Raw genomic sequence first — 67,301 nt, 5'->3', positions numbered from 1 at the left:
TTTCCAAGTGACTTTAAGGAGAAGTGGCTACCCAGGTCAGTGGCGAACTTGTCACATCTGTCCTTGTGTTTGCTGATGTACAAGATGTCGTCCACGTAAACGAGCACACCTTCGAATGTGTTGTTTTCTCTCCTCGTAAAGAAGCATTTGTCGGCTGAGGTGGCCTCGAAGCCCATGGATCTGAGGGCCTTGGCCAGGCAGTCATACCACCTTTTGCCTGACTGCTTGAGCCCGTACAGGCTTTTGTTCAGCAGCCAGGTTTGGTTCTCGCCTTTGTTGTACCCGGGCGGCGCTTTGACGTATATTTCTTTATCCAGCTCGGCGTGCAAGTACGCTGTTTGTACGTCGAATTGGAAGACCTCCAAGCCCAGGATGGTGGCCACCACCAGGGCGCTTTTGACGCTCTCCGCCCTGACGGTTGGCGAGTAGGTGTCTGTATAGTCTTCGGGGTATCTTTGGGCGAAACCCTGCGCGACTAGTCTTGCCTTGTATAGGACCTTGTTGTCCTCTAATGTCTTAACCCTGAACACCCATTTGGTTCCTATTGGTTTTTTGTCCTCTGGAACTTGGGCAGGTGAGTATACCTGGAGGTTCCTTAGGCTTTCCATCTCCTTCCCCATGGCAGACATCCATTTTTCTTTCTCTTCCTGGGGGAGCCCGAGGATGTCTTCATATGAGCTGGGCGTGAAATGGGTGTTGTGGATGGTCATAACGTAGTCCTCTAACTTCTTTGGTAGCTTGTTTCTGGTTTCTCTGATTGGCCTGCTGGGGGTTGGCTCGGTTTCCTGCATGTTGTCTGCCTCTTTGTCCGTCAGGTCATCTATCTTCAGTGAAGGGTGCCCTTCTTTCCAACCTTTGACGCTCGCCTTGCGATGGTTGGCTTTGTGCCCTGTGACCTCTCTGACCTCCCTTTCCCCTTGGTCATGCTCGAACGTGACCCTATTGGTTGGGATGTCATTGGAGTGTACCCTCGACCAGTTTGCGTTTTCGTGGAAACTGGCTGATCTGGAAACCACAAAACGGTTATTGTTGTCGACAAATCTGTAGCCCTTTGTGCCCGGTTCGTAACCCACGAACCTCAACCTTTTTGATAATTTCTCCCCTTTTCTTCTTAGCTGTCTGGGAATGTGGACATCAGCTGGGGCGCCAAATATGTGTAAGTGTGCAATGTTGGGCTTTCTGTTGTATAGCATCTCATATGGTGTCTTATTGATAGAGCTTGACCACAGTCTATTCAGGGTGTAATTAGCGTAGTGTAATGCCTCTGACCAGAAATGCTGCCCCATCCCAGCATCCTCCAGGGCGCATCTCATCATGGTTTGCAACACCCCGTTTTTTCTCTCTGAGACTCCATTTTGAAAGGGGGAGAAGGGTGAAGAGGTGTAATGCGCTATGCCCTGCTCCCTCAGCCACCTTGTGAATTCTTTGGCCATGAACTCTGAGCCCCTATCAGTCATTATCTGCCTTATTCTCATGTTATGTTGCATATCTACTCTTCTGTGGAATTCCTTAAACCTTTGGAACACTTCGTTTTTGTGTCTGAGGGAGTAGACATACCCGTATCTGGTGTAGTCATCCACAATCGTGAGGAAGAATCGCTTCCTATGTCCTACAGAGGGTTTCATTGGCCCTACCAAGTCCATATGCACCAATTGGAAGGGGTATTCCGTGGTTCGTTTGGATCCCCTGGGGATGGCCTTAACCTTGATCTTAGAACGCTTACAAACTGAACACTCCAAGTAGTTTTCGCAGTTCTTTACTTTGAGACCCTCGGTACATTCCGTCATTTTCTTTACAATGGGGAAGCTTATGTGTCCCAGTCTCCTGTGGAGGAGGTGGGCGCAGTTATCATGCAATGGCTTGCCGATAGATACAGACTTGTTTGTCTTCTCATGGCTACATCCTGCCTCCTGCTGCACCCCCTCTGTTTCTGGATACTTATCTACCTTGTGGTTTGTGCTGGTATCAATGCCTTCTTCCTCCCTTGCGTTGGGTGTGAAGTAGGGAAGTCCCTCGTGTATGGTTACCTTTCCTATCTCTTTCCCTTGCTTGATCAAGTGTGCCTTTCCATCTTTAAATTTTATTTCTATATTTGTGTCTCGTGTCAGCTTTGTGATGGCTAGCACGTTGTGGGGAATCTCTGGTACGTACAGTACTCCTTTTAAGTCCCCTACCTGTGTGATGTGTACGTTTCCTTTCCCCACTACTTTGACCTTGCTTTGGTTTGCCACCTTTATTTCTGAGTCTATTTCTGTGAGTGAGTCTAGCAGCTCTGGGTTACAGGTAGTGTGACTTGTGGCCCCTGAATCTAGAAGCCATGAGTTTCTCTCTATCTTGTGTTTGTCATTTGGGTCATCGTGCCTGATCCCGTACATGGAGCCAGAGTTACTGTCCCTGGAGTGGTCTCTGCGCTCGTGGTGTTTCCTGGGGTTGGGTGACCACCCTCGCCCTCTTTCCTTTGGGAACCTGCGTTCAGGTGACCTTCCCCCTCTACTGTCATGCTGTCCCCTATCCCTATGGTTCCTGGGGCAATCCTTCTTTAAGTGGTTCCTTGATCCACAAGAATAACATTCTGAGGTATCCCTGGCCCTATCCTGGAAATCCACCCTCTTTGTGGGTCTAGGGTCCCCTTTGGCTAGTTGGCGTTCCCTCCTCAGAGTGTCCTCTGCAACGAGCTGACTGGTCAGTGCGCCTAGTGTGAGGTATTGCAAGCTGAGGCTATTTAGTTGGGTCATGAAGCTGTCCCAGCTGCTATCAAGAGAGTTTATGATTATGCTTATCATGCTCTCTTCAGTGATGATTTCCCCCCTCTGCATGAGTTCTGCCCTTGCAGCATTCATCTTTAAGATATGCTCACTCATGGGGACCCCTGCCTTATGCTTGGTGGAGTGGAACTCCCTAGATAGCCTAGTGGTAGTGGCTCTGCTTTGGCTATAAAACAGGTTACATAGTTTTTGCATAATATCATAAACAGTTAGATTGTCCTCAATAGATGGATACATAGCAGATGGAATGGAGGTTAACATGATGCAAAATGCCCTGTGATGAATGCAGTCAATTTCCAGTGACCAGGGCTTTTGGGGAGGTCTGTTAGCTAGGAACAGTGCATTCTCTCTCATGAGAGCAACTCTTAATTGTTGGCTCCATTCTATAATATTACCCCCATCTAACTGCAATTTTGGCAAATTGGTATAATTTGCCCCAGAAATATTAGTAAGGTTACTTACTGGGGGAAGCTGTCCATGGTCCAAAATGTGATTAAACTCACAATAAGGCTTTGGGATGTCTGTGGCCATTCTGTACTTGCTTGGATCTATGTAACTTGCTTCTCTTGTTACAGGCAGGTACTGGGCATGCGCGAAGCTCATTCCGCGCTGGAGTCCATCGGGTGAGGTTCCTGTTGCTGGAGCTCCCAGGCCTAGGCCTAGGCCTGTCGGTGGGAGGCTGGGCCCGCCCCCGGTGGGTCCGAAGATTCCTCCTGAAGGTGGACACCACTGCTGGATGGCCGGATCCCCGGCGAAGAAGGGCAGAAGGTGTGGGGGCGACGCGGTCGCAAGTCGAGGACTTTCGCGGGTCGGCGGCGCAGCAGCAGCGGAGGTCGTAGGTCGAGGATTCCCTGCACCCAGCGGCTCGGCGGTAATGGCGGCGGCGGCGGCGGGTCCTCCCTCGTGGTCGCTGGTCCCTGGTCGCGTGGACTGGCCTGATGGATGTCGTGGCGTTGGTGAGTAGCCGGTTCTTCTCTTCTCCCTCGGGCCTCGCGTTGTCGGTGTAGCGGGTGGTGAGTTCGAGTTCTGCGGTTGATTCTTCCTGCAGGTGGGCGGTCTTTTGTGCCGGTTGTTGGTGTGTGCGGTGTTTTTAGTTGGCTGTGACTCGGTTGCCTGGTCTTTGTTGGTTGTCCTGGCCTTCTTGTGCTTTCCAGGATTTTTCTTTGATTTATTGAGTGCCGCAGGAGGCTCGAAAGCAGAGCCTAGGGCAGCGGTGATGGTCTCGATTGCCTTTTGCAATTCGAGATCGGTAGGCGTTTTTTTCTTAGTTATTGTGATCTCTTCGTGGTCGCTTTCAGAGTCGGGCTCTTCGTAGTCGCTTTCTGAGTCCCCCTCGTCTGTTTCGGGGTTCGGGCATTTTCGCGCCAAGGGATTCAAATCCTGGCTTCCCATTGGCTGGTGCTCGTCCCAAGATGGCTGCCGGGAAGGGGGCGCGGAAATGGATTCTGCCGGCTCAGGATCATCGGGTTGGGATGGCTTACCCTTTTTTGCTGGCTTTTCTTTCTCGGTGGTCTTTGGGGCCTCAATCGCTGCTTCTTGTTGCTCGAAGAGGCTTTGAAGGTCCGCGATGAGGTTTTCTTTGTCGCTGCTTCCCTCCATCAGTTTCAGGATGGAGAGTTTGAATTTATTCATTTTCTGTGCTGTTTCTTCTTCGGGGGCGGTGATTTCCTTGGATGGCCCCTCTTCATCTGATTGTGAGTCCAGGCTGGAGTCCTGCTCGCTTCCAGCTTCTGTCTCCTCCATGGCTGTGGCTTTGGTTGCAAGCTTCTCAGCCATCTTCTTGGTAAGAGCTCTGGTCTGTGCTCTGTTTGCTTCTTCAGGGTAGGTGTTGGGTTCAGTCATTGTCTGGAGTTATGGGCAACCGACCTCTGCTACCATTTTGTTAAAAGCTGGATCTAGCCCAATAACTCAAAGACAAACTCCAATTCTTTTCTGTAGCTTTATTATTGATCTGTTGGTACTGGAGGTCACTGACCTTGTACCTTTCTCTTTCAGGTATACATCTGGAATCATCTGTGGACCATGTGGTCGGACCTTTTGTACCCAGGAGGAGGGGCTAAGAGGTAAGGAGTGGTTATAGGGATTATGGGATATGTGGTTAGTTAACCCTTGAAGGTCCGGGTGATCAGGGAGATATAGTAGTTAGGCATTTATCATGACAGTACTCTGCAATCATTGTAAATACATGTTGGTTATCAAGCACCCAAATTCTAATCACATGGCCATGGGATCCTGCAATGGTCATAAACGTGAGGACCAATTGTAAGTAATTTTTTCAGTGCCATTGTCACTTCCAGCAATCACTAAATGGTTGTAAATCAAGGGCTACATGTAAACAGGACATGATGTTACAACAAAGCAATCCTGTTTTGTGAGAATGATTGATATCTAAATAAGTCTAATTCTTTGGGCAAACATTGTAACTTTATACATATTGGTGCTGCCTGAGATACAAGGGAAATCCTGATTTAAGAATAAAGCCAACTGTTGATTGGCTGGTTGCCATTTCTAGAAATGGAGAAAAAGAGAAAAAGCACAAATCTTTAAAATGGGAGAAAAATACCCAAAGGAGAAACTAAATTAGAGAAGACAGGTCAGATTACAGATGTCCAGAAGAAAGTTCGCACTGGATATAGGCCTAGCTGCCGATGAATGGATCTCTTGGGGGTCTACAGATGTCTTACTAGATAATCAAATGGATATTATTGTTCTGGTATCAGTTTGGAGTCCAGCTGGTATATTAGTTTAACAGAATTACAAAGAGAAATAAATCAATAACGCAGTAATAAAACCTCCATTATATACTGCATGAGGGAAGCAGACATAATTACTACAAAAATCTTAATGAGAAAGCAAGATTTATTGCTTTTGACCTCACCCTTTAAAACCCAAGGAAAAATGCATTATAAGATTATGGTACAAGGGTTGGTTAAGGGGGGTGCATTCAATATTTACAACCTTTCTTAATTTAGCAGAGAGGGTGAAATGTACTTAATTTACATTTTAAAATCCCCACACACCCCAGTTCCATGAAAAAATATTTCCAAGAAAAAAATCCTTCTGACATGGGGGACATCAGGCAGTCAAACAAATCCTTTTATTTATATTTATTAAGAGTTTTCATATGGTGAAAGATAAACCAAAAGGAAAAGAAAAGAAAAGGCAAGAAAGAAAAAGGAAACTAAATTTAAGAAATATGTAAGTGATTTCCAGCCTTCTTTTCAACGGAATAACAGAGTTGGAAGGGATCTTGGAAGTCTTCTAGTCCAACCCCCTGCTCAAGCAGGAAATCCTATACTCTTTCAGACAAATGGTTGCCCAATCTTTTCTTAAAAACCTTCTGTAGGCTAGTTGTTTCACTGATTAATTGTTCTGCCAGGAAATTTCTCCTTTGTTCTTGATAATTATATTCCTATTATTCCTCTCCCATCTATTTTACAAATACCCTCACCCTCTATTTACTCCACATCTTTCTTAATCCTCAAATCCAAAAATCCTCAAATCAATTTATTTTCTTCTTTCAGGAAAAAAAAAACAACAACAACCCTACAAGATTTCCAGCCTATCCAAAAAGTTTCTGTAGTTTGCATGCAGCCTGGAAAACAAATCCTGAGCACTTTTCGTAATACATATTTATTTAAATAATCTGTTCTTCTAATCAATTCTGCTCTGCCTTCCCATTTCGCTAGTTGTTCCAGTAACCTACATAATCATCCGTTTCAGTTATAAAGTGAATATTGTAATAAAAATATATCTCAGATTCTGCTGAGGTTGAACTACGTGCATATATGCCCTACATGTATATATGCCCTGTTACAATATCCACTTTCTAATACCACCAATGCCAACAGAATCAACCAAGCTTTAATAAAAACCCTTCTATTTCTGTAATAATAGAATTGCGTAAAATGTCTTGTGGAATGAAAGGGGCTAAAGAATTTTTTTAATAAAAGAGGACTATTTTTAGATAGCTATAGTGCTCTATTTGGAGGAAAACATAGTTAGTATTGCTTGTATAACCTTGGGCCATGCTGTATGCCCCATAAACTTAATTTATATTTTTGAAGCATTTAAAACAATTCTCAGCCAAGAACAGAACGTTGTTTTGACTCCTTCTCCTTCTCCTTCTCCTCCTCCTCCTCCTCCTCCTCCTCCTCCTCCTCCTCCTCCTCCTCCTCCTCCTCCTCTCCTCCTCTTTCTTCCTCCTCTTCCTCCTTCTTCTTCCTCCTCTTCCTTCTCCACCTCCTCCTTCTCCTTCTCCTTCTCCTCCTCCAACTTCCTCCACCTCCTCCCCTTTCTTCCTCCTCCTCTTCCTCCTTCTTCCTCCTCCTCCTTCCTCCTTCTCCTTCTCCCTCCTCCTCTTCTCCTTCTTCTTCTCTTCTTCTTTGTCCTCCCCCTTCCTTCCTTCCTTCCTTCCTTCCTTCCTTCCTTCCTTCCTTTCTTTGTCAAACATGTACAAGATAGCAACCCTTTCTCCTGACAGTTTGGAAGATGATGATCATCTCCTCCTCCTCCTCCTCCTCCTCCTCCTCCTCCTCCTCCTCCTCCTCCTCCTCCTGGAGGCATAACTTCTGGAGGCAAGTTGTTCCATTGATTAAGTGTTCTGTCAGGAAATGTCTTATTAGTTCTAGTTTAGTTCTCTCCTTGATTAGTTTCCATCTATTGCTTCTTGTCTGCCTTCAGATGCTTTGGAGAATAGATTGACTACCTCTTCAAATCCTGCTATACTACCGCATTATAACGGGAAGAGTAAGCAAGGATGTTTCTGGGTGGACTGAGCAAAGAACACTGGGAATTTATTTATTTATTTATTGGTTCGATTTATATGCTGCCCTTCTCCGGAGACTCAGGGCGGCTTACAATGCGTTAAGCAATAGCCTTCATACTTTTGTATATACCTGCTTAGTAGGGCTTTCGGGGGCCCCTAAGCGATGTTCTTTTTTTATATAAAGTCAACTTATTGCCCCCACAATCCAGGTCCTCATTTTACCTATCTCAAAAGGATGGAAGGCTGAGTCAACCTTGAGCCTGGTGAGATTTGAACTTGCAGTAATTGCAGGCAGCTGGTGTTACTTAACAGCACTTTAGTCTGCTGCGCCACCAAGGCTCTCCATATAAGCCAACACCCCTCATGGGGTGAAGAAAATACATCCAACAAATAAACTGGGGAATGTATCTCCCCACTGCTCTCAGTCTTTTGGATATGACCAGGTCAAACCCAGTTTCTCTCTTTGCCCAATTCCATCAGACCCACATTGACCCTCCCTGCCTCAGACAACTCTCTCTGAAAGCCCATCTAAACCAAAGAGAAGTCTCCTCATCAGCTCACTCTACAGCCCAGACATGACCTCCCTCTTCCTCTTCTTCTCTTCCTCCTACATTAGCTAGGTATAGCAGTATTTATACAAAGTAAAGTACTTACTATTAATATTATAATAAGGCAGTCAACTTAAACCATTGCAGATAAAGAAAAGTTAATATCAATGTTAACTATAATTCTGAGAAGTTAATGCACATAAAATTGCTTGAATTGTACCTTGAAGCTAAGTAAGCCATAAAATATTGTGAAAACTGACTATTTTGACTCCTATTACAGCTGCCACTGGGAGAGCATGTAAGAAGAAAGGGGCTCCCATATGATGTGGCTAGAAGCAAGGGAGGGAGTCCTTCCTGATGCAAACTTGGCATTTAAAACCTGACCAAAGCAGGGGGGTTAGGGAGGAGGGGGGAAGAAAAGGGGGGAAAAATCTGTATTTGAAAAACTTTTTCAATTAAAAAAAAAAAAAAAACCTGACCAAAGCAGAATAAAATTGGGTCCTATCATGTAGTAAATGGCTTTTAATAGATGACTTTTCCCCTCTCCACTGAAGCTGTATCATACTTAGAATTATTTAATTGATTTATTTAATGTAATCTAACTGTTTAATTTTATCACTTGTCAACAAAAGAAGTATAATTTCAGAAGAACTGGGAAATAAAAAACTCCTGGATTAAGTTGTAATGATGAAAAGGGGTCAGTGGTGAAATTCAATTTTTTTTACTACGGGTTCTGTGGGCATGGCTTGGTGGGCGTGGCTTGGTGGGCATGGCAGGGGAAGGATACTGCAAAATCTCCATTCCCACTCCCACTCCAGGGGAACTATACTGCAAAATCTCCATTCCCACCCCACTCCAGGGAAAGGATACTGCAATTTGCTGATTCTCCGAACTACTCAAAATTTCCACTACCGGTTCTCCAGAATCTGCTGCATTTCACCCCTTTAAGGGGTCCACCTATACTTGATAATGTAAAAACCAAACTTTTAGAGATCTTAGTTTTCAAAATCTAGAAAGGTATATGTTGCAATATTTTCAGGATCAGACTCAATAAAGATAATGGAAGTTATAGGTTTAAATATAATTCTCTTTAATCATAATAGGCATTCTATATTCGCTGAATATTCAAGATAGAAGCAAGGAAAATGGGGAGGATGGCTCCTTTTATATACAAGGGGCGGAGCCAGGAATGGGAGTGGTAAAATATGAATACATTAAAGCTCAAGTAATAAGTTAACCCCTGATGTTCCATATATACATTATTTACACATTAGAGAATAAGGCATTTACATCTGACAAATCCCCCTCTAAATGCCGGTTCGTTATACAACACCAGTTACATTCAGATTCAGGACAATATAATACATATAATTTAGAAGTTAAATATTTGTGTTGTTTAGAAGGTAAGGGTTTTGTTAATATGTCAGCTAATTGTTCAGAAGTATCACAATGTATTGCTTTGATGAATCCGTCTTGAGATAGTTGTCTCACGTGCTTAAATTTTATATCAATATGCCTGGACCTTTGTCCAATTGCATCGGATCTAGAAATTTCAATGGCCGCTTTGTTATCTTCATGCATAATAAATGGTAAAGTAGGTTTCTTCCAAACATCTGTGATCAAATCATTGAACCATACAAGGTTATTTGCAGCTTTAGACAAGCAAACATATTCTGCTTCTGTGGTAGAGGTGGCTACCAGTTCTTGTTTACCAGTATACCAGTAAACTGGACAATCGTTCAATAGAAAAACATAACCAGAGGTACTCTTTCTGCATGATGTATCACCAGCCCAATCTGCATCAGCATAACAAGTAATTTTTGGTTCTTTGTCATTATTGGGTTCCAATATTAAACAAAAATCTAATGTACTTTTCAGATATCTTAAAATTCTTTTGACAGCTTCCCAATGATACAAGGTTGGTTTGCTAACATATCTTGACAATAAATTGAGAGGTAATGCAATATCTGGCCTAGTCCAATTAGATATATAAAGGAGTGAACCTATAACTGATCTGTAAAATGTGTTGTCTTTAAACTCAGGGGAAGATTCACCATTGTTTCTAAGAAAATCAGTTTGCATAGGTGTGTCACATGTTTTGGCATTATTTAAGTTACATTTGTTTAGGAGTTCAATGATTTTATCTTTTTGAGTAAGTTTGAATCCCCTTTTTGTTTTGTTAATTTGTACACCAAGGTATTTATTCACTCTACCTAGTGATTTCAATGAGAAGTGTTCGTTTAACTTATTTACAAAGATTTCCCTGCTCTCTTTATGCTTTCCAATATATAAAATATCATCCACATAAATTAATACAAATTCAATATGATCATTACTCTTTTTTACAAAGAAACAGTTATCAGCAGTGGTGGCGTTGAAATCCATGGTCTTTAGTACCTTTACCAAACAATCGTACCATCTTTTGCCAGATTGCTTCAATCCGTACAGACTCTTATTTAGTAACCAAATTTCGTTCTTATTAGTGTATTGACTGTGTGGTGCTCTTACATATATTTCCTTATCTAATTTTGCATGTAAGTATGCAGTCTGTATGTCATATTGAAACACGTCTAGATTGAGTGCAGATGCTACTACAAGAGCTGTTTTGACACTCTCTGTTCTCACAGTTGGTGAATATGTGTCAGTATAGTCTTCTGGATATTTTTGTGCATAACCTTGTGCAACTAGTCTGGCCTTGTATAAGGTATTACCTCCTTCTAAATTCTTAATTTTATAAATCCACCTGGTACCTATAATTGTTTTATCCTTAGGTGCGATCGCAGGTGTGAATACATTTAATCCTTGTAAACTTTTCATTTCTTTTTCCATAGCTAGTTCCCATTTTTCTCTTTCTTCACGGGGAAGTTTCAATACTTCCTCATATGTATTAGGTGTTATTTGTTCTCCATCCATATGCATAATATAATCTTTGTATTTATTTGGTATTTGGTTTCTATTATTTCTAATACTTCTTTCAGGTTTGCTATGGTTGTCATGCAAATATCTGGCTTCCTTTTTTGTTAATGTGTCTGTCTTTATTTTATGCTGACTATTTGTCCAAGTTTTGGTTTTGTTCTTACTTTTGTTAATATTTTGATTTTCTGTTGTTCCTTCCTCGCAAGATATATTATCTTTGCTTTTATTAGGAAAAATTTCATTAAGGTGCAACTTAGACCAATTGGCCTGCTCATGAAACACAGCTGTTCTGGATACTATAAATTTGTTATTATTATCGATGAATCTGTACCCTTTGGTTCCAGTTTCGTATCCCATGAATCTTAATCTCCTGGATACGTTTTCTCCCTTTCTCCTCAATTGTTTAGGTATGTGCACGTCTGCAGTAACTCCAAATATGTGCATGTGTGCTAATTTAGGTTTTCTATTGTACATCACCTCATATGGTGTCTTATTCACAATACTGGACCATGTTCTATTTTGAGTGTAATTTGAATAATGTAAGGCTTCTGACCAAAATTGTTTGCCTAAACCAGCATCCTCTAATGTGCATCTAATCATGGTTTGTAGTGTGGAGTTCTTTCTCTCTGCAATCCCATTTTGAAAGGCAGAAAATGGATTGGACGTGAAATGTAGCATCCCTCTATCCTTTAACCATTGGGAGAATTCTTTAGACATGAATTCACATCCCCTATCTGTCATAATTTGTTTTATTCTGATATTATGTTGTGTTTCTACGCGTTTGTAGAATTCCTTAAATTTCTGAAAGGTTTCATCCTTGTGCTTTAATGTGTAAACAAAACCATAGCGACTGTAATCATCCACTATTGTTAGGAAGTAACGTTTTCTATAGGTAATTGATGGAGTTAATGGACCAACTAAGTCCATATGTACCAAATCAAAAATATTGTTAGTTGATCTGTTAGATTTTTTTGGTCTAGGACTGGTTTTTAGTTTGGTGGATTTACATACTGAGCATTCTAAATAATTTTCACAATTTTTTATTTTTACACCTTCTGCGTGTTCAGTCATTTTTTGTACTACAGGAAAGCTAGCATGTCCTAACTTCCTATGTAAGATATGAGCACACTCATCATGAATTGGTTTACCTATTTTTGGTTTCTTCTCATTGTGTGTATTTTTGTTATCATGAGTTATTTTACATTCATCATTGTCACTGTTACTGACATTTTCATCATCTGCTTCAATACAATCTTCCATATTTGAATCAATGTTATGTAACCATCTTTCTTTGGTTATCAGATAGGGTAGACCCCCTTTTATCATCACAGTGCCTACATTTGTTTTGTTCTTTTCTATAGTTGCTTTCCCCTTTGAGAAAACTATATTGATGTCAGATTCTCTGCTTAGTTTTATAGCACTTAGTATGTTGTGAGGTATTTCTGGGATTAATAATACCCCCTCTATTTTCCCTAAACCAGGCAAGGTCACATTTCCTCTGCCTAATACTTGAACCTTTTCTTGATTAGCTACCTTTATCACAAACTTATCTTCTGTAAATGAAGATAATATACTTTTGTTATTAGTGGTGTGATTTGTTGCACCAGAATCAATAAGCCAATTATTGTTCTCATCTTGTTGTGTTTTGGTGCTGTCTTGTTTATTTAGCCCATTTAGTGACCCAGATTTTCTCTCTTTTGAATTTTCTCTACCCCCTCTACTTTCTCTGTAGTTTGGTGGACTTCTATATTTGTGTCTATCTGTGGAAGGTTGTCTGTAATTGTATTTGCTCCTATATTCTGGCCTATGTCTCTCCCTTGGGACTTTGGGACAGTCTCTTCTACTGTGTTCCCTGGATCCACAATTGTGGCATCTAAAGGCTTCATTATATTTATCTTGAAAGACTACTTTCCTAAAAGATTTGTGTTCTGTTTGGTTACTGGAACGATTTTTTCTTGAATTGTCTTCTACTATCAATTTGTTAGATAGACTTTCTATTGATAAATATCCCAAATTAATGGTATCTAAGTGTGACATAAAGCTATCCCATGATGGATCAAGTGAATTGATAATAACACTTTTCATAGTTTGATCTGAAATCACTTCCCCCCTCAATTGCAGCTCAGCTCTTATTTTGTTTAGATTTATCAAATGTTCACTTATAGAAACCCCTGGTTTCACTCTAGAAGAAAAGAAATCCTTAGACATTCTTGTGGTTGTGGCTACGCTATCGCTGTGAAATAGATTAAACATGCATTGAATTATTTCTGATACAGTTAGGTTTGGTTTGATGCTATGATACATTGCAGGAGACACGCTAGAAATTATTATGAAAAATGCTCTATGATGTAAACAGTCTATTTTTAAAGTCCAAGGTCTTCTTGGAGGACTAGTTATAAAGAATAGTAAATTTTCTTTCATAAAAATAACCTGAAGCTGTTGGTACCACTCTTGTAAATTAATGCCATCAACTCTAAGTTTTGGGAAGTCACTGGGTAAGTTCCCCACATTATTTTGTCCATTACTTACAACCTGAGGCAGTCCGTGGTCTCTCAAGTGCAGGAAATTACAGAACGGCATTGGGATGCTTGTAACGAGTCTGCGCGGTTCTCTGGCCAGTTCAAGTCTTTCGGGGCCGTCTACGTAGTTTTGCACATGCGCGTTGCTCATTTCTTCTTTGGCGCCGTTGTGGAAGGTTCTCTCCATTTCAGCTCTCTCGATCCGCTCCTCTTCAGATGAGTCGGTCTCTGGCTCGGTTTTTGGGGCTTTGGTGATGGCGGCGGTTCTTCTCTTTCTCTTGTGTGTGCTGGCACTCGATTCTGTCTGCGGTGTAGGGCGGAATCGGCATGGCTCTCTGGGCTCGGGTGTCGTCGTTTTCGAAGTCAGGATGGGAGCGTGCAGGTCTTGAGTTGTCGGTTTGATTTCTTGCTTCTTCGTCGATGTCTTGGAGATTTTCAATCTTGGCCCAAAAGCAGCAAAAAGCGTTTTCATTGCTGACTTTACTTGAGACTTTGTTAAATCGTCTTCACTTTCTGATTTTGGTTCATCTGAAGAGTTTGAGACTTCTTTTTCACTTTCTTCGTCTGATAGTGTTTTTCGCGCCAGAAATTTTGAACTGAGCGTTTTGATTGGCTCTGCTTCACTCTCTTTTGAAGTTCGTTGAAACCAAGATGGCTGCCGTTCAAAATTTCGCGCGGGGTCACATCTTTTCTTTTTTACAACTATTTTCTCAGTAGTCATTTCACTCACAGTTTTTTGATCTTTGGGTTTTTCTTTAATGACGTTTTTCTCTCTCGCTGCTCCGCTGTTCCTCAGCATCTCCTGGAGGTCCGCGATGAGGCTTTCATCATTCTTTTGGCTTTTTAGTATTTTTAATATTTCTGACCTGAGTTCGTTATTTTCTATCTCGATTTCTTCCTGGTCGTTATTTTCACTCATCAGTTCTTCTTCTTCAGTGGTGTATTCTTCGGATTCTCTCGAAATCGCATTAGTGGATTCGTTGATCATCTCTTGATCAGTTTCTATTTCTTTGCTGTAGGCCCTGGTGTTGGGCCTATCTTTCTTGGACATTTTTAATTACTTATTGAGTCAATTAACCATCCTCTGCTACCAGCTTGTTGCAATATTTTCAGGATCAGACTCAATAAAGATAATGGAAGTTATAGGTTTAAATATAATTCTCTTTAATCATAATAGGCATTCTATATTCGCTGAATATTCAAGATAGAAGCAAGGAAAATGGGGAGGATGGCTCCTTTTATATACAAGGGGCGGAGCCAGGAATGGGAGTGGTAAAATATGAATACATTAAAGCTCAAGTAATAAGTTAACCCCTGATGTTCCATATATACATTATTTACACATTAGAGAATAAGGCATTTACATCTGACAGTATAAATAACAGTGACACTTTGTTGCCCTTTAAGCAGAATGGCCTAATTCAATACAGAACACTGCCCTTTTGTCCAATAATAGGAATAAAAACATTTCAAATTGCCCCAAACTGAATTACAGCTTTTCCTTTTCAGAAATGATGTTATTTGAGTTTGCAGGCTGCTTTTGATCAACTGTTGTTGCTATAGACACTCAGTCTGGGGTCAACTTTGCGCAATCATAGAGTTCCTTTTCCAACAATACGTCTATTGTCTGGCTGAATTGTGGGATTGCACTTTCACTTGTTTGCTCAGTAATACAGGTGCAAAACATTTCATTTAGAGAACCTTGTCCAGTCTACCATGCAAGCGAGCAGGGTAGTTTAAAATCATTTGATTGAGTCCTTCTTGAATGCCTCCAGACCTGACACCTTAGTTACGGTATAAGTGTCGGGGCTACACAAATTCCTTGCTAGAATATAAAGAATTTTGGGCCCTGTGGTTCCAACGGTGTTGGGGGGGGAATGCCAAGGAAAACCTATTGCTGCTGACATTATTGATTTCTAAGGACGGACATCTTGTTTCATCATTTTCCTGCTAGACTACCGCAGTGCATTCTCCATGAGTCTTCCTTTGAAGACTACTCAAAAACTGCAATTGGTCTAGAAGGCTGCAGTCCATTTTCTTTTCCCCAGGATGTGCTCTATGTCAGTTTTTCTCAATTTCAGCAGCTTTAAGATGGGTGGGAGTAAGATTTCTGGGGGTTTAAGCCCACACATCTTAAAGCTGCTATACTGCTCTGGACAACTTCTCTTGGAATTATGGCTTGCATCATCCCTTTTAATATCCCAGAAACCACTTAAGGTGAATCTCCTCTGTACAACATTTAACCAGTTATTGCTGTTTTTAATTTCAATTTAACTGTTTTCTTTAGTCAATATTGCTTTTATTATTTCAATATTACTTTATATTTCATATATTGTATATTGCTTTGTGGGCTTATTGGATTAATCCATTTTCCGAGTTTGCCCAGTGTGCCCAATCATAAACTAACAAAGGGCTGGGCTATTTCTTTATTTAATTAGTTTCTATATGGTTTGTAAGCACGGTATGTATGTAGTTTTTATACACATTAGAGCACATATATAAATTAGGGCATGTCAAGTTACAAAAAGCAAATTTAACTGTTATCAAGTTCATCATGCTGTGTGTGTGCAATAGCCATAAAGTCTTTATCTAATCATTAGTATAAGATATATAAAACCGATGTAACTTAGAGGAATGGTTTCTGAGTCAGTCATTTTGCATCCATTGGTCTTGTTAAGTAAACAAAGCGAGACTCTTTATTTACTAATGAATTAAATCAAGTGGTGCTTAAATGAGTGTAATTTATAATGTACGATTTCATACAAAGCTATAGCAGAGAAGCTTCCAGTGATCCTGGGTTTGGTTTATGACACTGGTGGGCGTCACTGTGTGGGAGCATATGGTTCTTACATATATCTGTGCTAAAGTTTCCTGAGAAACTGCACATTTGAATTCTGACAGATATTCAAGTTAACGTCACGCTTCTTAGGAATGGTGGAAGCCAAACCCCGAAAGCCCTCAGTACGCTTACGCAATTGCGTTTTTGCTTTATTTTTTTTTTTTTTTAGCGGGAAGCCTGACATCACTAAAACAGGACGGCGGAACGAAGGTGCGCTTGCGCATCTCTCGCATATGACCTTTGCTGACCCGCACCTGTGTCCTAACGGTGGTGGTGAGGGGGGCGAAGGGAGGAGCTGCAGTTCCTCGCATGCGCACTACCTCTAGATTGCAAACCGGGCCTTTTTTTTCCCCTAGTTGACGTCAGTGCAGTAGATGACATAATTTATGGCGTGATACGTCATGACGCTAGCTTCTGATTTCGGTCCTGAGCACGGTGCCTTCTCTATGGTGCATTAGCTCCCCTAGAGCGCCTCCGGAAGTGGCCCCGCCTTTGAGGCGGCGGAAATAAAGACTGCTTTTGGCGGGAATTGAAAGGTAAGGGGCGCGCTGAGGGGGGAACCCGCCGACGTTTCTCAAGTGCTTCTCGGGAAGCGGCTGGGGACAATGGGCCCCGGTATTCTGTCTTCCCCGCGTACATTTTAAGCTAGAAAATGGGCCCACCGCTGTGGACTCGGCCGCTCTCTTGTCTCTGGGCCTGTTCCTTGCGGTGGCTCCGCCCCCCGCCCCGCCCCTTCTGTCCTTTCAGGGAAGTTGGGCGCCTTCACACGACACGATACACGCGGGTTCAGGTTGCAACCGGGAGGGATTTCTGCGAAAGCTTAATGGTTGGCGGGGGGGGGGCTCGAAGCTGGTTCGCGCAAGTGGTTAGAAAGAAGGCCACGAGGTGCTCACCAACCCCACTGGCCTGTTGTGTGAACAGGGCCTTCGACTGAGGGAAAGCATGAGAGAAGAAGCCATGGGTGGAAACTCATCAAGTAGAGAAGCAGCCTAGAAGAACAACTAAGGAGGGATTTCCTGACAGAACAATTAATCAGTGGAACGACTTGCCTCCAGAAATTGTGGGTAATCCATTACTGGAGGTTTTTAAGAAGATGTTGGATAACCATTTGTCTGAAGTGGTGTAGGAAGGGTTTCCTGCCTAAGCAGGGGGTTGGACTAGAAGACCTCTAAGATCCCTTCCAAGTCTGTTATTCTATTCTATGACACGTTCTGTTAGAAGACAGAGCCAGAGACCAGGATGTCTATGGGGATTCTCAGTCATCCAGGTCAGAGTTTCCCAAAGGTGCTTTTTTTTTTTTCCCCCAAGAGGCATCTGGACTTTCTGGGTTATTCTTTTGAAGACATTTCGCTTCTCATCCAGAGCTGAAGAAGCTTCTTGGATGAGAAGCGAAATGTCTTCAAAAGAAAAACCAAAAAGTCCAGATGCCTCTTGAAAAAAAAAGCACCTTTGAGACAGAATGAAACCGGTAGCACCTTTTCTGACTGATTTTATGAGCTGCGCGGGTTTACGGGTAGAGGAACTGCCCCAAAGTGACTTTATTTGCCCTGCTTTTGCCCCCTGAGAAGTCCCTCCTGGTGCAGATCTCGAGGGACCATTTTGGGAAAAAAGACACTTCTACTGCATACATGAGTCAGAGGTTGCTGAACTCGCATAACCCAGAAGATTTTAGCCAGTTTCAGAAGGTTAAAAAAAACACAATGGATGTTTTAATGTGTTATGATGGTTCTGGTTAAGGTATTCCAGATTTGTCTCATGTGAAATCTGCCTAAGCAATCTGTCTTTTCCCACTTCCTTATTTAAGGAAGTCTTTAAGGAATGGCTACATGAGTTTAGCTATTCTATTCATCTGATGAAGTGAGCTGCAACCCCCCCCCCCAAAAAAAACCCCTGATGTCTGTTAATAATATTTATTTGTCAGAAAAAGTGCTACCATATTTCTGATTTTTGGCTACTATAAACTAACAAGGTTTACCTCCTACTACCAGTATGTATTTGGACTGAATGAAAGCAAGCTGGTCGAATTACATGTGTCTTTGGATTGATGTTTTGGAATTCCGTGTATTTTTCTTTAAATGTTCTCAGGTTAGTGTGTGATGGTAATTGGCCCCCTATTCTCTAAATGTTTATTAGTATATAGTAATCTCTAATCTCTGTTGCTGGATGTGATTTCCCATTGGTCCTAGACAGTTGGTGAGTACACAGAGTAAAATGGAACTGTTGTGTTATAGGAGCAGTTGCAATGCAGGTAGTCCTTGATGTAAAGTCATTAGTTTAGTAACCATTCAAAGTTACTGAAAAAAAAAAAGATTTATGGCCAGTCCTCAGTTAACTACTGTTACATCATCCCCATGATCATATGAACAAAATTGGGGGATGGGCAACCAGCATATATTTATGATGGTTGCAGCATCCCATGATCAGATGATCTCCATTTGCAACTTTCCCAGCAAAGTTAAGGGGGAGAGCTGGATTTGCTTAATGACTGCGTGATTCATTTAACAATGATTCTCATAATTATAAAGTTGTAAAATCAAGTGTGACTTACTTAAACAGTGCCTTGCTTTTAGCAATGGAAATTCTGGTCCCAGTTTTGATTGGAAGTCAAAGACTACCTATGCTATAATTTTTCAAGACAAACAGTAACACAGGTCTAATCCTTTCCCATTCCTCCCTCTACAGGTTGCAACAATGCAGGCATTTCTGAAAGGTCCAGTCAGTGCTAAACCTCTCTCTACTAAAGAACGGGGAGCTGCTGCAACTGCAGGAAGCAGTGGGGAGAGCAAGAAAGTCAGACCCATTCCTTGGGTCGAAAAATAGTAAGAGTTTTGCTCTGGTTTGGAATCTGAGTAATGTAATTGCTGAGGATGAATGTGCAGACTTGCACTGCTGGGGAATGAGGATGTTTCAAATTATTTTTTTGATTGTAATCACCAGATCTCTCTGCTTTTTCTGTGTCTCTCCTTGGTTAATCTTTGGCATTTAATTGGACTTACATATCTAGCATATATTCATGCTAGTCCAAAGTGATTTTGGCCCATGTTTGCATTGTTAGGGGAGTTTATTAAATTTATATGCCGCTCATCTCACCATCAAGCGACTCTAGGTGGCGTACAAAAAGATAAAAATGATAATATAAAACAAAACAATAAATATTAACATTAAAATTAACAAAGATGGCTAAGGAGGGAACTTATGCAGCAGGGTGGAGAGCCTGCAATGATACGCTACAGTGCTTTGTATTTATTTCCAGTGTTACTGTTCAACAGAAAATATAAGATGGTTCAGTACAATGTTGTGTTTCACTTCATCACCTTGTTCTTTTAAAACATATTTAGACTTTTGCATTATTCAGTCATTACCTGAAATGACACTACCATATGTGCTCACTGGACCACCTAAGGAGATTGGAAAATATTATATGGAAGCTCAGTCAGTATTGAAGTTAATCCTTTATCTGATGATATGGAGACTAACCCAGTCTCCCCAGGAGGCAGTATTGCTGATACCTGATTTTTTTTTCCACACAGTGTGAAGGATAAATAATACACTTATGTGTAATGACTGTTATTATAACAATAGCTATATATTTGCATAATTTTAATTTCCCCCCCAGTAATTTATCATTGATTGCCTTCATCTTATTAAGACTATTAATGGCTGGAATTTAGATCCTGTTATTGTGGCAGGTACTTGCTCAGACTTCTAAGCAATAAAAGAGGTGCAAAGGTCTTTGATCTAAAGAATAACAGAATAACAGAGTTGGAAAGGATCTTGGAGGTCTTCTAGTCCAACCCCTGCAGGAGACCCTATATCAGTGATGGCGAAACCTTTAGACACCGAATGCCCAAACTGCGTGAGCATATGCCCAAACTGAAAGGTGCACATGCGCAACTATGCGTGAATGTGTGCATACATGGACATGTGCAAATGTGCACATGCATGGACGTGTGTATGCATATGCAGACATGCGCAAAATGTGCACATGTGCGAATGGACATGCGTGTGCATGTGCAGCAGAGGCTTGAATATCAGCTGGCCAGCGGGAGGCGGGGCATCTCAACACTGGCAGAGCAACAAGAGATAAGATCTTTTTCTTTTGTGAGCTTCTGTTTCGTCGTTCGGACCTGGGGCAATGGCGTGCGTGCCAGCAGAAGGGCTCTGCGTGCCAACTCTGGCACACGTGCCATACGTTTGCCATCACGGCCCCATGCTATTTCAGACAAATGGCTGTTCAATCTCTTCTTGAAAACTTCCAGTGATGGAGCAATGAAGATGTTGTAATCATAACATTCATTTTGATTTTTAAAGAGTAATTAGTACAGCATTTAATGCAGTGTTCATTTTTAAATATCTAGCCGACCAAAATGCATGGATGAAGTTGCATTTCAAGAGGAAGTTGTGGCAGTACTGAAGAAATCCTTACAGGGAGTTGATGTGAGTGCAGCAGTCATTAAAATAATTGTTTCATGTGGAAATTAAATGAAGATGGGAAAAATTTGTACTATTGCCAAGTCTTCATTGTTTTATCAAAATTCTACAGTCAAGTATACCCTTAACTGTTGAAAGATGCATATTGTGATTTTTTGGATTATCAGTAGTTCTGTTGGCAGTTGATCAGTTTTCCAAAATTGAGCTAAAAATCTATAATTGTGTGGAAATGGATAAATTAACATTCGAATTGAAAGATAAGGTAGACTCAAAATATTATATAACATGGAATAGATGGTATGATTGGATAAATCAGAGAAATGAAGGCAAATGTAAAATTCTGAATGAGAACAATTTTTTTTTAAAAAAAAGCACCGTCAATAAGACAATGGATATGTGACTAATGTCATTTTTTCTTTTCATGTAGTGTTGTTTATATGGATATATATGTGTTTAGTGTGTATGTATGTATGTATATGTATATATATATGTCTGTGTGTGTGTGTGTGTGTGTGTAGCATTTCATTTTTAAATGTTTAATAAAGTTTGTTTTGTAAAACCAAAAAGAAAAAAAAAAGAAAGATGCATATTGTGAATAAAGAAGCCAGTTTCCTAAATATTAAAGCAGCAGGTATCTTGTTTTTATCATACGGTAATTACATTGCCATTGATATTACATGTGCCAAGTGATAGTACAGGTAGTCCTCAATTTAAGATCACAATTAGCCCAGAATTTCTGTTGCTAAGCAAGACAGTTGTTAGGTGAGTTTTATCCCATTTTACTACCTTTCTTGCCACAGATACTAAGTGAATCACTGCAGTTCTTAAGTTAGTAACATGGTTGTTAAGTGACTCTGACTTCCCCAACTCTGCTTGTCAGAAGGTTGCAAAAGGGGATCACATGAGTCTGGGATCATGTGACCATGGGGATGCTGCAACAGTTATAAGTATGAAAAATGGTCCAGTGCCTTTGTAACTTTGGTCATGACTTGTAAGTCAAGGACTACCTGTACTTCTTAAAAGCTTGGTTTACATATTGGGTTTAGATATTGCAAGATATTAAAATTTGCAGCAGCTAAAAAATTCTAAATATATTTTATAACCTACTTTATGGATTACAGCTTCTGTTAATGATGTCTTATGTCCCTCTTTATGTTTTCTTACTACTTGTTGTTTACATAGCAACTTAGGAAAGTAATTATAAATTATATATATATCAATTTTTAAAAATGCTGTTGCTTCTCTTTTGAATTTGACTCCTTGTATAATGTAAGCTGACTGGCTGGTCTATTTTGATCCTGCTTCTTAGATATTTATAAAATTGGATTTAAACATTACTACATTTGCTGGCTAAATGGGAAAAATATTCATTCATTTATAATTATACTTCATCTTTTATTTTTCTTGTAACTAAGCAACTAATATTTAGAAATATTCATTATTTGAACATTACTGGCTGAGATTAAAAAACAAACAAAACCAAGCCACTTGCTCTGCATGTTGAAGGGTTTCTGGTTCCAGTATCTTCTACAAAATACTAAGGCAGTGGCCCCCAACCTTTTGGGCACTAGGGAACGGTTCAGTGGAGAGAGGTTTTTCCGCGGACCAGAGGGGGGTTTTGTCTGCTGCCTGTATCCCACGAATGGGGATTCACTTGTTTGCATGGACCAGTTTCTGGCATGCCACGGACAGTGCTGGTCCATGGACCACGGGTTGGGGACCCCTGTACTAAGGATTTTTATGTTTTTGTTTTTGTCTTTTTTAACCTGGTGGGTTTTGAAAGCATCCCTTGGTACAGTCTAGATATCTGCTCAAAGAAAGACCACTAAACACACACCTACACTACCTATTTGACTCTTCACCATTGTCTTGAATGCCTTGCTTTCAACATGTATTTAGACATGTTTGAATAACTGCATCTGTATTTTGTTGAAATGTGCTTTCTATGTAGCTTTCCACAGTTTTACCATATGTTTATCGTGAATTTTAATTTGTAAATATCCATGTATTTCTAACCTTTTCTGAATGGAATAACTGTCTGCAGGTACATTAATTTTATTGTTGGAAAGAATAAAATACAATAGATTGGTCATTTAAACAACCCTGTTTAAAATATGGCCATTCAATCTGCAATTCTTTTATACATTTCCCTGAAATTAGGTTCTGTTGAACCCGCTGGGCTTTTCTTTTCAGTAAGGTTAGAACATAGATGATTGGATATTTAAGAATGTGTGAATATGTGAATAAGGAGTAGATATAGCAACAGCATTGTGGAGAAAATATACATAGAAATTTTAGATTTTTTTTCTTTCTAACATTTTTTTCTTATGCTTCTTGTGGTTGTATGAAAAACAAGAAATATATATATATATATGTATATATATACTAAATGTATTATCATATTCTTTAAATTTCTTTCTGTTGTAGCTTCCCAACCTCTTGTTCTATGGCCCTCCTGGAACTGGGAAAACATCTACTATTTTGGCAGCAGCTAGAGAACTCTTTGGGTAATATGAAGTTTAGTGAAATTGAATTTGACTCTATCCATGTGTTGTTCTTCTCAGCAGTGTGCATGAACATTTTGAAATTTTATAACATAGTAAGAATGGGTCGTGTTCAGAATTAAGAATAAAATAGATGCTGTATATTTGTAAGGCTGATTGGTGAAGAATTCCTAAATGTGGACATGGATGCAAATACAATATCTAGGACAGCAATAGGAATGCTACCACACATTGTTTTGGACTCCAGGGTCATCAACCCCAACCTGTGTAACAAATCTCCAGGGGAAATGGGAGATGTAGTTCAAATCATGCTTCTCTGTCCTGTTTTAGGAACACACAAGGGAGTGGGAACTTGAGGGGCAGAATTACGGTAAATATAATGCAAGTTATAGCAGTGGGCAGATTTGGAATTTTGAGACCCTATTTTAGCAGCCTTGTGAAACAGCTGCCTTGCTGGGCATAGGAAATTCTGCTTTATCAGAAGGCAGAGTGATCAGATTGCTTCTCACCAGCTTCTCTAGTCCACCAGGATGATCTCTACCACCTCTGTTTTTTTTCCTAGGGTGCAATTCCAAAGAACCATCCCTATTTTATTTTCTAAATCCTACAAAGACTGTATGGATCCCCAAAGCATTATCGGAAATTCAGATTAGGCTTGAGTTTGATCCTTTATTTGGGAAACGATGGCTCCCTGCGTATTATTTTCATTAAAGATTCCAAATAACTAATAATATCAGGAGAGCATCAAGGCTGGTATCTACAGAGCTCTTGGTTATCCCTAGGCATTAAGTTGGCTCAGAAGTAACCTGAAACTATAGGGTATCTTTGATTTATGACCACAGTTGAGCCCAAAATTTATGTTGCTAAGTGAGACATTTGTTGAGTTTTGCCCCCTTTTATGACCTTTCCTGTCACAGTTGTTAAGTGAATCTCTGCAGTTGTTAAGTTAGTCACATGGTTATTAAGTGAATCTGGCCTCCCCATTGACTTGGCTTCTAAGAAGGTCTCAAAAGGGAAACACATGACCCCCTAGGACACTGCAGCCGTCATAAATGTGAGTCAGTTGTGAAGCATCTGAATATTGATCATGTGATCATGGGGAAGCTGCAATGGTCATAAATGTGAAAAACGGTCATAAGTCCCGTTTTTCACTGCCTTTGTAACTTTGAACAGTCACTAAACAAACTGTTGTAAGTTGAGGACTACCTGTAGATTTCTTTGAAATTAGCAGAAACATATTTTGATGCTAACTGTCATCAGCTAAAATTTACATTCTTGCAATTGCATTCCACAACTTGAGCTTCTAGATGTAGTAGGACTGCAAGTTCCTGAATTTCAGTGGGAAGCCATGCCCCCTGGGAAAAATTGGGCAATTGAATCCCAACGTACCTGGAAGATAGTACAATGGGGAAGTGTCAGCTCTTCAAGATAGACCAGCTTGCGAAACAGACACTGCATGAACACAGGAACTCTCGTTATGATTCATCTCAGACAGCTGTTCAAACCATAGGTGGCAGTGACCTGGGATAGGCAGATGTGGATGTTTCATGGTGTTAAAGGTATCATCGCAGGACCTAAGCTGTTCTGAGTAAATTGCCTTTTGCAATTGATTGATGGAGATTTTGTCAATGCCGATGGTGTTCAGGTCATGCTCCAGATGTTTTGGGATTGCACCCAAGGTGTCTATTACTATTAGTACTTCCTTTGCTTTTTTTTTTTGCCACATTCTGTTTCTATTTGCACGTCTTTATATTTTGTTATCATCTTTTTCTTCTATTCTGTCTTCAGATACTGCCACATCCACTATCCATTTTTTTTCTTTCCTATGGACAGTTGTTGGATAGGCAGGTACCTGTCTCTCTGAATTCTAAAGTCCCAGAGCAATTTAGCTTCTTCATTTTTTATTAATTACTCTTTTATTATTATAGTGTGCAGTAACAGAATCTTGAAAGTCAGACAGATTCTTTTCCCCCTAAAGCAGTGGTTCTCAACCTTCCTAATGCTGCGACCCTTTAATACAGTTCCTTATTTATTTATTGATTGATTGATTGGTTCGATTTATATGCTGCCCTTTTCCAGAGACTCAGGCCGGCTTACAATGCGTTAAGCATTGTGATGACCCCCAACCATAAAATTATTCCTAAGACCTTCGAAAATATGTGTTTTCTGATGGTCTTAGGCGACCCCTGTGAAAGGGTCGTTCGACCCCCAAAGGGGTCGCGACCCACAGGTTGAGAACCACTGCCCTAAAGAAAATAAAAATGGGACAATCTTCAGGTTTTTCTTCACTCCCTCCTCTCTATCCAGCCTAAACTGATGTTTAACTAAAAGATATATCCCTGTACTTTACTGCAGACAAGTTGCTACAGCAGTTTACTTTATGAGAATTCAAAATGTGAACCTGGGTTAACAGTTCTGCCTAAGACGTTTATAGTGTTTGTATTTCTTTTGTTATAAATAGTCCTGAATTGTTCCGGCAGAGAGTCCTTGAATTAAATGCATCTGATGAACGTGGAATACAAGTCATTCGAGAGAAAGTCAAGACTTTTGCCCAATTAACAGTATCGGGAAATCGTTCAGAGTAAGCTCCCTTGGATAGTATTTCTCTCTGTTTCAGGTTAACATTTATTGCTTTGTAATGCTAAAATAAACTACGAGTCAGCACTGCACTATGAGGCTCTCAGATGATGCCTTAGTCAGTCATCCAAACTTTACTATAATCTGAGGGGAATTTATCATTCACCAAGCGTACATACCTTTGCTAGTGTCTCCGATAGAACATGTGTAGGCACTGAAATGTAATACATTAAGATCCTTAAATTGTGTCCTTCAGTTAATTAAAATAGCAGCTTCAACTATCCGTTTGGGTAACTTCTCTCTCGATTGATCAGATTATGATAAGAAATAGATTAATGTATCAATCCTTTAAATATTCTATAGGTAGAAAGGAAAGATATAAGCCATATCGAGCTTATGTATTGAAAAATTTAAAGCAGAGTTTAGGAAAAGCATGAGTTGATTTGGCCTGTTTTTTCTGCTTGTTTTTTGTTTTTTTTTGCTGGGATTTAAGGACAAATAACTACTTTAGCTAAAATCACATTCTTTTCAATGAGAGGGATTTCTTAAATCCCTCTCTAAAATGGGGGAAAACAATTCAAGGGTTTTAAAGGTGAAATTGATGCCATAAACTTCTGTAAAGCTCAAGGATCAGATTTCGCCCTTAAAACCTACCCCCTAAAAGGCCAGAAACTTTGGCCTTGCTAAGTATGGACAAATTAGGGGAAGTCATAAAAGTGAATGCCAACACTTTCCATAAATGAATCCATGAGAAATAAAAAGCCTAGAAAAAAATAATGTGGCCTGTTTTGAATAACAGTGAGAGAGTTCCATGTAGTGCAACAGTATTTAGTTAAGTTGGGGAACAGAATGGGGAAGGTTCCAATTTAAATTTTTTCCCCACTTTAGGTTCTGAATGGGAAGCAATGTTTACGCCAGAATGTGTTTGCCAGTAGACTGTTGAAAGCACTGCTTGTGCTAGCACCATAAATGGCTCACACGTGCTTTTGTGATTGTTTGTGTTTAGCGGCAAACCATGTCCGCCTTTTAAGATCATAATCCTGGATGAGGCAGATTCTATGACCTCGGCAGCTCAAGCAGCTTTAAGGCGCACCATGGAGAAGCAATCTAAGACCACACGATTCTGCCTTATCTGTAATTACATCAGTCGGTGCGTATGAATTATAGCATGCGTTTGTATTTATTTACTCTTATGAAAAATGTATTAGGTAACTACACCTTGGAGTCCACTCACCTATTGGTAACATTGTGGGAATATTGCTGAGATTTTCTGGGGAATGTTACAAATGTTTTTATAACTGCTTTTTTTAAAGCTGATTTTTCAGCTTCCCACTCTAGCCTCCAGCCCTGGGATTTCCTGGTGTTTTCCCATCCAGATAACAACCAGGTCTGACCATGCACAAATTCTGAGTCTATATTTGGTTAGCTCTGTTTGTTAAAATATCTGTCTAAGAAATCAAAGAATGTATTTGAATTTTAAAGACAATTATGTTTTACTTACGGGAAAAAAATGAATATGATAACACAATTCTAATATGTGAAAATGTATATCCTGCCAACCTAGCAGTTCGAGAGCAAGCAAATGTGAGTAGATAAATAGGTACCACTTTGGTGGGAATTTAACAGTGTTCTGTGTGCCTTTGGCATACAGTCATGCTGGCTACACAACCACAAAAATATCTTTGGGCAATGCTGGCTCCCTAAGAAACAGATGAACACCATGCCCTAGAATTGGATACGACTGGACAGGGAAACCTTTACCTTCATATGCTGTGGAAAGAAACTGTTGTAAGAAAATAAGAACATAAAGTGTTTCTGTTTCCTCTGGTTACTGAGTTTTTCTTCCTGTCTTTGATAGAATCATTGAACCGATTACATCTCGATGCTCCAAATTTCGTTTCAAGCCACTTTCTGACAAAACCCAACGCCAGAGACTTCTAGACATTGCTGAAAAGGAAAATGTGATGATCAGCAATGAGGTAACATGCCAATTAATTATAAAATTCTTTGTCATAATATTGTGAACAAAAGGTAGTATTCATCAATGGTTTTTTTGCTTGTCAAAGAAGTAACACTTGTGAATGGAATTCCATGTCCCACCCCCCGAAGGTTTCTGCACGCAGCTTAGTTCTGTAGCACAGAATTGGAGAATCCCCTTGGACAGAGGAAAAGAAACCTCTGCTGAATTAAATACAACCTATAAAGTTTAATTGTGTGTTCTTTCAACTGAGAGCCTGAAACAGGCTGTCAGTCTTTTGTAAGGAATGGAGATAGATTAGACTTAGAACAGTCCTTCCAAAATGGAATCTCTAATTTTATTGATACTAACTCCAAATTGCCAGGATTGGGAAGATGAACTTAAATGTAATACTGGGAGATTGTACATAAACAGTCCTACAATTTGGACTTTGCATTCCAATCATTGAAATTCAATAGAAGTTTAACATGCCCTTCCCACCCGTATCTCCAGAAGAAATGCATAATCCACACTAATGTGGATTGAATTGCCTGTGGCTCACTACGAATGAAACTTCCTTCCTTCCTTCCTTCCTTCCTTCCTTCCTTCCTTCCTTCCTTCCTTCCTTCCTTCCTTCCTTCCTTCCTTCCCCTCCCCCCTGCCCTGCCCTTCCTGCATAAAAACAACAAATATACAGTCCAGATTAAAAACAGCAATAAACTGATGAAAGATCCAGTCAAACAAACATATCACACACTCAAAAAGGGACTCCAACTACTTAGCCCAAAGCCCTGGGACATCAGCCAACTCTTTTAAGACCCACCAGAATGCCATCAGGGTGGTAAGCACCTGGATCTCAGGGGGACCTCCCTTCAGTGGACAAACACTTGAGTCAGAGAAGACACTCTTCCGGGGTCCTGATAGATGGATGATTTCTCAAGTGAATCTGGAGCATGCCAGCTGTCGGAATCAACCAGCCAGGCTGACATCACATGAAATAGTCAATTCCTAAAATAATCATGTAGGACTTTATAGGTCATAACCAGCACTTTGAATTGCACCTGGGAGCAAACCAGGCAGCCAGTGCATCTCACAAAGCAGAGGTATCACATAGGCATACTGAAATATGTCCATCACTACCTATGTGACTTCATTCTAGGCCTAATTGAAGCTTCCAGGTGCTTATCTTGAAGCACAGCCCCCTGCAAAGTGCATTGCAATAATCAAGCTGTGAGTTGACCAGGGCATGAGTGATGTCTGAAGGGCCTCTTGATTTAGGAAAGGACAACACAGGTATACCAGATGAAGCTGGGCAAAGGCCTTCCTTGGCATAGCTGCCACCTGCTAATTGAGCAGGAGCTGAGAGTGTGGGAAAGCTCCTGAAGTGTGCATCACTTTTGAATGTGGATTTGTTCTGCAATCCAAGGTTAAAGATAGACTATCCCCAAATCTAGGTAGCCCAAACTTCCACACCACTCAGTCTTGGTAGGATTAAATTGATAGTTCCTCCCACACCAAACCTGCATAATCTCCAGACAACCTCAACAGTCCCACCTGACTGACTGAAACTATCCCCAAAGGAAGGAAAATCTCCATAAAATTGTGATTTATTCCTAACTCCTGGCCTTTTGAGCTAGCTCAAAAGGATATCATGATTGGCAATTTCAAAAGCCATTAGAGCTCAAGGAGAGTAACTATGGAAACTCCACTTCCATCCAGCTCCCTAGGTGGCTCAGTGGCTAAGACGCTGAGCTTGTCGATCAGAAAGATCGGCGATTCGACTCCCTAGTATAGGTCTGCGTGAGCAGGGGATTGGATTAGATGACCTCCAATGTCCCTTCCAACTCTGTTACTGTTACTGTTACATCCTAGTTCCACCACAGACTATTAACAAGCTGAAATATAAGTATAAGATGCTAAAAAGTTTGCTTTGCAAAATGGTATTCATTGTTTTCCTTTTCTGCATACAATTTCTTTTGTGTTTCTTTTATTTTCAATATTTATTGTGTTATACAGGCAATCGATTACCTTGTTCATGTGGCAGAAGGAGATTTGAGGAAAGCAATCACACTTCTTCAGAGTGCTACACGATTGACAGGCGGAAAAGAAGTGACAGAGAAAATTGTTATTGAAATTGCAGGGGTAAGCCTTGATTTGAGATGACATATTTGCTGTTGTAAAAAGTGATGCTTCAAAATTGTGATTTTTTTTTCATTAAAGACATACCTTCAGAAGCTGCACACTTATTTTTAAAGACTTGCCTAGAATAATGCTCTGGGAGCTTTGTGTGGAAGAGAGACATTTTTTTCTTGCCATAATTTGTATTAAGAATTTTAATTATAGTTGTAAAAACTAATGTGAACTAAACTTAGAGAAAAAGAAGAGAATAGGAAAGAATGCAAGAAAAAAGGATATAGAATGAAAAGAAGAAATACGTAAAGAAGTGATTTCCTACTTTAAATAGGAATAAATATTAAATATTCTTTTATTTGAAACAAACTTAATCCAAATATTGTCATAGGATTGGATTTCTCTTCAATTCTTCTTCGTACTATCACACCAATTTCTTCAAGGTTTTAACAAATCTCTGATAGAGCCGTCAAAAAATCATTTTTAGGTCACTCTTTTGATTTATCACTTGTATTTCCCATTTAATGTTTATTGCTTTCAACCTGGCTCTTTTCTATATTTCCAGTAATGTGGATATAGACAAAAATTGCTTGGGAGTGTATGGGAGATCAGTATGGTGTGAATGTGGTGGGACTTGGGGTGGCTGTTTCAGGGCCCAGGAGGGCGTGTGCAGGGCAGGTGCAGTGGGGCAGGGCTTTGGTTGCTGCTGCTGGAGGGGGTGCCAAGGGCTGCAGAAGTGTGGCAAGGTGCAGGTGGCTGCTGCCAAGTGCAGAAGATTTATCAGAGTGACTTGCAATCTTCCCTGCCAGCTTCCCCATTGATTTTGCTTGTGACAAGGAAGCTTGCAAATGGTGGTCACTTGCCACGTGACACTTCAACTGCAGTAATTGTGAGGCAGTTGCCTTATCACAATTACATGGCCGCAGGGGTGCCGGGATATCCAGAAATTCAAGGGCCGGTTGTAAGTACCACTTGCTCAGCATTGTTGTAACAGAATAGCAATAGCACTTAGACTTATATACCACTTCACAGTGCCTTACAGCCCTCTCTAAGCGATTTACAGAGTTAGCATTTTGCTCCCGACAATCTGGGTCCTTATTTTACTGACCTTTGTAGGATGGAACGCTGAGTCAATGTTGAGCCGGTCAGGATCGAACTCCTGGCAGTCAGCAGAATTATCCTGTAATTGTTGTGACCTAGGCCCAAGTAGTTATTACCAGACACAATCAGTCCTAAACAAACATTTTATTAGAACAGCTGAGAATTACTTCATTCTCAGTTTAGTCCAAATTAAGTCCAAAACAAATTCTTCATAAACAGTCCTTAGGTCTTATCACCAATCTTTGTCTCCTTTGGCACCCTGCCAAAAGTTTTTCTTGGGCAAAAGTTCAGAAGCAAGAGATGTGGACAAGAAACAAATGTAGCAACGTTGTTTTCCTACAAAGATCCCAAGAGCTGTTGCTGTTCTTTTAAGCCTTATGGGAGTGGCCAATCATCTCGTGGCCTTACTCCTAAATCGTCCTTTTTGCTTTAGCTGCTCTTGCCTTCTGGCAGCTCTTCGCATGCGTGCACTAGGAACAGGCTCCTCCTGTTCTTCTGCCTCTCTGCTATCCGTCTCTGGAGGCTCCGGAGTCCGCGCATCGCTCCCAGATGGCCCTGGCCCCATCTCTGCCTCCAATGCAGAGCCCTCGTCCGGGCCTTCCCCTGACTCTAGGACTGGCCCATTGTCCTCCCCAGCCTCCTCACTGTCCGACTCCGCTGCCAGCTCCGCAGGCTGCTGGCGGACCACAACAGTAATACTGCATTCCAACCACTGCACCACCATGGCTCAAATGGTGCTGGTGATGTGGTTTCAACCGAGGAATATCTGTATAGCAGGGGTGTCAAACTTGCGGTATCACGTGATGTATCACAACTTTTTTCCCCCTTCACTAAACCGGGTGTCTTCCTGGCCTGCGCATGACACATATGGCCCGCGGACCGCGAGTTTGACAGCCCTGCTGTCAGGGTTCCAAGTAACACCCCCAACCGAATAAGATTCTGAGGCCATCAGTTCCTTAAAGTTCCATTTTATTAGAGATGTCATATTGGCACATCTGGGAAAACCCGAATCCGAAAGAACCCCGGGTTTTCTCCACCCAAAGGAAAGTCACAGTCCTTTCCCCTGCACCCACAAGTCCATCACATGATCCAATCAATCCACCGTCCCAACTAAAGATGTTTCCAAGTTACGCCTTTCCAGGTGCAGGCTGAACGTCCTTGACTCTCAGAGAAAAGAATGTTATTTTGGCTATCTTATCTCTACCCACTCCATGCAACCCCCCCCTCCCAGTTTCCCACAGCAGGCCTATGCACTAAATGTAGCAGCCCTGAAGATCCAAAGAGAAAGATGGCCTCCAGGGCTGACACCTGCTGTATAGGAATGATCGTGGTAGGTTGAAAATGAAATTGAGATAAATGTTACAAATATTGGCATAAGGTAAGCTAGATGATGCAGGATCAAGTAAATGCGAGTGACCAAGTACAGAAGGCAGAGTCGGGTAAATTGTCTATGGATATGCTGGAAGCAAGGATGAAGAATAGAAAAAATATGGATAGATATAGTGAATGGTTTCGTATAAAGTAGATTTAACCATGATTTCCTTTTCTTTTTCTCTCAGCTCATGCCTTCACTTTCTCTGTCTTGCTGATACTCCTTTCCCACTTCTGCCTAACATTGCTTACCCTAAAAGGGAATAGCGCGATGGGCATATATGTATGCAAAATCAAGAATGCTGGCTGCATTTCTCATTTTTGGAAAAACCTGGGCTGAAAAGACTATACTGCTTGTGACCATAGGATTTTTGCTTGCCTATCTGTATTTTCTTATTGTCCTGGTGATTTACATAAAAAGAAACAGTTTTGTGTAATAGGAGATGGATAATGTATCTATGTTTTATTTCTACAACTTTATATTCTAGGTTGTTCCCAAAGAAATATTGGATGGACTGCTAAGTGCCTGTCAGAGTGGCTCTTTTGAAAAGCTGGAAGCTGTAACAAAGGTGTGTTCCTTAAGATTTGAATGAGATACAGCAAGTAGGATTTTGTATTATAGGACGCTCTTTTCTATGCTGGTAGGCGGTACATAGTACAATTGCGTAATCACACTGAAACTAAAAACCGCCTGCCTTTAAGCTAATCTTGTGTCAATGTAACATGAACTGCCTGACATTTATTTGGCTTATGACCTTAGGTAGAATAGAGCTCCTAAGAGGAGAAGTATAACTCCCTAGAATTAATTAACTTTCTAACTCCCTTTGTACAGTAAGGATATGTTATGTTCAGCTTGACTAATGTTCAGCTTCAGCATGTCTTTTTGAACAATTCAAGGTGGCGGGCACTAAAAGTACATGAAAATTGGGACGTTTGTGTGTTGTGCTCCATGTTTCCCACTCTTACATATTTTTCTCCTGGTCTACTTTAAGGAGCTATGATAAGACAAAAATAGAGAGGTGTCTCTATTTTCTTTTTCTTTTCTTGAGCTAGCTGATATTTTTGCTTTGTGTCTCTGTACCCAAGATTGGCTTGGGATATTTTTTTTTTCTCTGTGTAAAATGTATGTGTGAGTGAATTGTTTGGTGAATCATAAGGTTATAAATGATTTTAGAACCAATGGGGAAACTGCTTTGAAGTATGTATATTATGTATACATGTAGCCCCTGTCATTCTCCTAAACCACATTGCCCTATTCCAGGATTGTGCTGTAGAGTTGCTGGCAAATGCTAATTCAGTCTCCCCACATGCTCCAAATTCCCTTTGAAAGAAAAGCATAGCATAGCCCTGGTGTGCTCGGTGTGAGTAGGTGTTTTCTTGCTTGTATCGGGGTACAGGTAGTTCTTGACTTAGAACTATTTGTTTAGTGACTGTTAGGTTACAACGGCACTGAAAAAGTGACTTACAACTGTTTCTCATACTTACGACCAATGCAGCACATGGCTGCTGCAGCTTCCCTGTGGTCACATGATCCAAATTCAGACTCTTGGCAACTGATTGATATTTATGATGGTTGCAGTGTCCCGAGGTCATGTGATCACCTTTGACGACCTGAGAAGCAAAGTCAATTACTGACTTATCTGCAGTGATTCACTTAACAGTGTGACAGAGGTCGTAATATGGGGCAAAACTCACTTAAGAACTGCCTCTTAGCAATTAAGCTTAGCAACATAAATTTTGGGCCCAACTGTGATCATAAGTCGAGGACCACCTGTGTTCTGTAATCATTCCTAGTTTGTGTTTGGTACAGTGAGTGTTGTGCTCTTAAGGAACAAATGTGGTATTTAGCAATCGAGTTTGAAATCTCTCAATCAGTCAGTCATATATTTAGTTTCTTGGATAAATCTGTTTTGCATTCATCCATTTATTTTTTTGTGAAATGGGCTTTTGGGATAGAAAGCTAGGTTCAAAGGGGTAGCATTGCATTTTGGAGATTCATCTCTGCCTTGGACCCATATTTGGGGAATATATATATATTTTTTATAAAGCTTCAGGAATTTGTTTTCTGAGAAATGGGTAGTTGTGACAGGTTGTATGTTTTACAACTCACATTTTATGAATGAGCAAACATACCCTCCCCCCACCATGCAGTGCCTCTGTTAACTTTAGTATTCAAAATTTGATATAAAATCCACCGGCTCAAAATAGCTGCGTAGCTCATGTAGGTCGAAGGGAGGAGGAAGAGAAGTGATTTTCCTAAGCAGGTATTTTCTGAGACACTGCAGATAAGATTCCTGCTTTGAACAAGAATTTGTGAATTTTCCCCCCAAAGCAAATTCTATATCCTTATGGGAGCAATTTACTTTCCATATATAGTTGGAAGTCTTGACACACCCCCTCCCTCTTTGTATCACTATTGTCTCAGATTCTGTAATTATGTTGGCAGTGGTAGCAATTTTTCACACACTGTAAGAATAAGCAGTGATCTGCCTTGGAGCTAAGTAAATTCATCACTAGAATAGATTGTTCCTCTGTTTGCAAGAGCAATCCCTCAGTCTCTGAAGGAACACTGAGGAAGATTTAAATTCCACTTTAAAAATAGAGCAAGTATCTATACTCCTGCTTGTCTGCAGATTGTTAAACTGAAAGGGAAAAGCTTCCCTGTAGAGCAGTGGTGTCAAACTCGATTTCATTGAGGGCTGCATTAGGGTTGTGTTTAACCTCGGGGGGGGGCGGCATGGGGGGTGGCCAGCATGATGTCACTCATGTCAGGGGGCTGCCTGTAGCGGCCCGAGCACTCTACCAGCAAAAACAGGTTCCCAAGCTCCGTTTTCAACTGGGATGGCCTGCTGCAACCCTCTGCCAGCGAAAACGGAGCTCAGGAGGGCCACACGTGGCCCTCGCAAGCTCCGTGTTCGCTGGCAGAGGCACAGCGGGCTGGTCCTTCGCTGTTTCCGGGGTGGCCTTGTGGGCCAGATCTAAGCATCCTGCGGGACGGATCTGGCCCCCTGGCCTTGAGTTTGACATCCCTGCTGTAGAGTCTCCTTTAACAGTTAATGTTACAAGATTGGTACCTTCTTAGTACTTTGTTCATAGGCCAGTGCCAGTAACACCTTCACGTTTATTCCTGCCAAGTAAGGCTTCTGGTTAACTCAGATGTTACTAATCCAATAATCTGATTTATTCTTAAATATTCTTATTAAACCATAGCGCAGTAGTAGTGTTGAACAATATAAAATCATCTCCCCTTGTTGGGACCACCAAATAACCCGATAGAAAGTGTGCTGCTCTATTTTAAATGCAAACTCTCAAAAACTGTCAGTACAATTTTATTTGTTATTTCTGGTTGCCCTAGGCTTGTGGTTTGTTGCTTCTGATTTGGGTGGGTGCCAGAAGAGGCGGCCTCATTGGCTGGTTAGCAAGCTTTGCTTTTCCTGAAAAAGACACTGGCTTCAGTGGGATAGCTGGCTGAGCAAGGCACACTGGCAAAGGTGGCTCTCTTTAGGGGGGCAGAATGCAGAAGAATGACCACTGACCGGATCTTCTTGTGGGATAGTAGAACTTTGCTGTCTAACCCTGGATTTTGGGAATGCTGGGAGGATGGCATAGCTTGGCTGTTCCTGGAATGCAGACTGGTAAGCAGAACCCTGCTGAGCTGAGCTCTCAGTTGACTTGGTAAAACCAGCATGGAAGTGCAACATTCCATTATCACAAGAAGGAACCAAGTTGGCATTTAGGAACTTGAGGTCTGAGTAAATGAATAAAATCCCAAGTATTGACAGCCTTGCCACCTTGAATGATCTCTGGGAGGCAGAGAGTTTAATGAAATGGTCTATTTCACTGGCTGTTGCTCAGTTTCAACTTCTGCATAATAGTGCTCACTTGTAATATTTCAAGCAAGTCTATGGGCAACTTTATCCTAGTAAGGAATTAATAATTGAACTTAGTATCTCCTAGCTTTATACTATATAGGACCAGCAATCAGCACCCAGATAAGCATAGATTAACATCAGACAAACAATCAAGTAAACAATACCCCAATCAAGGAACTGCCAAACAAGCCAACAGTAAACAGCCAAACTACAACAAACGAACAGCCTAACCCTAACCAAAGAACCACCAACACCCACTCCTATCAACACTGACAGGAATATAAATTGAAAGCAAACCTCACTCCTTACCAGGACTGATGATTTGACTTAGTTTGGTTGTTTTCTTGCAGATTTTTCATTATCCAAATTCAGAGACCACCAAGGATCCCCTTACTATATAGGATTGGAAGTACTTTCACTAGGTTTTAAACCGATATTAAATTATTTAGTCTTAAGTCAATAATAACATCCACCTGTTAATACTAGTCCTTCTTATTTGTTCTTGCTTATAGAATGTGATCAGTGAAGGCTATGCAGCTACTCAACTGATAAATCAGCTTCATGATATCATCGTTGACAAAGAAGACCTCAATGACAAGCAAAAATCTGTAATTATAGAGAAATTTGCTGTAAGTCTTAAGTACTTGCATTCAAGCTCTCTCAGAGGCTAATGAAATATGTGGTTAAAAATGAATATGAAACATTAAGGACTTGTGGGAAGTTATATTTTAGAAATCACACACATTAAGACAGAGATGGGTGGTTTCTAAATGTGATATATAAATAAAAGTAAGTAAATAGTCATAAAGAATCAGTATGGTAAACAGTTTCACAAATTGTTCCGTGGTGGGGGGTTGTAACTTCACCAACTTTCCTGTGCTCTTTGGCTACTTGGTAGTAACAAGAACAAAAAATAGAAGTATAATGTATCTATGCATTTAGACAAATATTTAATAGAAGCTAATATTCTTGCCAAAACAACAAATAGATAATTCAACCATCTTCAGCCTGATATCTCCAGGTGCATTGGGCCATTTTCATGTCAGAATGGGACAACTCATCACAATCAACTCACTTTGGCCAATTTGCCGCAGCCAACTCACGGTGGAACAACTCACTGCAGGACAATTCAATTTAATTATTTAAAATAATATTTAAAATATTTTAATTTTTGCCATTCACATTTTATTTTGTCCCTTCTTTGGCATCTTTTCTTAATTATTCTAGTTGGCCATTTCTTCAATATTAGTGTATCCTGTGGCCAGATGACTGTGGCAAGTTGTTGTAGACCTTTCCACATTAGCTGGAAATTTTAGTAGGTATAACCTAACCTAACTAAATCTTGGGGGGTACAAGTTGGAAAAGGTTGGGTCAGCAGATTTTTCTGTACTGGCAACTAAAAGGACAATTGCTTGAAAAAATGGCTAAAAAAATGTTTCAGTAGTTTTAAAATTTGCTATGTTGCAAGGTCGTTGAATGAGTAGTTGTTAAACAAGGACCGCCTGTATATTAATGAATATTAGACAGGCGGTTTAATTTTATTCTTCCCTAGAATAAAAAAAAAGTTAGATACGTATCTTGCAAGGGAAGAGGAAATATATCTGCTAAAATGTTTTGCTTTATGCCAAGTATGATTGTTACCAAACTTGGCAAATCTTGAATGTTTTGTTTTGTTTTGTTTTGCAGGAAGCAGACAAGTGCTTGGCAGATGGTTCTGATGAGTTCTTGCAGTTGATCAGCGTCTGTGCAGTCATGATGCAGCAGCTAATTCAGAATAGCTAACTGTAGGGGACAAGTGGCCTTTTGATGATGGCCATCACTGACCTTTTCTCTGCAGTTTGGGCACACAGTTTGCAAACTGTTCTGTAAATATAGACTTTGCTATGGATTTTCATTTTGTCGCTTTCATTTTAGCTTTTCTGGTTCAGGTCGAAGCTACTGAGGAAAGGAAGAATCAAAGCTTTTTTCTGCTATACATACATACATACATACATACATACATACATTATACAAGCCATCTGGTGATCAGGGTGTTTACATAGTATGTGAAAACAGGGGTCCCCAATCTATGGACCGCAGTTCACTACCAGGCCGTGGCCTATTCACAACCATGCCGGTGTGCACAGACAGCCCAAGTCACACACACAAGTGGCAGGTGCTAGTGTGGGTGGTGGCCATGCACTTCTGCTCACACAAATGAAGATGTGCGCATGTGGTCCTGCTCCTCGCACAAAACCATCCCTCTTGTTAAAACAGAAGCTACGGTTAAGTGATATTATTACAATTATTACAATACAGCCAATTTGATATAGTTGACTAAAGGCATTAGCTTAGAGACTGTTTTAGTCCCACCTTTAGGCACAAAAGCCAGCTGAGTGACCTTGGGCCAGTCACACACACTCAGCCCTAGGAAATGGCAAACCACTTCTGACTTCTTTCCCAGGAAAACTGTACTTGCCATGAGTCAACATGGACAAAGGCACAGACTTGAACAAACACATGTAATTGGATACACCCAGAATATATGGCTTTAGATTTCAGTATTTTTTGCTACAGGTCCTCATTACATTATTAAAATGATTTATGTGGATAATATTAGTATTTGATGCTTACAGTATTAAAAATTGACAAACTTAAAAATATTTGATTTTGGATCTTCAGCTGTCCCCAGACAACTTTGAGGATTGCTGGCTTAGGTCATTTTCTGAGGCTACATCACAGTGGTCCCTCATCCTATAAAACCTAATCCTAAAGCCTTAAATTTAAATGAGGCCCCCATCAAATTTGTGGAACATCTGATAAAATTGGTAAATACTTTTTAAAAAAATTGTCATTTTCTTGAAATTGAAAAAAAAAAAAGCATTTAAATTTTGGTTTTAGTAGTCTAAGACATGAAAGAAATTAAGAAATGCACCAGATCATAAAATATTTAAATATACCGAACTTGTTTTAGAAACAAGGATGCTTTATGACAGATGTTAGAGATGAATGGAAGATGCAAGGTAAGTTTAAATCCATGTTAAGTAGAAAGCACCAGTTGTGTGCTAGTCATCCTCAGACATCTCTTCAGATTTTAATTCTGCCAAAACTCAACCAGCACTACTACTTGGGTGACCCAGAGAACAGAGAGAAACCTCCAAGTGCTTCACCGATCCTCTTAAGAGTGGTGTCAAACTCGTGTTTCCACGGCATCATGTGACATATCAGGACTTTTCTGCCCCTTCACTAAACCAGTAGGGGGGGGTGGCCAGCATGTGATCCAGCCTAGCTGGAGTTTTGACAGCCCTGCTCTAAAAGGATGCAAATGACCAGCTGTCTACAAGGAATATAAATCCTTCCATTCCCCACTATCCAGTCAGAGATGAAGCAGCATCTTGGATGAAAAGCAAAATGTCTACAAAAGAAAAAATCCAGCTGCCTCCTGAAAAAGCATCTTTGGGACAACCATGATCTGGATGATTGAGAATCTCTAGTTTTGCCAAAACTTGACCACATGTAACACAGCTGGCCTTTGTCTGCACACACCCTCCCCTATATAACAACTGCTTGATTTCTCCTTTTCTTTGGAAATTCTTTTTTGTATCCAGAATGCAAGCTTGTTTTGCTGCAGTATTGTCATTTCCAACCCTTCTCAATTTTTGTATTTCAACTTCCAGTTTTATGTTTGTAGTAGTTGCCCATCTTAAAAATCAAATCAATGCAAACTACATATTAGGCTAAACTAAAGCAAAAATAGAATGACAGAAACCGATACTGCATGCTTGATGTAACCCATCATGCTCTCCTCCCACTATGACATCACTCTTCCAGCACAAAAGGGTAAGGCCTGTAATTGTGAAGGCATGCTTCTGATCATTTGAAATTTAGGTTAACTTAAATTTTTAGACCACTAAGTTTTCAATTAAATAAACCACATCTTAAGCATTGAACACAATTTTATAGTCAACATTTCAGCAGTCTTGGCAGCTTTTAAACATTAGAATGTAGTGATAAAATACTTAGGAACAGCAATAAATAGGAAAAATAGTGAAACAAGATTGGCAACCTGGCCAATAGTTTTCCACTAACCTGAATAAACATATTGCTCAAAGTGCTTCTGGGTTTATGAAAATTGGAGATGTTCTATACATTTCTCTACTACTCAGGCAAGTCAAACTTTGCATTAGTACAGAGTAATAGTAAGCTTGGTCTTTAGCATCCTCCAACTCACTTAAAATAATTTATTTTTGAGCAGAGAAAGCAAAGCCTTAGGTCTCCTGGGCATTCTTAAATAGACAAATAGAATAAATTTGTAATTAAAGTGGTCAACAATACCCAGAGATTGGTTTGTCTAATCACTCTATAGTACTGATGAAATAGCAGTTTGGTGTCAGCTTGAACAAGATCTCCATTACTTATCTACTATCTGTAGATGACCTATGTGCTAATACAACTGAAGATGGTGAATTCACTCAACATTAGGTATAGTTAGTCCTTGACTGATGCCTGGTCACTTAGTGACTGATCAAAGTTACAACCTATCTCCCCAGAGTTACTTATTACCTGGTTTTGAAGCCATGATGGCTGCCCTCTACTATGCCAGCATTTACAGCTATTTATATACATTTGATGACTGCTTAACGACTGGCATGATTTATGAAGACTACATGTACCACTAGCTCCACTAGACAGACAGTAGAACACAAATCAATAATTTGCTACTATTATGTACAGTTGAATGTGGCACACTTGCATACCTGGCAGTCTTGTATAAAGATTGAAAACGGAAACCCAGAACTGCACTGCCAATTTCCAAAAAGCATCCAGTTCATCCAATGAAGTGAATATATAATATTTTATTGAACATTCAAACTTCATTAAGACATGTGCAATATGGCAATTTAATGGGTTTAAACCCTAACTAAGACAATAGTAATGATTGCTTGCAGGGTTTAGCAACAGGGTCCAGATCACACTTAACACTAATTAAATACTTTATTCAATAAATACATACCAAACAAAAATGCATTTTTATGTTCTTATAAAAGATTAGTCATTTTGAAAGGCCTTTCCAATTTACTCTAATATAGGATTATAACATACAATAAAGGTAGGTATGCTAGTTTAACATAATTGGCTGATTTTATACAGCACTTATATCTTTTAGTCCATAAGTAAATTATTAAATGATAAAGAACATCTAGCACTACCACTTCTACAGAACTAGGAAATAAATTTCTAATAAAGAAAAAATGTACAGACCCCATGACTTTCCACCCAACCCCAACAGTCTAAACCCTAAAGAGGAGAAAGCCAATGGCTCTCCCCCACAAAAGCTCACGACAAAATGTCGCTTTGCTTATCAAAAATCTGTATTTCTGATCCGTAATGAGCATTGAGACAAGATTCAATGTATCCCCCAAGAAGCACAATGCACGTTGTGGATCGCCTGGTCAGCAACAGCGAGCACTGCATTCCAAAAACATCTCATCCCAGGGATTAAATGAGGTCAGCCACATTCATAGGCATTTCCTCCACTGTAGTATTGTAGAAAGTCTCAATATCCCGAAGGATCCGCTTGTCCTCCTCAGTGACAAAATTTATAGCCACACCTTTCCTGCCAAAACGACCACCTCGACCAATCCTGCAAACAAAGCAAAGACATCGAACATTACTCCAGTCTTCTTTTTTGACAAAGAACAAAACCTGTTTTGGGGTGAGGGAGCCAGAAACTAGTAATGACGCTCATTGCCAGATTAATGTTATTACAATCACTTATGCTATTTTGTTGGGCCGAGCGTTTTAAAAGTAAACATAGCAAATATTGACTAATACTTTGATTATAGAACAGCTTCTCAGTTTTGGTGTAGAGTAGACAGGATATTACATTCAACGTGACTTCCAAATAAAAATTTTGCTTATCTCATTCCCTCCTTATTTTGGAGAACTTTGGCAAAAAGTTCTCCCACACCATTTCTTCTGAACACGGACAGAGCTTGATGTCAGCCTCCAAATTACCAAGCTTGTTTTAAATCAGAGACTCTCATTCCAATTGCAGTTCTTAAAAGCCAAGAGTTAATATTGTATTTTCAAAGAGACAAAAAAACTTTATTCATCAGTGGGAAAACTTATCACCATCTGTCAAAACAAACAACTTAAAAATTAAACAGTACTGGGCACACAGTAGATCTACAGGTTGACAAACCCACAACTTCTGCTTCTACCTGGTCAAACCATTAAGAGCTTTTTAAGACAAACATAGCTCACAACAGTCATTACAAAAGAAAAGTATATAAATACCAACTCGCTCTTTATGCAAACAGTGTGCCGCTTACGAATCCACGTCCTAAATTACGTCGTCGTTTCTGAGCACCATCTCGTCATCAACTGGGCTAGCGACTCCTGTATTTTTTTGTATCAAGTAATAAGGTACAATTTACTTCATTTACGGACAAAGCCACCAAGATAGACAACAGCTTAGGGAGGTAAATTTAAAGTTCTACTAGAAGACACCAGAGAAAGAATCCCACTGTAAGAGGAACCAAAGGAGGCAATGGAGGCATTGGCACAAAGAAATGTCCAATAAAGCAATATTAAGCTAACAACAACTTTATGAAAAGCGCAAACCTCTGAACATGTTTTCCTAAAATCACAATAATACACAATGGCAACTTCTTTAGAACATGTTTGCAAACTTCAAGCATCTAACTAAGAATGTTAATTTAGCAGTCTTCAATATCTTTAGTAATTATCAAAAATTGAATAAACAAGTTTTCCCACTGTTTTGTTTCATTGGCTAATCAAGAAGCTCTGCCCCTCCCATCCTCAACACACTATGCGCGCGCACAATAAACACACACACGTTATATAATGCAAGAAAGCGAGGGAGGTTTGAAGATGGAAAGAGTAAGACTTCAGAATTGAAATTCAAAAATGCAACTTACCTGTGAATATAGTTTTCACGATTGGTTGGCAGATCGTAATTTATAACCAACGATACTTGCTGCACATCAATGCCACGAGCCTGTAAAACAAAGGCAAAGCACTGAACAGCACACTTCAAGCCTGGAGGTCAAGGTATCTCAATTCTGCTGGATAATATAGTAAGATGCTGCAGTTAAGCAAGTCCATAGCATGGCATGGCATGGACTTGGGCTCTGCCAACAGCTTGGGGAAACTCATGTTACAATGACCCACATCAAATAAATCAGTTTAAGCTCAATGACTATTGAAACTCACCAGCAAATCAGTAGTAATCAGGACACGGCTTGATCCTGACCTAAACTCTCTCATGATAACATCTCGCTCCTTCTGATCCATGTCACCATGCTGTAGAGATTTTTTATAATACAAAGAGAGTTAATGTTAATCAGTTTTTATTACTTCGAGTTTTGCTAGTCAATTAAAAAAATGCAGGCCTTTCAAATAAGCTAGCATCTTTTACTGTATTATATTGTGAACTAGACAAGAGGAATTGAGCAGGTAGGACAGTCAGTAGATACAAGCATAATCCAGTATTTTTTTTTATTATTTCTAAGAGAATCTGGTAGTCACTCACCGAAGGACCAATACCTAAAACAAATTAAGGACCTACTGATGAAACTGCAATGTGAGTTCTGATGTTTTACATTTAAATTCATGAAGTTTGGGGCAAGACTGAAGTACTTTCTCAGCCTTTCAATACTACCCTTGATATAGCTTAGAGAACTGGAAAAAAGGGCATGTCCCAATATTTTGCCTTTGAACAGTATCATAGAACCTATCTTCAGATAAATTCTTACCAGAGCAGAAACAGTGAAGTCTCTTGCATGCATTTTCTCTGTAAGCCAATCTACTTTCCTTCTTGTATTGAGGAAAATAACAGCCTGGGTAATAGTCAAAGTTTCATATAAATCACACAGGGTATCCAGCTTCCATTCCTGTGAAATTAAGGAAGCGATCATAAGCACATAAAAGAACAGTGCAAAATAAAACTTTAAGCACTATATAGTGTTGCACCAAGTCTCCAGACTAGGACACTGGACATTAAGAAAGAGGTCCACCCAAGTCACACTCGATTCAGTGCATTTCTTCTTCTTCTTGTGTGTACCGTGCTAGCATTACCACAAAAGCCAAGGAAATACCCCAACTTGTGCAGTTTTAGCATAGTGCTTGTAACAAGAAGTCAAGCTAGCTTCAAACTGGTTCATCATCTTCCTTACCTCTCTTTCCACATTAATGTAGAATTGCTTGATACCCTCAAGGGTCAATTCTTCTTTCTTCACTAGAATACGAATAGGGTCTCTCATGAACTTTTTGGTCACTTCTAACACATCCATTGGCATAGTTGCAGAGAGCAATACAACCTGGTTCAAGAAAATTAACAGATTAGTCTGCCCAAAGGTTAAGAGGTGAATGTATGAAACCAAGCGTCTTTGTCTGCTACAGGATCAAAACAGACAAAGATAGAATAGAGACAATTTTGCTTTATGCAGGGGGAACGACAACACAGCACTTCACAGCTACATTGTAACTTTACCTGCATTATTACATGACTACATCAAGTTTCACTTTACCTGAATGTTTGTGCTTAACTTCTGAAAAATTTCATAGATCTGATCCTTAAACCCCCGGCTTAACATTTCATCTGCTTCATCTAAGACAAACATTTTGATCCATTTAGGTGCTACAAAGAAAAAAAACCAGACTCCGTTTAAGGATTCTTATAATATTTTGCACTATTAAAATTTTACTTTTACTTAAAAGTAACAAAATCATTAATTTTTAAACCAATGCATTTGATATATCCTAGAGAGATTTTAAATCAGCATTGAAATACTTACACAGATAGCGTCTATTTAACATATCAAATACACGTCCAGGAGTTCCCACCACAATGTGGGGAGCCTCTGCTTGGAGCTTCTGCATCTCATTGCGAACATTTGTACCACCAATGCAAGCATGACAAGTGGCGCCCATATAATCTCCAAGTGCCAAAATAACTTTCTGGATCTGAAATGACATCAATCTCAATTAGAATTTTACTACTTGGGGGAGGGGTGTCTCTACTGTGTTTCCATTGGCCAGTTTCCCAATGGGTTCATAATATAGCAATAGCACTTATATACCGCTTCATAGTGCTTTTTAACAAGCCTTTCTAAGCGGTTTACAATGTCAGCCCATTGCCCCAACAATCTGGGTCCTCATTTTACCGTCCTTGGAAGGTTATATCAACTTTGGGCCAATCAGGATCAAACTTCTGGCAGTGAGCAGTGACTTAACCTGCAATGTGCAAAACTGCATTCTAACCATTGTGCTACCACGGCTCTTAATATAAAACTGACAGGCACATATCTCCTATTTGATGAGCAAGCTCATCAAATGAGATTTGACCACCTTTCTTTACCCACAAATACCATATTTGTAGAATGTCAACTGATGCTGCATGAAGAGGGAATTTATAAATAAAGCTCTATAAAATAAAGCTGACAGCATCAGGCACTTCTCTATAGACTAGCAGAATCAATGTAATCTTTTGGAATTATCAGTTAAGTCAGCAAGATAAAACTGACCCTCCTTATTAGATGATAAAACACTAGCAGAGGTCTACATTTTGAACATTTCAAGTTCAAAAACAGGCCCCCCTCAAATATCACCAGAAATGTTGTCAACTTAAGAGCTCTCCCAAAAATGTTCAGGACATTATTGCTGAATACCTTCAGTAAGTTCAGGATAGCTATTCTGAACTTGAAACATGTGGAAACTTGAAATGTCCTGTACACCTCATTCTAAAATCAGGGATGTTGATGCATAACAATTTATGCAGCTGACATGATCAAAAAAGCTATCTACTGCAACTTTGGACTTGTTGCTTTGTCCTCAAGGAATAACTATTACGTAGTACAAGGTGAGTAGATGCCTAACTGCATTTTAGGTGTATGCTCAGATGCATTAGGAGTGTTTTTCTAAGGTTAGTCTCTGCATGAACATTTCCCCTTCACCAACAAAAGCATAGCACAGTATTGCTGTAAAACTGGCCTTCAATTTCTTCAAAATCATCACCAGATTATAGTATTTAGAGAGCCAGTTGGTCTAGTCATTAAGGCACTGGATTAGAAAGAGATCCTGAGTTCAAGTCCCTGCTTGGCCATGAAATGGATGACCCTGGGCCAGTCTCTCTCAGTTCAGCTTACCTCACAGGATTGTTGTGGGGAAAATAGGAAAAGGAATGTTTGTTGGGTAAGTTCACTGCCTTATTTGTAAAAATAATAAAGACTGAATATCAATAAAATAAAAAATAATAATTTAATAAAATTTTAAGTATAGCTCTGCAAAAACGCAGTTCAAAATAGAGGCCAAGAGACTGACACAGTATAATTTGCACACATAGAGAAAAACTGATTACATGCACACAGGTATTTTCATGTTGCAGAATCTACATGCATTCTAAGAGTACTTTTCCTCAGAGAAGTTGTTTGCATTTTGTTTCATTTTAACAATTTCCACTTAAGTTCCTGCACAGCTATTACTGCACTTCATTCCATTATCTGCCTCAGTCATATCTGATCTCTTGACCTTTTCCATATTTATTAACCACAGGCAATGAGCAGTCATTACAAACTTGCAAGAAATCCTGCTGTTATGTTATGACACTTGAAACCTATGCAACATGTAAGCAGCTTTTTCAACTACATTATCGATACCTGTTGAGCCAGTTCTCTGGTGGGGGCCAATACTAGTGCTTGGGTCTCCTTGAGATCAATCTCCAACTGTTGCAGGATTGAAATAGCAAATGTGGCTGTCTTGCCAGTACCTGACTGAGCTTGAGCAATCACATCATACCCTAAAAAAAGGATAGATATTTACTGCTCTCACACAACACATTAAGGTTGCAATTTATCTGTACAGTTCCTTTTCAAGTGATCAGAGTTACAAATAGTCTCCATTTTTAGGTCAGTCCCGAAAGATGGAATACCATCATCTCACTTCACAAGGAAATATGAATTGTATTTCCACCCAAGGCAGATCAGTTCAGACCAAAACTTGGTATCTGCTGTTAAAAAAAATCTTCACTGTGGCTTACCTTTAATACATGGAATAATAGCACGTTGCTGGATAGCTGAAGGCTTCTCAAAACCATAGGCATAAATTCCTCTCAGAAGGGATTCTTTTAAATTCATGTCATCGAAATTGTCAACAATTTCATTCCAATTGCTCTGCAAGAAGAAAAAGTAAATTTGAATATGCTTCATCATCTTTCTGCACGCTTGTAAAAAAAACAACAACTATTACTATCACTAACATACTAACCTCAATGACACCATCAGGATCCATTCCCTCGGGGCCATGGTCTCTATCAAATAAGAGAAGCACACATTGTTAACCACATTTAAGCATTCTTGAATTCTTATCAATATAACATATCTGAAAGTTGTCAAATATGCAGTAATTATTGCTAAGGCCATATCTAATCAACAGTTAAGTGTACTGCTTCATGATTCTGCTAACATTACTAAATCACTCATATGATCATATACATCATACCATTAAAATTATAAGTAGTTCCACTGAAGAACTTTTCTTTCTCACCAATCTACTTGTACTGTTAGCACACTACCTTGCGTTAGAACCATTCATTTAGTGACTGTTCAAAGGCACAGAAGGAAGTGACTTATGAGCCCTTTTCATACTTATGACTCTTGCAGCATCCCCGTGGTCATGTGATCAAAATTCAAATGCTTGGCAATTGGCTATTTTTGACAATTACAGTATCTTGGGATCGCATGGTTATTTTGTGGGATCTTCTGTCAGGTCAAATTAATGAGGGAAGCCTGATTCACTTAACAATTTTATCACTAATTTAGCTGTGGTTCACTTAATGACCATGGCAAGAAAGGTTATAAAATCCTCCTGGATTCACGGCTATCTTTAGAAGATCATTTGACGGCTGTGGCCAGGGGTGCCTTTTATCAGGTTCGCCTGATCCGCCAGTTGCGTCTCTTTCTGGATCGGGACACCTTGCGCACGGTCACTCATGCCCTAGTTACCTCCCGTATGGACTACTGTAATGCTCTCTACATGGGGCTCCCCTTAAAAAGCACCTGGAGGCTCCAACTGGTCCAGAATGTAGCCGCGCGGGTCATTATGGGCGCAGCTCGTTATGCCCATGTAACACCTCTCCTACGCGAGCTGCACTGGCTCCCGGTGGTCTTCCGGGTGCGATTCAAGGTGTTGTCACCTTTAAAGCGTTCCATGGCTTAGGACCTGGGCCTACGAGACCGTCTTTTGCCACCAATAGCCTCCCACCGACCAGTTCGTTCTCACAGGGAGGGACTACTCAGGGTACCGTCAGTCAAATTATGTCGACTGGCGACTCCCAGGGGGAGGGCCTTCTCTGTGGGGGCTCCAACTCTTTGGAATGAACTGACCCCGGAGATACGGAATATCCCTGATCTCCGTGCTTTCCGCCGTGCCCTCAAGACCCTGATGTTCCAACAGGCGGGGCTAAACATATGAACATGTGAATGATTTTTTAAATGTTATCTAATTCTGGGTTTTATTTAATTGACCAAACTAAGTAATAATTTTAATTAGCAATTTTATGATGTTTGTGTGTCTATATTTTTCTTGACTGTACACCGCCTTGAGTCCTACGGGAGAAAGGCGGTATAGAAATATAATAAATAAATAAATAAATAAAAATAAAATGGGGCAAAACTCATGATTGATTTGCATAACAAAGGAAATTTTAGGCTCAATTATGGTCATATGTCAAGGACTATTAGTACTTTGCTTAGTGTACATTAGGAATGCATGACTTCTCAAAATATACAGATAGTCCTCAATTTACAAATTTGTTTAGTGACCATTCAAAATTACAATGGCCCTGAAAAATGTGACTTATGACACTTGCAACCATTGCCGTATCTCCATGGCCATGTGATCAAAATTCAGACACATGGCAACTATGATGGTTGCAGTGTCCAGGGGTCATGTGATCATCCTTTGCAACCGTCTAACCAAATTAACTTGGAAGCCAGATTCACTTAATCATGTTACTAACTTAACTACAGTGATTCACTTAACAACTGTGGCAAGAAAGGTTGTAAAATGAGGCAAACCCCATTTAGCAGCAAAAATTTTGGGCCCAAGGAGTACTTGTATATACCTCTTCTAAAGCCTTGAGTGCATTTAATTATGGACTACCTGTCCAGGTGCCCTCAAAAGTACCTTCCCTGCTTTATGTTATCCTCACAACTCTGGGTTGTCTGTAGAATAGTCTGGGACAAAAGATAGCAACTGGCAATTGTTACTGCAGTTCTATATTTACTATCTCACTGGTGCTATGAAAATCAGTATGCATTGAAATATTTAAGCCTCAATCACATTATGGTGTGCATTTGGCCATCACTCATCCTTCTCTCATTTGAGAAAAAAAGCAAGCTTTCAAATGTTCTGCATTCATCTCCGATGCGAATAGTAATACTCTGGGGAAGTCAAAGTTCTAAATACAGCAAAGCATACGTTGCTCTGCTTCTGCCATAATACTTGGCAGTGATCTATATAAAGTATTTGGCTACATTTCTTTGTGTTCTCCAAAAACACTTTGAAGTGTTAAATCTATTTCTCTTGCCTTTAAAATCTAGTCCTAGAAAAGAATACACTTTTTCCCAATATCTATGGAGATTCTCAAGTCATCCAGGTCATAGTTGTCTCAAAGGTGCTTTTTGAAAAGGCAACTGGACTTTCATTTCTCAAGAACTGAAGATCAGAAGCGATTCTTCTTCCAAGAAAAAGAAAGTCCAGTTGCCTATTGAAATAGCACCTTTGGGACTCTTTCCCAATTTTACTGGGGGATTTTTGGGGGTAAAAGAGAACTTCTCATCACCTCACACAAGAAATGGCAAGACAATGATAGCTATGTATTGTGTACACACCCTAGGCTTAATAATCAAACAAGTAGATGCCTAGATTATGAAAACACACTCATCCTTATGTATTATTTTCTTCGACTAAACCGGGGCCCAGCATGGCAGATCCAATCAATTTAGGATTCCACCTGGGAAAAAGAATTCACTGGGTTGCCCAGGCAACCACGGCCACGTGGAACCCCAAAACGACCGTCTCGTGGAATGAAGAAAACGGGCAACGTTGGGAAGAGGAGGAAGGAGAGAAGGGCCGCATGCAAGAGGGGCGATGGGGGGAAAATCATTGGCCAAACGAGGAAAACGTGGACGGGGAACGTTATCACCGCGCCATTCCGGGCTTTCTCTTCCCCTCCCCCACCCCGCCCCTCAAAAAAAGTCCGCCGAACTCTCGCGAGAGCTCCACCCTCTCTAAGTCGCGAGCGCACGCCGGTGACGGACGAGGCTGCCGGCAAACCAACGGCCTACCAGCCCCGCCCCTCCCTGTTCTTCTTTCTCCCCCCCACCCGAAAATGGACTCGTCCGAGGCGGCCGACTGCCCAGAGGCGAAACCGCTTGGGCGAGACCATGTGGTCGCTCGAAGGGAGGGCAACAGGCCATCTACTGCACGCTCGAGACCAACGGTCGGGTTTTTTTTTTAATCGTCAACCCCCCTCAGTTCCCAGACAAGCCGCTTGAGGCACTGGCGAGGGAGAAGACCTCTTCCTTTTATCCCAAGGGCAGGAGGAGGAGGAAGCGCAGCCTGAAAGGGACCCTCCCCGCGGCGGCCGCCTCTAGGAACCCGGCTTGTTCTCGTCACACTACATCCCGGACCACCCTCGCCCTAAACAAGCTTCTTTTCAAAAACCTCCCCGCCGTCTTCTCTTCGCCCGCGCCAGAATATACCTGCTGTAATCCGCGGATCCGCCTGACATGTTCCGATTGCTGCCGCTCTCCTCAACTGAAAAGGCAGCGATTCCGCGGCGCCCGCTTTATATATCCCTCCCCCCCCCTTGGCCGGATCTACTTTTACTCCCTTTCCTCCTCCCCCCACCCCTTCGCCCTCCTTGCGGAGGAGTCTAAGAACTTAATTGCAGGGGGATCCCGAGCAGGTCTGCCCCGCCCACATGCCCCCCCATCCGTCTTCTTCCTATCCAGGGACACATCTCAGGCCCAGGGAGGTAGTCGGGAGAGGGGAAAAAAAAAAAAAAAAAGAACGGATGGCTCCAGGCGGACCGCAACTGGCTCGGGCCGTAAAAGGAACGGAGGCCGGTGGGAGGAACTACTTTAACGCCGCGAGACGCGGAAGGATATTGCAGCAGTACAGTGTGACGGGATGCATTTCGCTTCAAACCCCCCCACCTCTGAACTCACCTCCTCCCCCCCAACCCCCGCCTCGTAAACGGGGCTTCCTAGGCCGCCCCTGCCTCGGCGAAGGGAGGGAAAGCGAATGAAAAATGGCGGCACCTCTCTCTGCCTGAGGGGGAATTCTGGGCGGGAAGGCGGAGGAGAGGTGCCGGTGAGGGTGGGGGGGGAAAACAGGGTCTTTAAGCCTGGAAAGCGAGGCAGAGCCCCATCCTCCTAAGGAAAGACGGCGGGGTGTGTGATTTTAAAGGTTCTGCCTTCTCAGAACCCGCCGAGCCCTTTTATAATGAGTGAATTTTGGTGGTTACCGGCGGGTGGGAGATGATATTCTCCCCCCCCGGTGGGGCTTTTCCCCTCATTGGAGAGACGAGGGTCAACCTGCGGAGCAGAATTAGAAAAAGGAGAGGGGCAGCAAGAAGAGGAAGAGATGGGGGGGGGGTGTTTCTTCATCCCCCCCTCGTTCCTTTCCAGATCTGTGGAGGTTATGCCGTGCCGGGGACGGACGACGTCCGGCCTAGCATGGGAGGCGGGGGAAGGTTGCGGCTCGTCCTTATATTTCCTCCATCCCGCGACCCCCCCCCCAGTTTAGGATGCGCTTGGAGGGCGCGAGGTTGGGGGAGGAAGGGGACGGAGGAGGCCTGTGGATTTAGGAGACCTCGCCCGCCTCTTCCCTGAGATTGAAGTCGGTCGGGCTCGCCGCTGAGGGGCGAAGTGGCTGTTTTTGAAACGGGAAAAGCGCCCGGTTGATGGGCAAGCGAGCCTGGGGGGTGGGGGGGGGGGGTGGATAGTCAAATAGGTTGATTATTTGGTTGGCGGACGAGGCCACCAGACGTTGCGGGGTTGGGGGGGGAAGTTGACAGAAACGAGGATGGCCGGGAGAAATGGGGACCTCTGCGGGTCGCTTGGGGGAGAAAGAAGGAAGAAGAGGGCGAAAAGCAGGCAAAAATGGAGCTCGTCGATCAGAACTGGTCGGCAGTTCGGGCGGTTCGAATCCCTGGTGCAGGTCTCCTGCCTGAGCAGGGGGTGGGACTAGATGACCTCCAAGGTCCCTTCCCACTCTGTTACTGATGGATGGAAAGAAATGGAGGGGGAGGAAGGGGTGCACGGGAAAGGAATCTAAGGCAAAAGGGACACGAGTTGGCAAAGACTGTGGTGATTGCTTCTGGCTACACATCCTTTAAAAAAAAACCGAGATTATTGTACAGTACCTGTTTCATGTCTAGAAACTGTAAATTGGGAAGAGGGGGGCAGTTCATAGAGAAAAAACTAACTAGGTTTAGCAGTCTGGTGCCTGGTTGGAATGCAGAAGTTCTAGGGTGGGGAAGGGCTTGCCTGCATCAGTTAATTTTTCTGGGATCAAGCCAGGTGGTTGGAAACGTGCTGCCTGCTTCCAGATTAGTATGAATAAAGACTTTTTCTGCTATCTCTTCAAAGCAAGCATTGCTTAAGCTTCAGTGATAGCATTTAATATTTGTAACTATGTGGATTTTGAGTGTTCACTTTTAATATGCTCCGTATTCTTACTTTAAGCAAGCAGAAATGGTGTTTTGTGGAAAGCCACCTGACGAATTCAGAATGGAGCTGATAGTTGACTCAAAGTGCGAACTTTTCAGAAAGAATGCTAATGACCAGATGACTGCAAATGATCCTTCCATTCCCCCCTTTCCTATCAGAACTAATCCTTCCACCCCCATTATCCTGCCGGAACTAATAAAGCTTCTTGGATGAGAAGCGAAACATCTTCAAGGAAAAACAACTGTAATTTGGCTTTTGAAAAAGCACCTTTGAGACAACTATGACCTGGATGACTGAGAATCTTCAGAGTTAGCAGAATTATTCTTCTTTTAACTGTTGCAGTCTCTTGTGTTGAGGTTGAAAAGTTTCAGGCTGAAATCACTGCCCATTATTTAGTGAGTTTAGATTTAGTCATATTGTCCTCAAGTAAAGTTTATCAAGGTATAGAAGGATATATGTGGTGAGAACTAGTCTATTTGTAGAAGCTTTTGAAAAAGGATAGGTTAAAATTGTAATAAAAGTGATCGGTGAACAAAATTATTTTTATTTTCATATGTGAAATTCAAAATTGATTTTAAGGTGAGGCCTTGCGAGTAAAAGCTTGCCAAAAAGAATAGAATAGAATATTGGCCAAGTGTTTTTGGGCACACAAGGAATTTGTCTTGGTGCATATGCTTTCAGTGTACATAAAAGAAAAGATACATTCCTCAAGAATCAAGGTACAACACTTAATGATAGTCATAGGGTACAAATAAGCAATCAAATCATATTAGGAAACAGTCCTAATTTGTCCTTGGTGGTGGCGGCGGCGCAGTTGACTAAATGCTGTTAAAGTAGCACCAGCTTCCTGCAATTACTGCAAGTTCAAATCTTACCAGGCTCAAGGTTGACTCAGCCTTCCATCCTTTCGAGGTAGATAAAATGAGGACCCGGATTGTGGGGGCAATAAGCTGACTTTGTATAAAAAAGAACACTGCTGGGGGGGGGGGGCGAAAGCCCTATTAAGCAGGTATATACAAAAGTATGAAGGCTATTGCTTAACACATTGAGAGCCGCCCTGAGTCTCCGGAGAAGGGCGGCATATAAACAAGATTACAGTCATACGTGGGAGGAGATGGGTGATAGGAACAATGACAAGATTAATAGTGCAGACTTAGTAAATAGTTTGACAGTTTCCAAAAAGCTTTTGAAAGAATTGAATACAAGTGATAATAATTACTGTTTTTAGCTTGATCCTTTTTTTCACTCTAAGTAATGTTAATTTTAATATATTCTATAGGATAGTTCCCTGAAACCTTTTTCTGTTCACAGATATTCTTTTAAGAGTTGCATTCTGTTGGTGCCAAAAAAATAATGACTTAATAGCAAGGAATTGCACCCTTTGGGATGCATAGTTTACAAGTGAGGAAATTGGTTCTGTATTGGTTCATTGCCAGACTATTATTCATTGAGTTTAATCCTGTATGTAAATTAATGAAGTTTTCCTCCAGAAAAGGCTTAAAGATATTTGGATTAGTTACAAATGTTCATTGCTTAGGTAAATGGTTAAGAACTCTGGTTACTGCTCAGTTTCCACTTTATGCTGGTTGGTCTTTTCTCAGTATGTTTTTTTAAAAAATCACAAAGCACCATTCTACCATATCCGAGCCTGTTTTTCATTTTTATTCCTTGATTATAGAAGAATACAACATTTTAGGGATTGTAGGGCGTAATTTAGTTTCCCAACCTTCTGGAGAGCTCCAGACTGACTAAATAAAACTACAATTGATTTTTTTTCATACTTCAGAGGGTTTTAAGGTTTGCAGCTGATTCTTGGAGCCAAAAGAGCCATGTTTCAGTAGTGCATTTTTAGACCCGTGTGGGAGAAATTATAAGGATGGAATGGAAAGGAAATGGACTACCTTCCAGGGGTATGACTTTGATTTAAAAAATCCACTAAAATTGTTTTTAAAATCAATCTTATTTCTACCAGATTTCATCAGTGCAATTTCAGGTTACTAGGAAATTCATCCTACTTTTAGTGGATCATTTGTTATAGGATGCTCAGACATCATTAGGCCCAGTATATCTCTACTGCTAAACTTTTCAGAAATGAGATTACTGTTTGCATATAATAGTCCTTTATTTATGGATAAGTGCAGAGGAAAGGCAAACAGAATTTTGTAAACTATTGCTCTAAACAAAGGTAAAATTATGGAAAATAGCATACTAGAGTCAAGTTGTACAGAATACAGAAACTGACCCAACTGAGGGGGAAGTAGGAACATGTGCAAGAAGTTAAAACTCTAATTTTAACTTCTCTCTTGGCCAGATTTTATTGAAGATTTCAAATCCAAAGCACAATTTTCAATCTATTTAGCTCAGATCTCGTTGTAGGAAATTAAATTTTAATTAGAACTTCAGCCAATTGCATTTTATAATTTTTTTTATCTCTGTACTGTTCATAAATAAAACTACTTTAACAGTGATGCTATGCCAGTGATGATACAAAGTAGCATATCCTATTTTGACTAATGGGAATGTCCCAGAGACGAAGGTAGGGCATTTCTCTTTCTTGTGCCCTGTAATGTTTAGGTTGAGCTGCTGCCACTGAATTTAGTTAGTTAAGACTGTTTGAAAAGGGCATATTCCATTAGTGAGCTTTATTTGATCAATCTGAGGCTCTCCAGAAGGTTGGGAAACTAAATTATAGCCTCAATCCCTAAAATGCCGCCTTCTATAATTAAAATGAGAAACAGACTTGAATATGGTAGAATGGTGCTCTGTGATTTAAAAAAAAATCCTGAGCAAAGATCTTTATATCTGGATTTTATTGGCAAGTTCCTTTTACGTGCACACACTGCACCCCATTTAGGCCAGAGTTTACACATTTATTTTTGAACTGATATGTATTCATTGTGTGGAGTTCTTGCTATCGCCAAAGTAAGGTGTGGAATGAAGCTGAAGTAAGTTTTGGTCAGTTAGAAGAGTCAAGTATTTATTAACTAAATTCATAAGATATATCTTAAGATACTTAAACAACATGTTCTGTGGCAGTAGAGCTTGAAAAGGGCTGTCTAGCCCAATTGTTTACCCTTTTTCATCTTAGGATAAAACATTTCTTGCGCCGAGGTTTGACTGCTGTACAGTTCAAGATAGACTATTTCCAAGGCATCTCTGAATGTATCCCAAATTTTAACACCTCTGAATGTATCCCAAATTTTCAACTAAAGGTGGTACCTTTGAACTTCTCACATTATTGAAAACATTGAAGAATCTGGTAAGGAAATACCTCCGAAGAGATGACCCAAATAGTTGCCTAGCATATATTATTGGTATACAGTCCTGGCAAACTTCCTTCATCCTACCTATGAGCGCTAGACCATCAGAACGAGGCAATAGAACAGGTTTTGATAAACTCTATCCATAAATTTAGCAGTAGATAACACACACTGTAGAAAGGCATGATGCCTCTTCTCATTTTTAAAACACAAAAACATTTCAAACATTGATATCAAACATATTATAGAGCCTTGGTAGTACAGTGGTTTAGAACACCCTGTCATTAACACAGCTGCCTGCAATTACTGCAGGTTCGAATCTTACCAGGCTCAAGGTTGATTCAGTCTTCCATCCTTTCTAAGGTAGGTGAAATGAGGACCCAGTTTGTGGGGGCAATAAGCAATAAGCTGACTTTGTATAAATATACAAAAGTATGAAGGCTATTGCTTAACGCATTATAAGCTGCCCTGAGTCTCCGGAGAAGGGCGGCATATAAATCAAATTAAAAAAAAAAATGCCTCAAATCCATTTCTTAACATCAGGAAGATAAATTTCTATTTAGGGAAATTTATGTAAATCTCTAAAGCCAAAGCTCTTCATAAAATGGCAACCTCGATTTCAGGAATGTAATTCAACATTCCATTTACATATTTAACTTAGATTTTTAAAAGCAGAATTGAATTAGCATATGCTGTAATTTGAAACCAAAGTAGAACTGTGTGGCTGGACAAGATCAATTCCTGAATTAAAGAACCCTCAAATTTCTCAGTCTCGCTACCATTAGGACATTAATTTGCCATGGCACTTGCAGGAAGTTTCCTCCTTTTTAATTTTTGAGACATCAAAAAGTTTCTTGTGTATGTCAAGTGAGACATCCTTTTCTGTTCTTATAGCCTGTTATTTTGGATCCACTTTTGATGCCATTTCGGCATTTTCAGATAAAATTCGTTCCTCATCTGCCATTTCGTGCCCAGTTTTAAAATCATTTTTTATTGTGGCTTCCTGTAGGAAACACATTTCCTACAGGAAGGATTTTTTAATAACTAATTCAAAAAACTTACTCCAAACTTATCTGGAGCCTTAATCTGTTTATAACCTTCTAAGAGATCTGTCTGTCTGTCTGTCTGTCTGTCTGTCTGTCTGTCTGTCTGTCTGTCTGTCTGTCTGTCTGTCTGTCTGTCTATCTATCTATCTATCTATCTATCTATCTATCTATCTATCTATCTATCTATCTATCTAATCTGTTTATTCCACTAGGCACAGCCAAAAGATATTTATATGGCTACCTATTTCTCAATAAAAACAACAACATGCTTATTATTCATTGTTGGCTTCTTGTCTGTTATGTGATTATTCTTTTTTTGCCCCTTTTCATTTGTAAACTGCTTAAGGCTTTTTCGGAGGATTGAGTAGTATATAAAATTTAATACTTTTTAAAAATTTGCAGGTAGTCTTTTACACCATTTGTTTAGCAACCATTCAAAGTTTACAACAGTACTGAAAAAATGGACTTATGACCTGTCCTCATGTTTATGACTCTCACAGCATCGCTATGGCCTCCTGATCAAAATTTGGGTGTTTGGCAATCGGCATGTATTGATAAAGATTGCAGTATCCCAGGGTTACGTGATCGCCATTTGCAGCATTCCCAGGGATTTTCCAGCAAGCAAAGTCACCAAAGAAGCCAGATTCATTTAAGTGCAGTGATTTGCTTGAAGAAAAAAGGTTGTAACATTGAGTGCGGCTCTCTTTAACAACCGCCTTACTTAGCAATAGAAATTCTTCTAATTGTGCTTGTAACTTAAGGACAACCTGTGTATATGGCACTATTGTTTAGCTTGGAGGATATATTTCATTATATAAAGTATGCATGACATGGAGTAATTCTTTTTAAAATTTACTCCCAAGGTTATATACCTACTAGGTTTGCACTCACTTTACTTGCTGGGTTTTCACCTAATTTTTTTTTATTTAAATAGTCAACAAATAGTCAACCTCATCCCCACTATGACTGAAACCTGTCACTCAGCCAATGGGAAATAACCAGCTGCTCTTAGTGACTCAGATGATGTTAAACAGTTCGATTAATCGTTTTTATAACAATTCCAGGGCTGAGAACATCATGACAAAACACTAAAAATTACTGAGGGGAATACAATCATCCATCAGCTTTTAATTGCTAAGTTCATCGAAGCAGATGAAAATAATGCCAGTGAGTCACATGCTGAATTAGGCTGTTCTTTGTAATCCTGAATGTTTAGAAGGAACACAGCCTTTCCACTTCAGCCACCTGAAAGAAGCCAGTTAATTAGGGAAATTTGAAATGTGTGTATAATGAGAGGTTAAGTACAACATCCATTGAGGAAGGGGTTGCTTATTGGCCTAAAGGAGAACATTTTTCCTGAACATTTGTGAAAGATTTTACTTGTTCAACATGCAAAAAATCTTCATTGGGGAATATTGTAAAAAAAGGCTCTTCAGGCAGCACCAAGATAAAATAAGAGCCAATGCAGGTGTTTGCTGCTGATAAATTCAGAAATATGGTTGCATTAACATTTCATTTTGAAGGCTAAATGTTTACCGCAATGCCATGTATTTCATTTCATGCAACACTTAAGATGTGGGAGAAATAAGGATGTGTTTATTTCAATTCAGGTGTCCCTTTATTTAGGTCAGCTTTATCTTATATTTTCCTACTTAAGTCTCCTTATACATAGCTGTGAGCTGCGTTGATTCACCATGTAGAGTTTGCTGAATCTCTACAAATTCTGAATGAATTTACTTTCAGCAGGGATGAAAGGACAGGTGGCTGGATTTGCCTGCAGGTAGTCCTCCACTTAACAACCATTCGTTTAGTGACTGTTCAGAGTTACAGTGGCACTGAAAAAAGTGACCTGTGACCATTTTTCACATGATTGTTACAGCATCCCCCATAGTCATGTGAGCAAAATTCAGATCAGAATTTGGCAACTGGCATGTATTTTTGTTGGTTGCAGTGTCCCGGGTCACATGATCACCTTTTGGGAACCTCTGACAAGTAAAGTCAATGGGGAACCCAGATTCACTTAACAAACTATTAACTGCAGTGATTCACTTAACAACGGTGGCAGGAAAGAACATAAAACGGGGCAAAAGTAACTGTCTTGCTTAGCAAACAGAAACCTTGGGCTCAATTGTGGTCGTAAGACAAGGTCAGAGTTAACGTGTCTTGTTTACAAAGTGTAATAAAATTCTACCGGGAAAGTCTACAAACAAGAATTTCCCATACTCACTTGGGAAGGACTGCATTTCTAGTGATAACAGATTGTTTTTTTATTTAAAAAGATAATTCAGCAATTACAAAAAAAAAAAAAAATTATGAGGAAAAGCAAACTATGGGTTACACTGATCTCACAATGTGTGTATGTTGGGTGTTGGGGTGCACCTTTTTATATCTATAGGAAAATGGACAGCAGCAGTACATAAAAAAGCTAAAAATTGCTAAGTTTTGTGATAGTTCAGAAATTTTCCAAGCAAGGAAAGAGAATATTTCTGTCCAGAGAAAAATACCCAGTTAATGGAAAATTATGTTTTTATCTTAAGTTTCCTACATCGCAGGTCTACACTGTTTGTAAAGCCTGTGTATTCTGTCTCTCTTCTTCAAAGTGATGATTGCCGTGAAACCATCAGTAACTGAACGGTAGCACAAATCCGTTTCTTTTTCAGCTGTGTCTTTTTTCCAAGGAAGATGGAGACAGGTGTCTTTCATCATCCTGTATTTTCTCCAGTTTCTAATAGATTTTGGTCCTTGGAGGATTGCTTTTGGCACAGTCAGAAATGCCTTTGCTTTGGTAATCAGTTATCCACTACAGCCTTGAAATTTGAGCCTTCCCAGAAAGCAGCGCGTGTGGCAGCCAGGAGAACGATGTTCTTTGCACAACCAGGGTGGTTACTGAGAATTTGTGCTAGATTGCAAAACATTCTAGACCCCTTAGTTTTGTTGGGCGCATCCTTTCTGTCCCGAGTCGTCAAAAAACAGCCATTAAAAAAATCAGCCTCAGCATCTCTCCCTGCTTCCCTACAAAAAAAAACACAAACAAACCTGAGCAATTCATCGATAAGAATGTGCCAAAATGGTAGAAGACGTGGGTGTCAGCAAGGAGAGAGAAAGGGGGCAAATGGTATATGCCATATTGAGTGCATTCACTGTGGCCTTTGCAAGATAACATCACATGTGTCTTTTTGACATCATTGTTAGTACATATACACATACAGTAGATATACATGAATATACAAATATCTATATGTTTGTTTATCTATCTGTCGTGTTTTCCCAGAAATAAGACCCTGTCTTATATTTTTTTGAACCCTGAAATAAGTGCTTGGCCTTATTGCCATGTGCTCAAAAAGCCCGATTGGGTTTATTAAGGGATGTCTTATTTTGGGGAAAACAGGGTATCTATCTATCTATCTACCTATCTATCTATCTATCTATCTATCTATCTATCTATCTATCTATCTACCTACCTACCTACCTACCTACCTACCTACCTACCTATCTATCTATCTATCCCTACCTACTTACCTATCTATTTTTTTCTTCTACCTTGCAATACATCAGAAGAATAAAATAGAATGGAATGGAGTATATAGAGTAGAGTAGAGTAGAATAGAATAGAATAGAATAGAATAGAAGAATAGAATAGAAGAATAGAATAGAATAGAATAGAATAGAATAGAATAGAATAACAACAGAACACAACAGAACAGAACAGAAGAGAACAGAACAGAATAGAATAGAATAGAATAGAATTCTGTATTGGCCAAGTATTGGCCAAGACACACAAGGAATTTGTCTCCAATGCATAAGCTGTCAGTGTACATACAAGCAATACGTGATAAATCATTATCATAGTCATCGTAAAAATCATAAGATACAACACTTCATCATAAATCATAAGATACAACACTTAGTGATAGTCATAGGATACTAAATGGTTTTAGTTTCTGTTATAAGTAGTTTGTGGAAAAAGGGGGAAGAAGGAGGAGGAGGAGAAGAAAAAGGGAAACTTTTGAGACTATTCCAAATGAAAGATGTAGTGAGAATTATACAGTATTTTAGGGAGACTTTCCCAATACAACCTGCCTATATGAAACTTGATAGCCTTTATCTGCCACTTCCCAAGGTAATAGCAACAGCACTATGACTTACATACCACTTCGCAGTGCTTTGCAATCAGTCTGGTGAGATTCTTATAAAATAGGCGATCAACAATAAACTGTTTTGGCCTATTCCCAGAGCTGTTCCGGTTCCTTGCACCTGACCCCCAGCTACCATGTTTCCCCGAAAATAAGACCCTGTCTTATATTTTTTTGAACCCCGGAATAAGCGCTTGGCCTTATTTTCAGGGAGGCCTTATTATTTTGGGGCATGTGGAACAAGATGGGGCTCCTCTTGTTGTCTTACCTGATTTCCAGCTCTGCGTTTAAATATTTTTGGGGAGGGCTTCTTTTTTTGGAGAGGCTTATTTTAGTGCATGCACTCAAAAGCCCGATTGGGCTTATTATCAGGGGATGTCTTATTTTCGGGGAAACGGTACTTGTGGGACCATCTAAATTATCCCATATAATCTCTTTATTCTGGATGTTGCATTGGACAGAGGGCAATTTCTATGTTAGGTCCAAATGCTAGTTTATCGCCTTTAAAGCCCTTTGTGGCTCCAGACCTGGAATTTCTGCTCTGAAATGAATTCTCCTGAGACCAGAGTTGAGGATTTTGTCACTGAGGGAGCTTCATCTTCAGGACCCCATGAAAATGGGGCCTTTTCAATGAGGGCCCTCCTTCTGTAGCACAAGTCTCCCTCACACATCCAGGCTGCTTCCTCTTGTGCTGGATTTTCGCAGAGCCGTAGAAAACCAGGTGATTTCATAACGCCTTGGGGACACTAAATTGGCCTGACCTCGGGGGGAAGGCATTGTTATGTATTGTTTTTTTATTTTCCTTTTTTAAAAAAAAAAAACAACGGTGTTATGTTTCTTTCTTTATACATTGCTTAGAGCCAGTTGGGAATGGTACAGAGCAGAACTCTCCGTAATAAATAATAACAATAAATAAGGGCCAGTATTCACACCCACATCTCAAAAGGGACACGAAAGCCTTCTTTTACTGAGCATCTGGATACCTCCAAGTGAGGTACTAATACCACTCTATAAAGCCCTAGTAAGACCACACTTAGAGTATTGCATCCAGTTTTGGTCACCACACTATAAAAATGATGTTGAGACTCTAGAAAAAGTGCAGAGGAGAGCAACCAGGATGATTAGGGGACTGGAGACTAAAACATACGATGAATGGTTGCAGGAACTGGGCCTGGCTAGTCTAGTGAAGAGAAGGACCAGGGAGACATGATAGCAGTCTTCCAATATTTGAGGGGCTGCCACAGAGAGGAGGGGCTCAAACTATTTTCCAAGGCACCTGGAGGCCAGACAAGGAATAATGGATGGAAACGGATCAAGGAGAGTGGAAATAAGGAGGAACTTTCTGACAGAACAATCAACCAATGGAACAGAAGTTGCCTTCGGAAGTTGTGGGAGATTCATTGCTTGAAACTTTCAAGAAAAGATTGGACTGCCATTTGTCAGAAATGGTGTAGGATCTCCTGCTTGAGCGGGGGGTTGGACTAGATGACCTATAAGGTCCCTTCCAACTCTGTTATTCTATTCTAAATACTTAAAAGTATTCTAAATACTTAAAAACAATTTAAAAGTCAGCCATCAATACACCCCAATCAACAATTAATCTGTTAAACTTTTTCAGCCAGAGAAAACAATGCAAGGTTATGTGCACAGCATTCTCCAATGCATCATGTGCAAACTATACTATTCTGGGTGCAGAGGAGTTATAATTTCCTTGTAAGGCCTGGGACTTGTGTTTTCTACAATACAGTACTAATGAATCTATAGTTTCTTCCTCAGAAAGATTGACTTAATAAAGTAGATATTCTGCACAGTCTAGAGATCTGGGACCTATTATTTTCATACTATACCACAGTTTTTAATGGATCCTTGGCAGGAAAAAAATACTATTAAAATATGATGTATGGAAAAAAAGGTCTGCCGGTTTTGCCTATTTATTTCCCCAATCGTGCCTTGGGATTTGTGTTCCAGATCATCTATATGAGGCTGATCAGAACATATGGTTTGTTTCTATTTAGGAAAGTATATTATTCATAAAATAATGCATTTCTTTGGGTTATATTAGGTAAAATTATTTTTAAAAGCTGCACATTATAACCAAACTCTCTACTTTGTGCGTTTATATAAAAACCTTCAAGTTGCACAGTACATATCCAATGTGACAGATTTGCTGGTGCAGGATTTCTTTTAGATTTTTCCTGTCATAAACTTGCTTGGAAGCTTGGAAATGTGAGCCTTGCTCAATAACCGACAGTGCCAGAGCTGTGAAAAGTGATCTGCAGGGAGGGCTGATCTCGTCTTTCTCAAATCAGAGTGCCGTGTTCCACCTGAAACAGAGAATGGTGTCTTCGAATGGAGCCTTTGGAGGTGGCCGGTGATAATCATGCCAACCAGCATGATTGGCATGACACTTTCAGTCCTTCTCTCCATCCGTGCAAGCCAGCGTCTGCATTTCCTGTGACGGGGCACATCTTTCTCCTTCTGTCCTGGCCACTTTTTACATAGGCACGATCGAGAGCGTTTTAACAAACTGCATCCCTGTTTGTTTGGGGGCAGTAGCGCCTCAGATAGAAAGTCCCTACAGGGAGTGGTGAGGACAGCCGAGAAGTTTATAGGAAGCTCACTTCCCATTATTCAGGATACTGCTTATAAGCGCTAGGTGATTAGAGCTCGGAGCATTATTAGAGGCCCCTCACACCCACTAAATGGTCTGTTTTTGTTGTTCCCCTCTGGAAGGAGGTTTCGAAGTATTTCTGGCAGGACTAGAAGATTCTGTAACAGCTTTGTTCCTTAGGCCATCCGTCTGGTAAACTTGCAAGATTAATTTTTCCCGCCATGTACATGCATACATCCGAACTAGACTGTGTTGTTTCTCTGTGTCATATAATAATATATGTGGGTATGTGGGCATATGCATATTTATTTATTTATTTATTTATTTTGTAATGTTTATATAGTGTACATTGGAGGTGTACTTTTGAGAGCTGTATGCAATGAAAGTTCATTTTAATGTATGCCGATTAATGTACCTTTAAAGCAGTGATGGGTTGCTTCCGGTTCGGTCCGGTTCTTGCAAACCGGTAGTAACGGCAGCGGGAGGCTCCACCCACCCGCCCGGATGTCATCATGAACTATCTGCGCATGCGCACACGTGCGCTCCTGTTGCGAACCAGTAGTGGAGGTAAGTAGAACCCTCCCCTGATTTAAAGTGACAGTAAGGTTATTCTAAGTCTAAACCTTTTCTCAGAGCTGGTGGACTGAGTGATAGCAAGGAAGGAGGACTATGAAGCCCAGACAGCTTTACTGCCCCCTAATGGTCTAGATCAGTGGTGGGTTTCAAAATTTTTTACTACCGGTTCTATGGGTGTGGCTTGGTGGGTGTGGCATGGCTTGGTGGGCATGGCTTGGTGAGCGTGGCAGGGGAAGGATACTGTAAAATCTCTATTCCCTCCCCAATCCAGGGGAAGGTTACTGCAAAATCCCCATTTCCTCCCAATCAGCTGGGACTTGGGAGGCAGAGAATAGATGGAGGCGGGCCAGTCAGAATTTTTACTACCGGTTCTCCAAACTACTCAAAATTTCTGCTACCTGTTCGTCAGAACCTGCTGAAACCCACCTCTGGTCTAAACAGAAGAAACCAGAAGCCCAGACGTATCTTCAGGGTGCCTGGCGTTCTGATCGTAAAGGGACCGCCACCTAGTGGCTGTGATTGGTTTCTTCAGGCTACAACTTCGTAGCTGTCAATCAGCAGGACAGCTTAAAAGAGAAAGCGGAACCTTTCTGTTTAAAATAGGATCTTGCAAACAAGCTTACGGAAGGCTTTTTTATAAACAGCAATGAGAAAATAGATTACTGGGGGGGATATGATCGCGGGAGAAGACTAGTCACCAGAGTTTCTGTGTTGGTAATGGAGGAATGGAAACCTTTTTGGTAGCAGGAGGAGGGGATAGAAAATTACGGTCTCTTTAGCAGCTCTGCCAGCCCCCTGCCCCAAAAGAGGGGCTCCCTGAACCCCAGAGGGATTTAGAAACTGTTTTTGGCTCCTCTCAAGATTGCAAGGTACATTTTAAATGTTCAAGAAAGAAAAAAAGCCATGTCCTCTGTGTAGCCTGATGGATTTTGCAAAGCATGACGGGAATTTTTACACAGGCTGAGAATTTAGATAGGCAACTTATCGATTTAGTAAAATAAAACAAACTGAACTTTGTGGGAGGGATGACAGCTGGTTTTTGGCATCTGATGGCCAAGAATAACAACAAAACCAGCAGTTCTACCTTTTCCTATAAATTATCTCTCAGGCTCTGTGTTTTGCCCTTACAATTAATCATAGTCCTTTACTAGGCCTTTACACAGCTTTGGTGGTCAATTTTGGCTTTCATCTATACTACACTACCATGGATATACATGCACCCCGCTTGCACAGGCCAGATAATCTGATAAGTGGTCTTTGAAGAGTTTTATATCATTTGTTCCCTGTTGCCTTTGAGAAGGGCTGGTTCCCTTAAGTGCAAAGTCTTCCCACTATCAGAAAAGTGAAAATCTGCCTAGCTAAATCATGGAAAGCTTCATAAATGCTTAGAGTTGCTGGGAATCATGCATATAAATTTTAAGAATTTTAAGAAGCAAAGGTAGTACCCCATAGTAATTAATACCTTAAACATCATTGGCATTGGCAAAATCATTACTCACTGTATTTTTCGGTGTAGAAGACGCACTCCCCCCCAAAAAAAGTGGATGGAAATGTCTGTGAATCTTATAGAGTGAATGTTGCCAAAGCCCCGCCCACCCACTGGCCCTCACCGTTCGGTGTCTGCTTCCCAGCAGTTTGCCTCCTTGCAGCAAACAGCAAACAGCCTGGTAAACTTCAGCACAGCCTGATTTAGCACTAGCAGCTGATTGTCGGTTGGATCTGCCTCCCAGAATACTGCATATTAACTGTTCCAGGCTGTGGGAATTGCCGCTGCCCATTGCGCCACCGTCACCACCACCACCTATCGCCACCTCTATGCCCCATTTTCGGCCTGCGCATGTCCCATTTTTGGCATGTTCCAGGCGATGGGAATAGGTGACGGTGGCGATCACCGCCACCTGGAATGGGCCAAAAACAGGATGCGTGGAGGCCGAAAATGGGGTGCACGGAGGTGGCAATCCCCACAGCCTGGAACAGCTGACTGGTGGTATTCCAGAAGGCTGATCCAACCGCCAATCAGCTGCTCGTGCTAAATCAGGCTGTGCTGAAGTTGACCGGGCTGTTTGCTGTTTGCTGCAAGGAGGCAAATTGCTGGGAGGCAGAGACAGGGGCAGATTTTTTTTCTTGTTTTCGTCCCCAAAAGCTAGGTGCATCTTATAGTCTGGAGCGTCCTATAGTCCGAAAAATATGGTAATTGTTAAAGGCAGATTTACTCATAACAGCTTACAACAACCTGTGACAATATCTTGAACACCATCAACATCTGCATATCCCAGATCCTTGGGAAGGACATGATAGGTGGACAGAAATACCAAGTGCAGCCTAAACATCTGGCTGCCTGTGTGATAGTGATAATAATAATAATGTTTTGCTGCATGTCTGCAAGACAAGCATTCTAGGAAGAACCATCCAGTTCAGAGGTGGGTTTCAGCAGGTTCTGACCAGTTCTGGAGAACCAGTAGTGGAAATTTTGAGTAGTTTGGAGAACCGGTAGTAAAATTCTGACTGGCCCCGCCCCCATCAATTCTCTGCCTCCCGAGTCCCAGCTGATCGGGAGGAAATGGGGATTTTGCAGTAACCTTTCCCTGGAGTGGGGAGGGAATGGAGATCTTACAGTATCCTTCCCCTGCCATGC

General features: G+C 40.7%; 2 protein-coding genes and 3 non-coding genes across 10 annotated transcripts; 1 reads left to right on the top strand and 4 right to left on the bottom strand.

Moving 5' to 3' along the window:
- The first annotated feature begins 16,813 nt into the window (after window positions 1–16,813).
- RFC4 (replication factor C subunit 4) lies at window positions 16,814–38,192 on the top strand. 4 transcript variants are annotated; one of them, XM_070945467.1, is made up of 11 exons: window positions 16,814–16,891; window positions 19,038–19,174; window positions 20,714–20,792; window positions 23,214–23,293; window positions 25,752–25,871; window positions 26,874–27,017; window positions 27,726–27,846; window positions 29,841–29,966; window positions 32,915–32,995; window positions 36,811–36,927; window positions 37,985–38,192. In XM_070945467.1, the coding sequence occupies exons 2-11, from the start codon at window positions 19,047–19,049 to the stop codon at window positions 38,078–38,080; spliced, it is 1,092 nt and encodes a 363-aa protein (XP_070801568.1). In that variant the 5' UTR covers window positions 16,814–16,891; window positions 19,038–19,046; the 3' UTR covers window positions 38,081–38,192. The 4 variants fall into 4 exon arrangements, with proteins under 4 accessions (XP_070801568.1, XP_070801569.1, XP_070801571.1 ...); XM_070945468.1 differs by lacking the exon at window positions 16,814–16,891 and adding an exon at window positions 17,371–17,415; XM_070945470.1 differs by lacking the exon at window positions 16,814–16,891 and adding an exon at window positions 17,562–17,622.
- A 2,921-nt stretch (window positions 38,193–41,113) lies between these two features.
- On the bottom strand, window positions 41,114–51,118 carry EIF4A2 (eukaryotic translation initiation factor 4A2). Of its 3 annotated transcripts, none has more exons than XR_011600480.1 (12): window positions 51,067–51,118; window positions 47,567–47,609; window positions 47,340–47,472; window positions 46,960–47,099; window positions 45,100–45,268; window positions 44,833–44,942; window positions 44,479–44,622; window positions 44,059–44,196; window positions 43,517–43,606; window positions 43,222–43,301; window positions 42,578–42,679; window positions 41,831–41,921 (listed from the first exon to the last, which is right to left on the bottom strand). XR_011600480.1 is itself a non-coding variant. In XM_070944981.1 (11 exons), exons 1-11 carry the CDS (start codon window positions 51,093–51,095, stop codon window positions 41,777–41,779), a joined length of 1,221 nt encoding a protein of 406 aa, XP_070801082.1. In that variant the 5' UTR covers window positions 51,096–51,118; the 3' UTR covers window positions 41,114–41,776. The 3 variants fall into 3 exon arrangements, 1 of the variants encoding a protein (XP_070801082.1); XR_011600481.1 differs by having other exon boundaries at window positions 41,835–41,921; window positions 42,582–42,679; XM_070944981.1 differs by lacking the exon at window positions 42,578–42,679 and having other exon boundaries at window positions 41,114–41,921.
- On the bottom strand, window positions 44,265–44,443 carry LOC139318911 (small nucleolar RNA SNORA81). The gene has a single exon (XR_011600561.1). It is a non-coding gene; the product is annotated as a small nucleolar RNA SNORA81 (small nucleolar RNA).
- On the bottom strand, window positions 44,672–44,801 carry LOC139318898 (small nucleolar RNA SNORA63). Its single transcript, XR_011600549.1, has one exon. It is a non-coding gene; the product is annotated as a small nucleolar RNA SNORA63 (small nucleolar RNA).
- LOC139318913 (small nucleolar RNA SNORD2) lies at window positions 47,174–47,244 on the bottom strand. The gene has a single exon (XR_011600563.1). It is a non-coding gene; the product is annotated as a small nucleolar RNA SNORD2 (small nucleolar RNA).
- Window positions 51,119–67,301: the final 16,183 nt, after the last annotated feature.

The sequence above is a fragment of the Pituophis catenifer genome, unplaced genomic scaffold (genome assembly GCF_029215685.1).
Source record: "Pituophis catenifer annectens isolate HBS135680 unplaced genomic scaffold, rPitCat1.0.hap2 SCAF_6, whole genome shotgun sequence".
NCBI classification, from domain to species: domain Eukaryota; kingdom Metazoa; phylum Chordata; class Lepidosauria; order Squamata; family Colubridae; genus Pituophis; species Pituophis catenifer.
This window is presented reverse-complemented; position numbering and strand designations above follow the sequence as displayed.

Coding starts and splice junctions, on each gene's coding strand:
- RFC4 (XM_070945466.1), top strand. CDS start 18,360: ATGAAAGCAAGCTGGTCGAATTACATGTGTCTTTGGATTGATGTTTTG. Junction 25,872..26,873: donor GTATCGGGAAATCGTTCAGA/GTAAGCTCCCTT, acceptor GTTTGTGTTTAG/CGGCAAACCATGTCCGCCTT. Junction 29,967..32,914: donor TTGTTATTGAAATTGCAGGG/GTAAGCCTTGAT, acceptor TTTATATTCTAG/GTTGTTCCCAAAGAAATATT.
- EIF4A2 (XM_070944981.1), bottom strand. CDS start 51,095: ATGTCAGGCGGATCCGCGGATTACAGCAG. Junction 44,623..44,832: donor AGTTAAGCACAAACATTCAG/GTAAAGTGAAAC, acceptor TTCTTGAACCAG/GTTGTATTGCTCTCTGCAAC. Junction 43,302..43,516: donor TGATTACTACTGATTTGCTG/GTGAGTTTCAAT, acceptor TTTGTTTTACAG/GCTCGTGGCATTGATGTGCA.